At 42.6% G+C, this 53430-nt stretch overlaps 2 protein-coding genes across 6 annotated transcripts; both read left to right on the top strand.

The window, feature by feature from the left end:
* Positions 1–3914: 3914 nt before the first annotated feature.
* On the top strand, positions 3915–6731 carry LOC129376264 (uncharacterized). The gene is given in 2 exon segments (XM_055055826.1): positions 3915–6285; positions 6288–6731. Coding segments are annotated over 2 exon segments (2727 nt in total). The 3' UTR covers positions 6644–6731.
* A 5169-nt stretch (positions 6732–11900) lies between these two features.
* Positions 11901–52668, top strand: fam49al (family with sequence similarity 49 member A, like). 5 transcript variants are annotated; one of them, XM_055055832.1, is made up of 12 exons: positions 11901–12225; positions 25552–25645; positions 30770–30849; positions 40028–40149; positions 41890–41995; positions 45286–45422; positions 45501–45578; positions 46221–46337; positions 47526–47605; positions 48753–48879; positions 49870–49940; positions 51104–52668. In XM_055055832.1, the coding sequence occupies exons 3-12, from the start codon at positions 30777–30779 to the stop codon at positions 51165–51167; spliced, it is 975 nt and encodes a 324-aa protein (XP_054911807.1). In that variant the 5' UTR covers positions 11901–12225; positions 25552–25645; positions 30770–30776; the 3' UTR covers positions 51168–52668. The 5 variants fall into 5 exon arrangements, with proteins under 5 accessions (XP_054911807.1, XP_054911808.1, XP_054911809.1 ...); XM_055055833.1 differs by lacking the exon at positions 30770–30849 and adding an exon at positions 29239–29318 and having other exon boundaries at positions 11902–12225; XM_055055834.1 differs by lacking the exons at positions 11901–12225; positions 25552–25645; positions 30770–30849 and adding exons at positions 25725–25815; positions 29239–29318.
* Positions 52669–53430: the final 762 nt, after the last annotated feature.

Raw genomic sequence — 53430 nt, 5'->3', positions numbered from 1 at the left:
TCCAACAGAACAAAGCCCCCTGAACATCAAACTGGAGCTATGACGTTTTTACATGTTTCCAATGGCTTAGTCAGAGTCTTGACCTGTTGATATTTACAGATGTTCTCGGTCTTCTGACTCAGTTTGATGCTTTTGATGAAGTAAAATGGAAAAAAGTACTGTAATTGGAGAAAAAAAAAAGTGGTTCTTCAAAGTAATGATTCAGGAGGGGGAGTACATTCTGCAAGCAAAAATGTTCAGATATTTATCTGAAAAGTGTTGAGGATGGTCCACCTCGTCCAGTCCCAATAAAAAACTATAGCGTTTCCGATTGTTATCTAACAGGTAACAGTGTCACTGAAGGCATCTAACCACTGTAGGTCACCGAGGGCAAGAAAGCTTAGAATAATGTTGTAACTACAGTGTGCTGCTTTGACAGCATTTTTCTTTAATGTTTATGTATATTGTGTTTACGGACATTTTAAGTTACTTGTAACTGCAGCATATTCAAAGGCTTTTATTTTGAAGAATCCAGTTTGAGTAATTTCCGGTTGTTTTTCTTTGGGCTGCAGCAAGCATGGCTGAGTATTGTTGTGAGTTCAGCGTGTAATCCAGTGCCATCCACAAGAAATTACATTGAAGCAATGCTGTAAGTTACATTTTCTGTTAAGATGCATCTTACTTAAAATATATCTGATGTTATTTTGTTAAAATAACGTTAATTATTGTGATGGATGTTTTATCATCTATATAGTTTCCTCAACTGTAACTAAGATGTGTATTGTTTGTACTCTTTTTGCCTGCAGTTTTCACCGCAGTTTGTGATGAAGGATGTCAACAGTAAATGGTCAAACTTACTTCACGACTTCATCTCGTCATTTTGCTGTGGTTTAGCTCGGTGTTAACTCAAAGAGTTGCTACACTTTGACAAGAACACTACAGTGAAAAAGCAAGATTCAAGGTTTCAAGTGGTCAAAATGGCATCAAGCAGTAAGTCATCTTTGTCCTCCACTACGAAGACATCTAAATCTTCAGCCAGTGTAGCTCGAGCTAGAGCCAAAGCAGAGGCTGCCAAGGTAAGAGCATCATATGCAACCCACGAAGCTAAACTCAAACTGGAGAAGGCTGTCAAAGAGGCAGAAAAAGCTAAAAGAGATGCTGAAAGTCAACTGGAAACTGTACAAATTGACACAGAGCTCGAAATGTTAAAGTTTCAAAAAGAGGCTGCTGCAGCAGCAGTTGAAGCTCAAGTCTTAGAACAGGCTGAGGCAGTTCAGGTTTTGGATGAAACTGGGATGTCTGATTCGGACAAAGTGAAAATTGAACGCATTAAAGAGTATGTTCAGGCTCAAATTGTCCTAAAGAATTCGGATCAAGCTTCTCAACAGGATGCTGACTCACATGTTAAGGACCTTCCAAAAGTGACACACAGTATAAAAACAGGGAAAGCTGAAAGTGTTGAACTTCGTGAACCAGAGTTTTCATCCAAACCTCCTCATCTAAAATCTTGCAACGAAAAAGATAGCCAGCCTTTTTATTCTAACTATGTCCCTTTGGCTGCCAGGCCTAGAGAACCAGGAAATAGGATATTGGCGTCTGAGCCGTTAGCAGAGTTTTTGGCCAGGCGAGACCTTGTCAGTTCAGGTCTGTACCAATTTGATGATAAGCCTGAGAATTATCGAGCCTGGTACTCTTCGTTTAACAGTGCAGTTAGTGAGGTTCGGCTCACAGCAACTCAGGAATTAGACCTTATGACTAAATGGCTTGGAAAAGAGTCAAGTGAACAGGTGAAGCGGCTACGTTCAGTTCATGTTGGAGATCCTCAAGTAGCTTTGAACAAAGCATGGGAGAGACTACGTGAGTGTTATGCTGCTCCAGAGATCATTGAAAAGTCTCTGTTTCAAAGACTGGACAGCTTTCCCAAAATCTCAGCTAAGGATAACGTCAGGTTACGAGACCTTGGGGATTTACTGATGGAGATCCAAGGAGCCAAAGAGGATGGATATCTCACCGGACTTGCATACCTGGATACTTCACGTGGAATCAGCCCAATTATTGAAAAACTTCCCTTTGCACTACAAGAGAAATGGATCTCTGCGGGCTCGTGGTATAAAGAACAAAACCAAGGACGCTTCCCTCCCTTTGACTATTTTTCTGATTTTGTGCGCTGTGAAGCGAAGAAGAGAAATGACCCAAGTTTCATGAGTCAAGGAAACACAAACACGTTTGTCAAATCAGAGAGAGGAATTAGTAAGAGTTTCACCTCACACAAGCCAGTTTTGGTTTCAAAAACTGATGTCTCAACCAACGATGATCTCAGCAAGACTTGTCCACTGCACAACAAACCACATCCTCTTAGGAAGTGCAGGACATTCAGAAATAAATCATTCAGTGACAGGATGGCCTTTCTGAAGGAGAAAGGAATTTGTTTTAAGTGTTGCTCCTCTGTCTCACATTTTGCTCGAGATTGTAAAGCCTTCTTAAAGTGTTCTGAGTGCAGCAGTGTAAATCATGATACAGTCATGCATCCTGAGCCATCCGCCAAGCCGGTCAGATTACCTTCACCCCAACAGGACAATGGCGGGGAGGGCGATGGTCAGGTTAATGAGGATATTGTTTCGAACAGTTGTACAGAAGTTTGTGGTCCAAGTGCGTTCGGGCGATCATGTTCAAAAATCTGCCTTGCAAAGGTTTATCCCAGTCATTCCAGGCATATGGCAATTAAAACTTATGTCATCTTGGATGACCAGAGTAATCGCTCCTTAGCTAGACCAGAGTTCTTTGAACAATTTAAAGTAGAGAGCAAACCCTTCACATATCACCTTCGTACATGTTCAGGCATGATTGAAACATCTGGCAAAAGGGCAGAAGGATTTCAGATTGAATCGATGGATGGAAAGGTTCAGATCTCACTCCCACCACTCATCGAATGTCCAGAGATTCCAAATAACCGATCTGAAATTCCGACACCAAGTGCGGTACAACATCAACCTCATCTCTGTCACATGGCAGATCAAATTCCAGAACTGGATCCAGATGCAGAAATCTTACTTCTGCTTGGAAGGGATGTTTTAAGAGCACACAAGGTTAGGCAGCAGGTTAACGGACCACACAACGCCCCTTTTGCTCAACGTTTGGATTTAGGCTGGGTTGTTATTGGAGAAGTTTGTCTTGGGGATGTACATAGGCCAGTGATAAGCACATACAAGACAAATGTGTTGAAAAGTCATCGTCATTCAATTTTTCCACCCTGTACAAGCCACATTCATGTTAAAGAAAGTGATGAAACTCTTAGCAGATTCACCCAACCAGAAACGATGCTTGGGAGCCAAGTATTTGTCCAAACAGAGAATGACAACAAGCCTGGTCCATCTCGGGAAGATACAGTGTTCCTACATATAATGGAAAAGAGCGTTTACAAAGGCGAAAGCAACAACTGGGTTGCTCCCCTTCCATTCAGGGAACCACGTCAACGACTACCTGATAATAAAGAGCAAGCAGTCAAACGGTTTCTATCCCTGCAGCGAACTCTTGAAAGAAAACCTGAAATGCAGAGCCAGTATGTGACCTTTATGGAGAAAATATTCACCAATGGACATGCAGAGTTAGCTCCACCGTTGAAAGAAGGGGAAGAGTGTTGGTACCTCCCTACGTTCGGGGTTTATCATCCACAAAAACCCAACAACATCAGGGTGGTTTTTGATTCCAGTGCCCAGTACTTGGGAATCTCCCTTAATGATGTACTTCTCTCAGGGCCTGATCTTAACAATTCTCTTGTTGGTGTACTGTTACGTTTTAGGAAAGAAAAGATTGCAATAATAGCAGACATCCAACAGATGTTTTATTGTTTCCAAGTGTGTGAAGACCACCGCAATTTTCTGCGTTTCTTATGGCACAAAGACAATGACGTCAACAAGGAAGTAGTGGAATATAGAATGAAGGTCCACGTTTTTGGGAACAAGCCATCTCCAGCTGTGGCTATATATGGGCTTCGGAGAGCCATCAGAGAAGGAGCGCAAAGGTTTGGTGCTGATACCGTTGACTTCGTAGAAAGGCATTTTTATGTGGATGACGGTTTAATGTCCGTACCATCTGAGGCTGATGCAATTGACCTTCTGCAACGGACAAAAACCTCACTGGCTGAGTCAAACATTCGCCTACATAAGTTTGTGTCGAACAGTCCATCAGTCACAGAAGCTTTTCCGCCAGAGGACTGTGCGCTGATGACGAAGGACCTCGATCTGGAACAAGAAGCTACACCCACTCAGCGCAGCTTGGGTCTGCTTTGGGAGATTACGACTGACATGTTCACTTTCTCAGCATCTGCTACAAGCAAACCATTCACTCGTCGAGGAGTTCTCTCTACTGTTAACAGCATATTTGACCCCTTGGGGTTACTGGCACCTGTTACCATCTACGGAAGGGCTCTTCTCAGGGAACTTGCAACTGAACCGAATGAATGGGATAGCCCACTACCAGAAGAAAAGCGTCAAAAATGGGAATCCTGGAGGGATTCACTCCAAGACCTGAGGCAGCTTCATGTTCCTCGGATGTACACACAGACATCACTCAGTACAGCTGTAAGTACTGAATTGCATGTGTTCTCGGATGCATCAAATAAGGCCATCGGGGCAGTAGCTTACCTAAGAGCAGTTCAAGAAGAAGGACAAACTGAGGTGGGGTTTGTTATGGCCAAGGCTAAGCTTGCCCCTCAGTCTGAGCCTACAATCCCCAGGCTTGAACTTTGTGCTGCAGTCTTGGCAGTAGAAATGGCAGATCTCATTCAAGAAGAGTTGGATGTGAAAATAGACGAAGTCAAGTTCTATACCGACAGTAAAGTGGTTCTTGGCTACATATGCAATGAGTCCAGACGATTCTATGTCTATGTCCACAATAGAGTGATGCGTATTCACCAGTCCTCAAAGCCAACTCAGTGGAACTATGTGTGCACGGATGAGAACCCAGCTGACCATGCATCACGGTCTGTGCCTCCATCTCAGCTAGCCCAGACTTCGTGGTTCAATGGACCCTCTTTTCTCTATCAATCACCTGAAGACAAACAGTGTGGAGGTGAGAGGTTTGAACTGATTGAACCGGAAGAGGACAGTGAAATCAGACCACAAGTTCAGACCTGTTCTACTGTTCTAGAGAAAGCTGCTCTTTCTACAGATCGCTTCAAGCGGTTTTCATCTTTTAGCTCCCTGTTGAGAGGAGTGGCATATTTGATCCACATGGTAAAATCTTTCAAGCGTTCCAACCACAAGATTGAGTGTGCAGGTTGGCATAAATGCAACTTACCCCGTTCTACTGAAGAAATAACTCAAGCTAAAAAAACCATCCTAAAAGCAGTGCAAACAGCAACTTTTGCAAAAGAAAGGTCAGCTCTACTGGCTAAGAAAAACGTGTCTGGCAATAGCCCTTTGCAGAAGCTAAGACCAATCTTAGAGGATGACCTGATTTGTGTTGGAGGCAGGCTGAAGTACTCTGAACTGACACCTGCAGAAAAGAATCCTGTAATCCTACCGAAAGATGATCATGTGTCACTCCTTCTAACAAGACATTACCATGAGCAGGTGCAACACCAAGGTCGTCATTTGACTGAAGGAGCCATAAGAGCAGGCGGCTTGTGGATATTGGGAGGCAAGTCTCTTGTAAAATCACTTATCCATAAGTGTATAACTTGTCGTAAACTACGTGGGAAGATGGCAGAACAACAGATGGCGGATTTGCCACCAGAGCGACTTGAGGTATGTCCTCCTTTTACCTATGTTGGGGTGGATGTTTTCGGACCCTGGACTGTAACGGCAAGGCGCACACGAGGAGGGCATTCAGAGTCAAAACGATGGGCAATTATTTTCAGTTGTATGACTTCCAGAGCTGTTCACATTGAACTAATCGAATCTCTGGATACATCTAGCTGCATTAATGCGTTGAGACGATTTTTTGCATTGAGAGGACCAGCAAAACAACTCAGATCTGATTGTGGCACAAACTTTATTGGGGCTTGCAAAGAGCTACAGATGGACACAAGAATGCAGAAGTACCTCACAGATCAGGAATGTGTCTGGGAATTCAACCCGCCTCATGCTTCTCACATGGGGGGTTCTTGGGAGCGGATGATTGGCATGGCAAGGAGGATTTTGGATGCTATGCTGCTCCAGCAAAACATCTCCTTGACTCACGAAGTCCTATGTACTCTAATGTCAGAAGTTACTGCCATTATCAATGCCCGTCCCTTGATGGTTGTTTCTACGGATCCTGGAAATCCTTTCATCCTATCACCTGCGATGCTTGTGACTCAAAAGGTTGGAGTCCCACCACTCCAGGAGATTTTCCTGATAAAGACTTGTTTACAAGGCAGTGGAGACAAGTACAAGCATTGGCAAATCAGTTTTGGACTCGCTGGAAACGAGAGTACCTGCCATCTTTACAACAACGTTCAAAATGGACAGTACCCAAAAGGAACTTAGAAATAGGAGACTTAGTTCTTCTCAAAGACAAGCAAGCTCCTCGCAACTGTTGGCCACTGGCAAGGATCACTGCCACATTCCCTGGACAAGATGGATATGTACGAAAGGTCGAGGTCACAACAGCAGAGCAAGGCAGACCAAGAACATATCTTCGACCTATCACAGAAGTTGTTTTGCTTCTGCCTAACGAATGATCTATGGACTAATGTTTGATGATCCGGCGGCATGGTGACCTCACAGAGGTCAGACGGGGAGTGTGCTGCTTTGACAGCATTTTTCTTTAATGTTTATGTATATTGTGTTTACGGACATTTTAAGTTACTTGTAACTGCAGCATATTCAAAGGCTTTTATTTTGAAGAATCCAGTTTGAGTAATTTCCGGTTGTTTTTCTTTGGGCTGCAGCAAGCATGGCTGAGTATTGTTGTGAGTTCAGCGTGTAATCCAGTGCCATCCACAAGAAATTACATTGAAGCAATGCTGTAAGTTACATTTTCTGTTAAGATGCATCTTACTTAAAATATATCTGATGTTATTTTGTTAAAATAACGTTAATTATTGTGATGGATGTTTTATCATCTATATAGTTTCCTCAACTGTAACTAAGATGTGTATTGTTTTGTACTCTTTTTGCCTGCAGTTTTCACCGCAGTTTGTGATGAAGGATGTCAACAGTAAATGGTCAAACTTACTTCACGACTTCATCTCGTCATTTTGCTGTGATTTAGCTCGGTGTTAACTCAGAGTTGCTACACTTTGACAAGAACACTACATACAGCGTGTTAGAGATGGATACCTCATACTGCTTTATGCATGTTAGAGCTTATTTCAGCTTCTGCCCATTGAGAACAAGTTTCAATACTTGGGTCTTTCAGGTTTACTGGTTTCCTGAAAAAGGCACGAAATGTGGTTTAACTTTGACAATACCTGCAGTCAAAGCAAAAGAGCAAACCACTGTGTACCGGCCACTAGCTTCCTTTCGTAAAGGCACTGCCAAAGACCATTTAAAAAAGTCTTCAAAAAGAGTATATCCACGATGTTAACTGAGCACGTTGCTGGTCCACACCTGACCAGCAGCCAGGTGTGGATAGTAGAAATGACCTGTCTTTACTGTAGTTATAGAGAAGCTTTTTATGAAAAAATATCTGGTTTACTATGAGAGCTGCAAGGTATAACAGATGTTAGCTCAGTTTCCTTGCAGCAGAAATGCTCCCAGTTCCAATCCCAGCCCCGTGCCTTAATGCCTGTAGTGGAAGGCATGATTTTGCTGTTCATTTGTGGTTCCAGAAATAGATATATTAAGCTTCCTTTCGTAAATTGATGGGCCAATTTAAATCAACACTGTATGTGTGTAAAGAGTTGTCTTCCAGTGTCACCAGATCAGAGAGTACCCTATGCCGCTCCGATTCTCCACCAGAGTCAGGCACCCGGCTCATTACGGGTATAGTAAGTGAATGATTGGATGTTTCACAATGTCCTTTTCCTCTCCATAGTACCGACTGTAAATATCTATTTCTGCACAGATGGAGGATGCTAATTAGTCCTGAGAAAACTGCTTCACCTCTACTTTATTCAAGTTTTGAGGAGGAAAGCGCTGTAAATTCTTGGTTTTACGGTGCTTCAGCATTCTTGGCCAGGCTAAGCATTCATCTTGTACTAAATAGATAGCTAAAACAAAGTGCTATCCAAAACTTTGGACAGTTTTTTTTTTGTGCTCATAGTCTTTTTCCCTACTAGTAACAACTGCACCTTACATCTCTTCATAATTCATAAAGCATGACTTGGCTCATTAAGGAGACAGACAAACACCACAGACAAGCCTCTGCTTTTCACAAAACTGACATCAGCCCGAGGAGATGGACCTAAAAAAACAATCATACACTGTATAAATAACACAAGGTTCTCTACCTTACACTGTTTGGCAATTCTGTGCAGGTATTAATATTTCAGCTACACTTTTCTATATTTCTATATAGCTCTCAAAAATGATCTTGACCTCTTTTTACACCTGAATGTTGATCAATTTAATTAAATTGGCTCATTCACCTTTATCAATTTAATTAAATTGGCTCATTCACCTTTACTAACGTAAACCGCAACAGATGTGAATTTAACGACACGCTGACTACGACTATTAATAGACCACAGCTTGAGAATCTTCCTTCCATTAGATAGGTTTGGCAGCCATTGTCTCAGGTTCATTTCCCAAAGAACTGTGTACAGTAGTTATCTTTGTAGGCAAACTTTCCCCAGAAGCTTATGCAAATTGACTTTCTCATCTGAGCGGTAACCTTGGATACGAGCAATTTATCCATTTTGGGTTGGTTTGGAGCTGAGCTGTTTTCTTGCAGAACAATGTGCCCACATTAGGTCATAATAATATTTCTCAGGAGGGGGTCTGCACGAACATGTTTGTTTCAATAGCATCATGGAGATGCCTCAGCTCCACAGAGCATGCACACCTCTTAAACTATTTCAGTACTACTTCAGTAAGTACTTCATTTGGTCCCTCTATGTCTTTGTCGTAATATTCCCTATGATCAGATAGAACAAGATACCAACATACTCGGTGGGGTAGAGAATGATCCTTGACCTGAAAAAGGAGGCAAATGTGAAAGCAGCTAAGACTCGAGGACCGGAATGAAGCAAAACCACAGAAAATGGGTGAACCTTGTTCAGATTAGAAAGAATGGGCTAACCTCACCAGTGAGTGCCTTGGTGATCCAGCCTCGGCTTGGCTGGGCTCAGCCTGAAATATGTGTGTGGTGGGTTATTGAGATTGGGTCCAATGGCTTAGACTTGGGTGTAATTTAAATCCATAACCATAAAACCACTTCTAAACTCTGAAAGAGTACTTCTGATGACTGCTTTTCGGACAAAGTCATTCCAAGAGGACCTTTCTGGTTCTTATGTTTTATGAAAATAAACACAGCCGGAGGACTCCACCTTCAAGAGTATTCTCAGCCAGTGACATCTGAGCAAAGTATCTGTTAACCACATTCAGGATGATTCAACACAAGGTACTTGGTTAAGCCCCAAAGCCCCCACCACACACACACACACACACGTACTAGCACATCAAAGACATTTATTAGCACACAACAGACGAAACTGCCCCCAACCTCTCTTTTCTTCTTGAGAACATCTGCTTGGTGTTGTGTTTGTGTCGGGGGTAGTGCTGCTTGGTGAGAAGCTGTGAATGTTCTGTTGTCTAAACACCTTATGAACTCTGTTTCCCATTACATTAGCAAAGTGCCTCAATTAAATTGGCTCATTCTTACATTTTGGAAAGTACTCCCAGAAGCCGAAGAGCCGTCCGCTGATCAGGCAATTGCTAACTTGTTGTCTTTTCCTATAGCTTTATTAGAGCGATGTTAATTGGTTAAAATGCATGAAATTACTTGTGAAAATGTCAAAGACCGGCCAATGATTTCCTCCCAGCTTTTGTGTACAAAGTATTGAAGTGAGTGGCGGTGTAAAATAAGGATGAAGTAAGACAGAAACTTTTGTAAGGCTTGCGTGAGATTACCAGCTGCTTATGTGCTCTTGGTTGAGCAATGTTGGACTCTGTTTGGTGATGTGAAAGTATCAGTCAGAAAGTCCACTTCTCAGACACAACCACAAAAACAGGAAGAGCTGAGTGTGAAGTTGGACATCTGACTATCCCTCTGTTCTACATTTAGCTCTCACTCCTATGTCAGGCTTCAGTAGGTCTGAATTAATTAATAAGCCATGTCTTCTATAGTGCCTCTCCCACATTTTGCCGAGAGAGCTATTAAAAGGCAGCCATAAGAAATTTGTCATGTGAAGAAGCAGCTCACATTAGACGAGGCCATGTTTATCACATAAAATCCCAATGAAAGACATTGACCTCTTTGATTCTTAACAATAACAAAAGGTAAAAATGCTTTGCTTAGACAGTGTCTTAGTTTGGTAAGGGTGCTGATGGTTTACAAGAACACAATCATGAACACTGAGCTCTGATGAAATTCTAGCTTTCTCTTTAAGCTTAAAGCAAAAGTGAATGCCTCTTTAAAGTTCTCTAGCATCTGACACCAAGATGGTGTCCTCTTTTACCATCGGCCTATTCAAATATTAACAATGACCACAGTGGGAAGACTTCATCAACTGGACTGCCCCGAGAACCACTCCCATGAACTGGCCAGAAAAGGGCGCCACGTCTTTGTAACCCCAGCTGTGGCACCGTAATAAACTGTGGAGAAGCATTGCACAGTAACATTTGGTCTTCAGCTCCTCTACCATGTCGCCATCCCCCGGGGTGGGCTGCCACAAGCTTTGGTCTGGGCAGAAGACCTCTAGACAATAGACTCTCTGTTCCCCCAAACACATACAAACACAGATAAAGTGACAATTCAAGCATGGCTCATTAAATGTTGCCCTTTTGTCCAGGCTTCAGCCCCAAAGTAGGTGTCCCTAACGGACAATTTCATGTTCATGAAAGTATTCAAACCCTTTGAAATGTTATAGCCACAAAGTTCAGTCTACTTTGTTGGGTTTTATGCTTACAACAAAGTTGTGCATATTTTGAAGAGGGAGAAACGTGATAAATGACTTTGCACTTTCTTGAACCTACCTGATGAGTGCCTGAGGCAGGGTCTTTTGGGGAATGTCTTCATTTGCTTTGCACATCTAGAGACAGAAATATCTGCCTTTCTTCTTTGCAAAACTTCAAGCTCAGAGTGAACATCAATCAGAAAGGATTCCCCACAACATGAAGCACCCACCTCCATGTGGAGTGTGTGATGCTTTTTGTCCACCAATGTTCTCTGAAAAACCTCTGAAGCCTGTGATGAAAAGGTTTATTTATACTGACATTAGCTCACTGCTAGTGACCATCAATCACTCTTGATTTCCTGTAGGGGTATCATAGTAGAGCGGTGTGACTGCAAATGCATTCGACACTTTCCAAAACCGACAAAAGGAAACGGTCAAAGGTTATGGCTCCTTTAGCAATGCATGGCAAGATAAGGACAGACGCACACGCAACTAAGTGAAGGTGCATCAGGAGCAAAGTTTTGCAAAGTACCATTTCTGTGCTCACACCTACGCCTCTGATAACCACAGAAAACCAAAAACCATAACATTTCCGTCCCCTTAACAGCACAGTGGCAAATGATGATCAACAATCACCCACACACTTTGCAAAATAAAATAAAAAAATACACAGATGCACATCCCTGCCCCTCTGTGATTCACTTTCACACTTTGCGGACAGAAAAAGTCACTCTGCCGCTGAAACAATGTCAAACACAATGCGACCCTGCATGCATATGCACACAGATATATATGTAAGTCAGGGCACACAGAGTCTCACTGCCAGCAGGCCAGTGGGAGATGTTAGTCAAAAGAGGAGGGGGAGAGGACACGCTAGATGTGTGTGTGAGTGTGTGTGATGGGGGTCTTTGTGGTAGGAGGAGAGGGAGGGGGACACAGTGTTCTATTTCTCATAGAGCAGCAGCTGCCGTCTTTAGTGCGGAGACAGAGAGCGGGAGAGGGAGGGCTGCGTGGCGTGAGGCAGTGCGTGAATCTACAGCCTTCTGCCTCACAACCGTCCAGCAGCCTCACTCAGTGGATGCACGGCGGCGACTCAGAGACCTCTTCCTCCTCTCTCTCTTTCTCTCTCTCTATTTCTCCTCGTCTCATCCGGCTGCCGGCGTCCTCCTCTTTTGTTTTCCTCTCCTTCTCGGCCCGGAAAGAGGGAAGGAGCATCGGAGCTGAGTGGCACGTCGTCCTCCCTCGTCCTGCATGCCCAGCCGGTAAGACATCTTTACTTCTGGAGAGTCCCACCCTGATGCTGAGGGATGCGGGCCGTGATGGGGGCGGGGGATCAGGGGTGGCGGAGGCGGCAGGTGGATAGATGGAGTCAAACGTAAAGCTCACAGGGCTGGTCAGTTCATTTTTATGACTGCATTTCCCAGGTGGGCCAGGGTGGTCACCAACCCACACGTGCATCTGCCCGCTTAGCCAACGTCCTCACGTCAAAGCAGTAAGGCAAAAACATGAAGTTTCCGTGGGTTTTGTTGTAGAAACATGAGGCAGACTGGTCAGCCGCCCACCCCTCACCTGGACATCACGTCTCGTGCTTCACACCGAGTTAGCTGGGCCGACAGAACAAGCTAGCTAAAAGCAACAGAGACCCGACCGACCGACCGACTAACGGCTGAAACCGACCAGCGAAAACAGCAGGGAGAGAGAGGGAGGAGAGCTGGAGAGAGAGAAAAAACCTGAATGGAGGAGAGTAATGAATGAGAACCACGGCTTTCCAGGAGAGTTTAGTTCTGGCAATGATGGGAAAGGCATTTAAATAAAGAGGTAAAGAGAGAGAGAGGGTGAAAAAGGCTCGCGAGCCGCCTTGTGACTCTGCGGGTCTTTGTGTGAAGGAGACGAGAGAAGAAGCTGCACAGCTACAAGAGAATGTATGTAGAGATGACATGGCCTGTATAGTGATAAAATACAGTCAGTAGTCATAGATACACCGTTAGGAGCACGACCTATCATGATAGTAGTGATAATAATAACAATATTATAATGAATGACAGTTAAAGTGTGTTGACAATAAGCATAAAAATGTAGAAAAGTACAGACAGAAAGAGAAAGGAAGTAATCACCATGTAATTGAAAGTTCAGATCTGTGTCTGTTCCTCTGGTTATCTACACACTGATTACATAGATAGATAGATAGATAGATAGATAGATAGATAGATAGATAGATAGATAGATAGATAGATTGATTGATTGATTGATTCAGTGATGTGCGTCTACAACACACAGCTATCTTTAAATAGAGCGCACCAGTCTTTGAATCATGTGTGACTTCCTATAGGGTTTTTTTTTTTATTCCTCCTCAGCTGCTGCTATGGTATTTACTCCGCTGTTGCTAGGACACTCCCTTTGAACATCTTAAACGAGCTTTTCCATTGGCCCGCCGCAGTGATGCAAGATTCCCTCACCCCAAATCTGTCCTGAGCGCCCATAGAAACATGCCCGTCTGCGTTTCCCCCTTTCTTCGCTGTCACTCTTTTGTCTCATGCCCTCCCTTCCTCTCCTCCCTTCCTCCTCTTTGCTCTCCTTCTTTTTCTCCAGTCCATTCCCCCTACTCTTCTCACCTCTCTGTTATTGGCCCCCTCTCCCCCTCGCCCCACGATATATAATTAATTCTCACTTTTTGTAATCCTCGGCTCGCATCGGTCTTGATGAACTCTGTGCTCTGTGTCACTTTTCTTCCCCTCACAAAGTCTAATTGCCCGCTGCTAAATCGCATCAGCAGCATGTGGGAATGCACAATCATTCTCTCCTGCTGCCTTCGCGGAGAACTGCTGGTTTTGTGCATCCCACAATGCCCCACTTCCTGCATCCATATGGAGTGAGTGGGGCATCTGATTAGCCCTTCTCACTATGAGTCAGGAGGGGCAGGTTTGACAGGGCAGAAGAGAGGGATGAGGGTTGGCGTGTCACAGAGGAGGAAGCTCCGGTTTCAATCACTAACTTGTATGGATTTCGTTAGGATCTTTGAGTGAGAGACCAGCTCGAGAGTAATTGATAAATGTGAAGTGGAAGGAGAATGAAACAGTTTCGCAACAGATTCTCAAATGGATTCGGATAAGGACTTTGACTAGGCCTTTATGCACGCTTTGATCCGAGCCAGTTCACCATATCTCTGGTTGTAAATTTAGGATTGTTGTGCTGTCTGTTGCCATCGTCCTCATTAAACATACAACTGGAGCTACTAGACAGATGTTTCACAATTACATTCTCACAGGATGATGCTCCCTCCACCATGTTTCAGTATATGCATCTTAATTGGCATATAGGCTAGATGTTATGTTTTCTAACTGGAACATCCTCTTCCACGTTTTCTGTGTCGCCAGCGTTGGTGCAGCATCGAGCCTCGTTGCTTTTTGTTAGCTTGAGGGGAACCGGAGTGCTGTGGCTGTGGACTGATTTTCAGTAAACAGGTTTTCTTCAAGGACTCACCTGTATGAAGCTCCAGCCATTACCAATTAGATTACATCTGAGCTCAAATGGTTGCGCATAGCTTTTTAAAAATTAAAATTAGTATCAAAATAAAAGGGGTATGCCACAAGTTTCAGATTTTTATTTGGAAAAATGTGTTGAAAACCTTGAATCGTTTTCCTTCCAATTCACAATTGTTCTTCATCGTGTTGGTCAGTTGTAACAATCCCAATAAAATGCGTTGATAATTGAATAGAGTGGAAAAGAAGAGACGTTTAGGTGTAACAGGATCATTAGGTAAAAGACTCATGCACAAAGAAGTTCAGTGGAGTCTTATCACTTTTCTAAATATGCACATTATTTGTATCTGTGTTGAACTTTGGAAAATATGGACTGTTTACAACATTTTCTATTCCTTTAATGATTGTCACATGACAAAATGTGAATGTAGGTGGTATAAATACTTTAGAAAGGCCCCTCTTTGTGCATTTGACGCTGTAGGGGACAGAAAACGGGTTTGTCTGAGGTTAGGTCTTCTAGACCAGGTAAAATGATGTGAAATCATTTCGACTGTTTGCCAAGCGAGGCACGGTGGAGGCTGTCAATCCAGCTGTGACCACTCATGCCTGAAATCTATTGAATTCTCCACTTTTACCAATCATTTAAATATGAGGAGAGGCCTGGGACATCAAGCACGTCTGCCCACACAGCTGCTAATAGGTCGTTTTATTTCCAACTTTCCAAAATGGTTGTTAAATTCCCTCTAACAAAATAAAACTATGGAATAAACTGTTGTTTTCTCATCGGTACATAAAGAAAAGTGCAGTGGAGGAGATTTTTCTTCCTTTTGCTTGACGCACGCTCCATGTTTTGCGCTACTCCTTCAGTGAAATACGGCACCCTCTCCATATGTCAGTTGGAAACATCTGTCATTGGGGGCTTTTCCGCACAAGCTCGATCAGTTACAGAGCCTGAAATAATACCGGAACCTGAAATGTGATCTGTCTGCACCTGGTAATCATGTGCGCGTGAGTGTGTGTTTTTAATCCAGCGTTGTCAGGATTTAGGGATTACGTCCTCAGAGCTGTGATGATCCCGTTAAAGGGGCCACAGGCTGGAGCGCAGCGAGAACCACAAATAGAAAGCTGGAGAATTTATTTGCCGCAAAATAGGACAGTAAAACGTTTAATACTTGCAGCTAAAGTAACGTCGTTGGAAAGAAACATTGAGTCACGCGCAAACCTTTATAGACAACACTCATGTCTTTACAAATGTGTTTATTTGGTTTCAGGATGAAGGTTAATAGTGAAGTGATCGATTCAGATGGAAACGACTTTAGAGTCAATCTGACAGAAGCAGGTTTATTCATGTAGCTCACAGGCTGAAGAAGGAAGAAAACAAACACGCTAATCTCAGTTTAATACTAATTGATGCTTTGTGAGAAATCTGTTAATGACAAATTTTCTCTCCAGAGGAAGCCAACAGCAAGGCACTATTTAGAGGGATTTACTCCTCTAAGTGAACTTGAAATATGTCTCACTGTCTTCTCATCTATTAAATAAATACAGCATTTTATACATGCTAAACAATAAAGCGTTTTTCTTGCAATGAGAAAAGTCATGTAGAGTTGTTTGTTTTGTTGTACAATAGACAAAATAGAAAAAAAAAATCTCTGAGCCGCTTCCTAACACCGAATTAATTGGTTTGTTCTCAATTCATTTTAAAGATTATCGTACGTGTCGGAAGGAGATATTATTTCTCTGTGATAGTGCCAAAGTAGATTACATAATGCGTCAACACACAGCATAGTTACACATCGCTCTACAATAAAATTGTAAATCTTAACAGCTGTTTGTCATTTTAACAGCTTGAGGGAGGAGGCTTATGTCACGCCCCACTGGTAGGCAATGACAAAAAATGGGAGACAGACGAGCGGAAACATGAAAACAATCATTTAATCTGTTCAAAACATGATCCCAGAGAACTACACAGCCAGTCAGAGAGAAGCGTGGACCAATGCTGCCCGCTCCGGTCTGGTCCGGAGGCCAAAAAACCCGCTGGTGACTGACTGGATGTCAGTATATAACAGCCTCCTGGTGTGTTCAATTAGCAGCTAATCATCTGCTTCCTGAAAAGAACAAAAGAATAAACAAATTGTAGATTGGAGACATCTGCTGGACAGGAGGGGATCGTCACACTTTGTAGGAGTCTGTTGCTTGTGCTTTTAATGTTGCAGCACTGTTTGTCAGATGGGGACAGTTCATAGTTCATGGAAAAGGTGTGAGGCGCCTCTGACAACATCCAGAGTCCATGACGTGTAATGTAAAACTCATCATGGAAGACAGTCGGGATGCTGCAGTGACATCCCGTCACTATTCTTTGCACGGAGCTTTTTCATTTTTCATGTCCAGCTGTTGGCCTGAAGTAAAATTTTACTTCTGAAATATCTTAAGATGAAATTTACACCCACATTCATTGAAACCACAGGAGCTTTGTTCAATTTTTGTAAAGTATAACAACCAATTTTAAAATGTAGTATTGAATGAAGGCAGAAGTGGGTAAATTTCTGAGAGTCATCAGTTCGCTCAGATCTGCCCTCGCGGGACTTCCGACGGCGTCGTGACCTCCAATTTGTCGATGAGATCAATCGCTGTCCGCTAATGTCAACGGATCGTCTGAATGTTCACCCTCCGGACATATTTGAGATCAATGCCACCAGGTCTAGGGAAGCTGGAGCCAATGGGACGAAGTAGGAGGATGAACTGAGGAGTGTGGGAGGAGAGAGGACCGTTTATTGTTCTGCTGCTAGATTTCAGTGAGTGAGAGGGAAAATCATCTCTCAGTGTCTACAGCGTGGGAACAAGTATTTGGATTTCCATGGCAGCATCCTTTTAATGTGAAGAGACAGAATATCAAATAAATATCCAGAAGGAATTTGTTATATAAACATTGTAAACTGATTTGCATGTCTACAAGTGAAAGACGTACTTGCTCCTCTATGCTGCAGTAGAAAATCTGACTCAAGATTGGATAAGAAGTCATTTGGAACATAAATTTGTCAGCTACCAAATACACCTGTCCATAGTCAAGAACTTAACAATTAACTAATAATACATTTTCATATTGAGTATTTAGATTCATGTTCTTTCCCAACCTAACCACTAACGTGTACAACCCAAGAGCAGCCAAAGAACCACAGGGCCAGGATCGTAACTCTGTCAAAGGCTGGAGGGGTCTACAAGAACATCAGCTACATGCTAAGTGTGTTGCTTATTGTACGTGTTGGAAGGAGACACTAGATGAAAAGACAGTTAATTGCCCTCAGTCTGAAGATCCATGCAGGATATAGTCTTTGCGAAGATGATCAACAGAAATATGAGGAATCAGATTTACAGTCACCTAAAACACTACCTTTTAGCGCAGCATGCTGTGGTGAATTGAAATCTTGGACCTTCCTTACATTCTTGAGGAAAATTTCTTTGATCAGATGAGACTGGAGTCATTGACATCAGCTTGACCTATTTGATTTGGAAGAAGGGAAAGGCTGATGAATATGACTGTAAGAACTCTTTCTACACAGTCAAGCATAGAAGTGGAACTGTCATGCTTTGTGGCTGCTTGTTTGAAAAAGGTTCAGGAGGAGCTAATGCACGGTACCATGTACCGCAAACTCTGGAGAAGAACAGAAGCTTTCTTTCCTCCATCAGAACACAGAGAATCACCCAAAACATGTCACCAAGACAGCAAAAAGGTTAAAGAAGAAGACTTCTGAGCTTCTGAAAAATCTGTGAAGGGAACTGGCACTTTGGGTTGCAGAGATGCAGCAAAGAACCCCGAAGGATTCCTTTAAGGACCGGTGGGCCAGAATCTCTCCTGAGCTAAAAGCCAACCCTGGTAACCAACTACTGAAAATGCTCCTGCTCTGTGCTCATGTAAATGTTTCTCAAACATGTTCTAAATACCGTTTTTCTGATTGTCATATAACTATTTCATGTAGTACAAAAAGGTTTTTAACTTATCACAAAATGAGAGACTCAAACCCCATCTCCATTGTCAAGTCTCACTCCAGACGGTTAACGTCCAGTTCCGTTCTCGCCAAGTTGGGTGTTCCTCCAATGTAAAATCTGAACTCAGATTAGATTTCTTCTTTTTTGCTTGACTGAGGCAAAAATCTGCGGTAATTTTCTATTTTTGGTGCAACAAATTTGGTGAATAGATTATCAGTAAGCAACAGCTGAACTATCTCAAGATTGCATCATAGCAGAAATACTTGTTATTCCTTATGCAATGCAGGTTTTCAAAATCATATTTTAGAACCACACAGGCTGTCTGATTTCCAACTTTTTATTCAGTAGACTACGGCAGTCCAAAACCAAAACTCTGCATCCATGTTCTACGTTTGTTTGGTCAAATGGACTTTTACCTGGAATCATTAAATCTGATGTCATAGGTGAACTGTTTTAATCTTTTCATCATTGCAAGTTGTGCACAAGTTTTCAGTCACCTTATGGAAGCTCATTAGTGGTAGAACAGAGAGTATGACAGCGTAGTACTGCGGTATCAGTTCTCTTTACAGCTTTCTTTTTTTAAATCAGGACCTCTATAAGTGTCAGTGTGTGTGCGTATGCGCACGCGCGTGAGTGTGTGTGTGTGTGTGTGTGAAAGTGGCTTTGAAACCCATTTTCTTAATGGTTCAACTCTATGAAGTTAAAACAACAGGGAGTGTTTGTGTGTTTGCTCATGTGTTTATGCCAGATCCTAGCATGCCACGGACACACCAGGACGTTGGCAGCCCTGGTTTTATTTCATGTTTGATCAGGCTTGTGAGATGATACGAACGCAGTTTTTTAATGTTTGTTTCTTTTTTTTCCCCCCCAAATCAATAGGTTCTCATCTAGTTAGCTCCCACTGCTACTTTTTTTTATCAAACCAACCAAAAACAGAAAAGAAAAAGAAGCCACATACACAACAGGGATAGAAAATATCCCATTAGACAGGAATAAACCTGAAAAAGGCCAAGATCTCACGCTTTCACACCAGGGATTGACCGCATCCATTTTTAGACCACTGTCTTCCTGTTCTATCAATCCCACCCCCCACTGCTCCTCTGGCCCGTCAGCTCTACCTTGCGCTGAAGCCAATTTCCGGCGTTTGAAGGTGCTGCTGCTGCTATTCTTCTCCTCCCAGCAGAGCGGGGAGGAGTGTAGCGCTGCATCGTCTGCCATGTGAGACGCGCTGCAGCACTCTGTGATGGAGCATCACCTCCGTCAAGGACGGGTCCAGTCGCTCCTGTGGGCTTCGGCGCACCAAGCTCAATATAGACTGCTGGTTGCATGGGGGTCAGAGGTCAATTCGTTCCTCCTCTCTGGTCATGAGCTGCTGGCTTTGGATTTAAACACACAATAGGACCCAGTTCTGCACTCTATTGGGTCCGCTCTTCTCTTTCCCTGCGTTATTTTTAGATTTTAGTTCATTCATGACGGCGGTTTTGCTTGTTTGCCCTCGTTGGAGCAGCTAATGTTTTCCACAGAACATGCACCCATAGAATTTTACTTCCTCGTTCCATTTGTCCTTCCTGATGACATATTTGGATTCAACACAAAAAGATAGTCACTGGCATTGCACTGTGGATTTTAGAGAAGCTATTCCTCCTTTCTTTTGACGTCAAACCCGGGAATGACATCACAATGTTTTATATGGGCAGCCATATTCGATTTTGAGGATATTCACTGACATCCAGCTTTCTTAGACAGACATACGACTTTAGTGGGAGTTCTTGTTGTATTTTTGGCTGAAAAACATGGGAATGAAACTTAACGAAGTTGGTTTTGGAGTTTTAAAAATGTAACTTTATGAAACTTTGGAACAAAACAAAAGTTCATCGCTGTTCCTGTGCACCAGAGAAGGTGCCAAAATGACTGAAGTTTTCTCCTGCACACATTGTGTATATTTACCTGCACACAATCAGTCAGCTGGCTGAAAGAAAGCCGACATATATTCAACCTGGAAGCCAAAGGAGTCTCACCCATCTCTTCAACATAAAGCAACAGTCAGAGATCCGACCTTTAGTGTTACCATTATTGACCGTGAAGTGGCTGACTACAGTCTGGATCCACAATAATAGAACCCAAATTATTAACCATTTGATATCAATAACGAGGAGAATGGCACAAAAATAATAGTATTCAGAACAATATTAATCTAGAATCAACTGCTTTACATATATTTTGCCGAAGTCTGCTTATGAAATACAAATGAATTATAACATGTAACATTTTTGTAACAGTTACAAAAATGTTATATGTGTATAACATTTTATATACATATAAAATTAATATTTGTATATTATGTGGATTTTTTCATAAATATTAAACACGTTTTACGTAAAAATTTGTATAAATATAGCGAAACATAAAACTGTCTTGATCATTAAAAAAAAAACCTCATTCCAACTTAATGCACATATACATACGCAAATCATCACTAATGTAAAATTACACTTGGCCTACATTTGAGTTAACTCAGACACAATTTGTCCCGTCAGATCAACTCAAACGTCCTTTTGTTTCCCACCCCCCATTGAACGCAACCAGGCCTATGAAAGCCCTCAGGCATGCGGCGTCCCCTGACCCGCAGGAAAACAACGTGTGAGCATCAAGGACAAAGAGCAGCTCGCCTGCGGAGACGTACGTCTCGTCTGTCTTTGTTTACAGATTGTGGGGCTTCTGGGAAACGGTGTTTAATGACTACACGCAGCACGGCCGCATCATCAGAGCCCTGACAGAGCCAGGTGTGTGTTCTCGCTTCGACAGGCGCTAATGAGCAGCAGCATCCTACTTCTCAAAGAAATCTAGGAGCTCCAATAGATCCAGATACTATTAAGTCTGAAATGCTTCAGCTTTTCTACAGTGGTAAAAGCCCCGAAGCCTGGCTGTGGTATTTATATTAATATTCATGGCTACATTATGTATAAAGCATAGTCTCTTGGTGCAGCAAAAGAAAAAAAGATTAGAAAGTAACAAACTTCATTTTCTCAAAAATTGTCTGTGACTGAAAGAAAAAAGATCGGCAAAAAAATGCAAATATGTGGATTGGTAATTTAAAGATGGGATCTGTGCCTGCAGGGTTACCATGTATTTTTTTTAAGTTTAATTGAAAAATGACTGTAGATCAAAACTATTTTTTGCATTTAAACATGCCATAACATCTCTCTCGGTCTCACGGCATCCTCTCCGCTTTTCTTTGTCAGCTTTGCAGCACAGACTCACAATGCTCAATTGCAATCGCCCTTTAAGGAGGCGCACCATGCGTGCATGGCTCTGGACCGGGCATGCGTATGTGGATGTGTGTGTGTGTTTGTGTGTGTGTGTGTGTGGTATAGAGGAAGGGAGAATGAAGGGGGAGGGGCTGTGCAGGAGCATCATAGGCTTTGCTTTTTAGTTTCCATCTCTAATATTCTCTTTTCCTTCATGAGAAACAGTTACATTTATTGTTGCCTTTCAAAATAAAGCGTATCAGTACTCTTCAGAATAAATAAAATCATGTTGGTGATGGTTATAACAGAAGGTTTGAAGTTACTGCTTTGGATTTTCAGAATAAATTTTAGGCTCGCTTCAAAATAAAAGTTTATAGGTCCAATTAAAGCAAAAGCAAGTTCCAGAAGTGAAAAAAAGTTGTTCCAATAAATCTCAATTTTTAAAATGAGAGCTCCACTCTTATTTGTTGGCTTACTTTGAGTAGCTTTTAAATATCTCACAGGATTTTCATAATAATAATGGATATTCTTGCAAATTTAACGCCTCATGTTTCATAAATGAGTTCATAATAAAATGATGTTCCACATTGCTAAAGAAAGTACGACAAAGGTAATTTTTAATTTGCCTTTTCTCAAGGTTAGCAATTTGGAAAACCAGGTCGAGGTTTTTATGACTACTCTTCAAAATAAAAGCCTCCATACTTAATAGAACAGATTATTGAAAAGATCAAATCCACAAGGCAATGTGGAGCTAAACCTGGCGTGAAATAAACTGATCCAGTTGACCCTTTAAATGATTAATCTTGTATAACCTTCAATGTTAGTCTTCAGCAAGAGCGGGATTCAAAATTCCTAATGGGCCTAAAACCAACGGAGCTACAAATTTTTACAGAATAAAAATGTAGAAATACTTCAGTAATAAATGCCTTTAGATTAGCAATGAAAAAAAAACTGTGATGACAACAATCGCCTCTCGATCAGAAATCACTTGAACTTTGGAGATTCTAATCGGCTCGCCCACGTCGTGAAAATACTTCACTTTGACAGCCATGCGTCATAGCAACTGCCCAAAAGTAAAATTTCTGTAGATCAGATCTTATAATTGTGGGTTCCAGATTTTGGGCTTAAAAGACAAAACCGTCTATTGTTGGGTCTAAATCAGACTGGAAAGGCATTTCGGTGGCACACAGTGCAGCCATCACCAACATTTCTTGAGGATTTTTTATTTTTATTTTTTCCAGTTTCCTTTTAGTGCTACAAGTGTATCTTTGGCCTGAGGCCAGTTGGCTGTAGGAATCCATTAGCAGTGATGTTCTAGCTGCATTTGACAGAGTTAGCTCCCACTTTATTCCAGAAACTCACTCTTTGTCACATATGCTGGGTTTGTTGTGCATTTCTGATCTCCCTTCTGTCCTTAAATAACCCAATCTTCCTGATGTGATCCAAAAATTAGACTCGCACGGTTTACGTGAGACTGGAAAGGCCGTCTGATTCCTCGCTCTCTGAAGGCACAACCACAGCCTCCTGCTCTCATCGCTATCTTTAGATATGCTGACAAAGGCAGAGGATCAAAAGAACAAGTCAAACAGGTGTGTGAGAAGAAAGGTGGATCAAGCAGAAGGCATCAAAGAACAGCCTTTATGGCTGGAGAGCGCGAAAAAGTCAGACAGATCGGATTAAAATAAGATTTCCTGCTGACTTTTTTATCTTATCAAAGGAGCATCTTTTTCAGAAAGTTATACAAGCAAGACTTTCTACGCGAGCAGCTTGTGAGGAAGCTACAGCTGCAGAAAAAAGGAGTCAGTTTCCACCAAAAAACTGAAATTTTGAGATTTGCCCAATTTTTTAACTTTTGAAACTGAAATGTGATTGAATTCCTCACGGATTCATCTCAGCATTTCCGAGTTTCTATTTGTGGCATATCTTTTGCTTTTTGAAACTTTGACATTTCTAAAAAAAACATTCTAGCAAAAGCCCTGGGATTAATCTCAACATTTCTGAGTTTTTCGTTGGAAATTTACTCCTCTTTTTGACAATGGCCCTGATACGCTGCTGCTGGACGGCTAAAGCTCTCCAGACCCGTCTGATCCTGTCTGCTCTCTGGAGAGGGCAGAGCAGGCTAATATTTGATTAACGGGACACTGATTCATGGTGACGCTCATAAGTGCAGTGTCAATATCCAAGTCTTCCGGGGATCAGACTGATTAGGTTTAGCCTACTTCAGAAATAGACATTAACCTTATGTACTGCAGCTGTACCACACAGATTGATTTCATTTTTGATATGCTGCTCAGACAAACAGTACGGTATACTGAATGATGCGATGCACTGCAAAATTGCCCAGTATTGCCAAGTATTTGTGGTCTAGTTTAGTTTCGACTTTCAAGTCAAGTTGAAAGTTGACTTGAAAGGAAGTTGATCTCCTAGATTGGGCTCATTTGGGCTAGATTTGAGCACACAGCGGTTATCCACCTCTGGAATCTAGAGGGCCACCTAAAGAGTTTTGACAGGCCGGATTTGGCCCCCGGGCCGTGAGTTCGACCAATATGCTCCAGGTAGTTAGTTGCAACTATTCTGCTCTTGGAGTATGAAAACTGCGACGATACTAAGCACAGCAAAAAAAGTGCTAGGAAAGCAAACAAAAGGTGTGGAGCTCAAACAGCAAAGCGAAGCGCTAAGCTAATTAGCAGAAAGGAAAATAGTACTCCATCAGTGCAATAAGAGGCCTGGGCTTAGAATAAAATTGGAATAACATTGGATACACTTTTAATACAAAAGGCAACAGCTCTGACAGGTGTAGCATATTGTAAGGTAATGAGATTTTGTACATTTCTTCAAATACCTCTTACTAACAAAGCTGAACACAATAGAACAGATAAATCTCTCTTAACAGATGATGTTCCCCTCCGTTATGTCCACAGGTGTGAATTTGACCTTTGCACGGGGCGATCAGCAGTCATTGACCCTTTGACCTGGGTCAGTTTTGGTCAAGCTCCTGAAGCAAATCATTGGAAGTGGAAGTTCCACAAGAGCAAAATGTTTCATGGACGAATCCAGAAACGCAGGACATAGTGAACCGAGTGTGGGCCGTCGTTATCCAACCGACGAGCCGGACTGAAAACGCCGAACCATGCCTGAGTGTGTGTTGCCATGAGAATGAGAGGCTGTTTCCCTAGCAACCACTCTGCAAATATGCCACCTTCCTCCAGTCTGCACTCTCCTGATGAGATTCGATGATGCAAGTGCGGCAGCAGCGGTGTTAATAGTTACACCAGTCAGCGGGTCAGACGTGGCCCAGGCTGTGCAAGAAGCACAATAATGAGATTAATTTGATGAGCTTTAAAGTACAGAACGAAATGCCACATGTCAGCTTTCCAGGTATTGTTTTAACAGGTAGTGTTGAAACTAAGTTAGCAAGTTTATGTTTCTCACATTTATGAGCTCTATAGCTTTAATATTGCTCCTTTATGAAGGCTCCTGGTGTAAGCCCGTGACACCAGAAGACTGGATGTTTTAGCCTCATATTGCCGGCCTTAAGGCTCAATTCCAACTTTTTTTTTTTGCTAAAGTTTAATTTTTAGCATACATTTGGAAATGGTTCACATTTCCAAATGTATGCGACCTGAATGTGATCCTCCGTGAACAGCAAACAAACTAAAAGTGTCCCGCATGCGGAGGAGGGGATGCAAAAACGTCACATGTATCAAACATGATAAAGTATTTGTGCACATGAGCTGATTACCATCCCCAACGAATACTGGAAGCCTGCTGTATTGATGTTTTTCCATCAAATGGCTGGTGAAGCACCAGCCATTTTGCTGCGTTGTGTAGAGTTTGATGATGATCCTCTTTCCTTTCTGTCCGTCTTTTTCAGGTGTTGGGTGCTGATGCTGTAACCAGCGCGAGGAGCTGAGAAGCCCTAGTTGATGCAGTGAAGTGTTCCAGTGGGATAAACACGAGCAAAGAAGGTAGGAAAACAAAAGACAGTGAGCAGAAACACATTATTTTTTTAAGAGCTGGCTCACTCTGCGCAGCTGCTGAGCGGGTTTGACCCCCAGGCCGGTGAGCGCCCCGTCACTCAAGGGCAGTTTGCGGTTTCCTGAAAGACTCTCAGAGGGTAAAGAGGAAGCTCGAATTGGTGAGTTAATAGTAGTTGGACTTGGCAAAGAGAGAGAGTGCTGTGTCTTTGCTCAGCTGCTGAGCTGCAACAGGAGGATTCTTTCAGTGGGAGCTGAAAGGAGCTCAGCTGCTTGGCTCCCGGTCTAAACCAGGTTTGCTTTTCATGCCCATGTGGTCGCAGAGATGTGTCTTCATTGAGACTCAAGGAGGCCCCTCGGCTTGGTTCCTCTTCTTTGCTCCCCGGTTGCGTAAGAGGAATTCTTTGCTCCACTTTCACTCTGGCTATTTAGAGGTTGTGTCTGTTTGCATGTTTGAGAAACTACTGCGACCAGAAGCCAGCGATTGCACTTCCCGATTCCAAGAATGTCACGCCTCAATGCTCCAACAGTCAGTGATCTAATCACTGTTACGCAATGCTTGGGCCCTATTGCCTGCCGCCTCCCTCTTAGACGTCTTTGCACCCAAGGGCCACCAGCGAGAGCAAGTGGTCCCCTGACAGAGATGTCCTGTGACAAAAGAAGGCCAAAAAGTCTGGAGAGTGCTGCTCAATGGTAAAATGGAGAAGTGAGGCAGAAAGGAGAGCTGCAGGGAATATTTTTTGAGGAACCCATTCTGGTGTCAGAAACTAAAGGAGAAAACTAGCTTTTCCGTGCAACAGAAATGTGAGCAGCGACAGAGCAGCGTCAGAAAGAGGCAGAAATGAACAGAACCTCGCGTCTGCGGCGAAAACCTCAACGCTGCACAGCGTCACCCTCTGAACAAGGTGTGAACAAAGAAAGAAAGAACTGAGCAGCATCCGGGTCGAAGCTAATAGAGAAAACCACAGGTCTTTAAATAGACGTCGAATAGAGAAGTGCGAAGTGGACTTCACACTCAAACAGAGGGAGGAAGAGAGACACGAGTACGAGTTTACATCCGTCTCCAGAGGCGGCGAGTGGCAAACCGGAGCCGCTGGGGGACTCTGAGCTCGAATAACTGGGGGATTTACCTGCGGTGACGCTTTCAGAAGACACACCGAGTAAGTAAGACAGGAGTAGAAGGTTGGGGGTGAAGAAACCGAGGAAGAGGAGCATCACCGAGAGGAAAAGAGGGTAAGACGACAGAGAGTCTGAGAGATGCTGCTCTAATTTCCTCCGTCTGAAGCTCAACATGCCGTGCCCTCCTGATCGCCACGAGCGAGTTTCATTTTAAAGACACACATCACAGGCGGTACAGCAGCGACCGTTTGTGCAAGCTTCACACCGTTTTTCCCTCCATCCTCGGCTGCGGACGGCATTGCCAGGCCAACGGTATCCTGGCAACCGTCCGCCGAGCGCTGCTCTGGGGATGGACCTCATGCTGCTCCAGTCTAAGCTGTGTGTGTGCTGATATGTGTGTGGATTCCTCTGACAAAGAGAAACATTGCGTCACCTGGTTTTAGTCACTTGTGGTCGAGGATGCGATTCAAATCTTCTCGACTTTACATCACGGCCCCTCATTAAGTGCCCTGTTCGTGCATTCTCCAAGGTTACAAGGCAAAGTTAGATAAGCTGTGGGCTAAACTCGTGTGTTAGAGCAATGACTCAGCAGGCAGAGGTGCTTCTTTGCTGATGTAGATGCAGAAGGATATTTGAGGAGGCATGGGTATCATCGGAGTTGATGCAGAACGTCAATACCGTCCGGCTGTGTCTCGGTGCTGCATTGCGACCCCCGCTCTCGTTGAGTGGTAATGAAAAGACTGGGCCTTGTTCTTTTCCTACACGAGGGACGGTGGCATCTCGTAAACATGCTAATGCTGGCTGTAAATCCTTCCTCCATGGACCGATAGGCCCCTCCCGAGTGCTAACATAGCACATAAAGACAGCAGAGGAAGTAAAACCTTGGCTTCTGTCACCAAAGTCACCACAGATTTTACATCCACAGAGCTTTGTGCCTTTTTTTGCTGTACATGTCGCAGTTTGGTTTAAACTTTCTGGTAGTGAATGCTCCTGTTCCTCTACCTACTCTAAAGACACTCGAGAAAACTTTGAATCTCACAGGGTGATACCTTACCTTCAGTGCCTTGCAAAACTGTGCATGTTACAATGACAAACCTGGATGCATTTCACTGGGCTTTCAAGACATAGACCGAAACTAAGTAAATTGTGAGTAATGTAGTGCTGTTTTCTTCTGGTACCCAGACTCAGATGCCATGTAATCAGTGAATAAGATCTGCCTGTAGTAGTTTAATGTGGCAGAATGAATTTGGCTCAGTGCTTAGAGGAGCTAACAGCATCACAAGGACCATAACAGAAAGGTCCAGGATGAAGGTGTGTGAGGGTTAAAGCAAGATTACAGGACAACTGTTGGACATGCAGTCCACATCTCTGCTATTGTTCAATACGAACAAACCAGTTGGTTAGACTTGATGAGAGGATCATCAGCATCCTCTCATCTCCAAATAATCTCCAACTTCCACACCATCCCTACTCAGCTACTCCGGACTAGCCATTAGCAATTAGCAAACATATGAATGACCTGCGCTTCTGATGAGCTCATCATGGAAACTATTTCTCAGTCCAGTGTTCCTAAGAACTGTTGTAAACAGAATAGGTGTAGTTATGATGACATGCTGAAGGCGATGTGTCGGGAAGAGCAGGAGCTTCTTAAAGAGACAGAGGCCCAATTTTAAGGCCTCAAATTGCAAAGTCAAATTTCTTTTTAGTTATGTTTGATATATATACAGTATATTTATAGCAACTGAAGGTACCAGTTACTTCTCTGTGCTATAAAGTTGTACTGTGTATCTGGAAAATGAGTAATACTGCACCTTTAAATATAATTCAGAATCTTTGGGAAAACTTTCAAATGAATGACCCCACTCATGTTTAGCTTCTTAGTATGTCACAATTAAAGACGACATTTTGTCCGTCTACTCTTGAAATCTCAATGAAATTCGTCCTTATGAATATAACATTGCAAAATGCACATGGATACTTTTGCAAAGCACTGTATTCTCATTCTATGTGTTTTTTATTTAGCTCTGGCATCTAACATATTGGTTCAAAGTTTTAAAAAAAATCTCTGGAAAGCATCAATAGACCATTGGCTATCAAAACCATCAGATGGGAGCAGTCTGTATGCGGCGGGTTTTTATTGGGTTACTATAGTAATGTAAATGGATTAAAACCACTGTCCAGCTCTAGTGACTCTCAGTAAGTGAGCTAAATGATTCGGCTCTGGATTTAGACCACGTTGTAAGTGGATACAGCATATTGGACATAAACTGTGATCAGTGTCACTGATGGCTGGGACGTCTGCTTCCTCTCTGGAGATGCTGCCTCAACAGATGGACGGAGAAGACGAGGAACAAGGCAGAAATGCAGACGAACCTGAGGTGTTCTCCATGTCTCTGCTGTGTGTTGGTGTGTTTTTTTGCGCACTGCCAGGTCCTGTATGCATTTTGTTGTTTCCTCCCGTCCAGGTCGCTGGCCATGGGGAACCTCATTAAGGTCCTTGGCAAGGATTTAGAGAACTGTCCGCATTTTTTCCTGGACTTTGAAAGTAAGTGAGCGCCAGGGTGTGTGTGCACGTGTCTGTGTGCTTGAATTGTGAGTGTGGAGCGGAAGGTGGCGCCGTGGGAGGTCGGTGGCCGGGTACCGAGGGGGGAGGCAGGGAGGGAAATGTTGGGGTGTGAGCTGCTGGGTCTTTGATGGTGTGATGGAGTGTTGTTGAGGGTGTTGTTTCTCATCATCAGATGCTCTTCAGTCCCACTCTCACTCAGATAATTGTGTAGATATTAGACATCAGCATTTCTGGGAAACAGAACAGAATCGCCTGCAGCAGGCAAGTCATGGGCTGGCATGACATTCTAAAGCCCTACACAGAAACACAATAGCATTACTTTAAAATAAAATCGCATTGCTTAAGTCTAGTGTACACGATTATGTGGTTACCAAATTAGTTGTTGATTATTTCAATAATCACGATTGATACGACTAATTGTTTCAGCCCTGGTCAGTTTTAGCTATTCACATTTTGAGACAAAAACAAAAATGTGTAAAAAGTATTAGAAACTTACCAATTGCTTGTTGCCAGACTGCCAGCACGTCCTCTGGTTATGAATTCATAGGCGTCTGTGTTAGTTGTTGCCATTCAGTAGACTGTGTCTACATTGGATATTTAGTTTGTAAGGATTGTGTCGATTTTTGAAGCTCAAGGAAAAAAATCTGAATTTAGCCTTTTTAAGTAATGAGTTTGCTAGCTCATCAGAGAACTAGCAGTCTACGTCTGTTTAGAGCTACAGACGTACAGGTTGGTCAAAAAGGCATAATAACAGCAAATCACCACCATTTAAATTTTGCTCAATGCCTAAAGTAGTTTTGCTTGTTGCACCTAATGTCAGGAGCTTGACGAGGCCATGGTAGTTAACTACTTTAACCAAGTAGAGGGTAGATGAAGCTACCGACATGGTTAACTTCACTTGTTTCATAAAGTTAAAGGAAATTTTCTTCTTTATACCTTCATTCACACCTGACTGACAGCTTGCAGCTTCAGGTGAGAGGTGGGGAAGCAGGAAACTGGACATTTGAAGACAATGATGTACCTTAAAACCAGCCTTTGCCTATCATAGAAAAGTATGCAAGCTGTATATTTAGGAGGATTAGATATGTAATGTCTTCAATTTTTTTTCTGTATTTATCACCACAAACTAGTGTGCTCCAGGGATTTAGCCATGTAGTTATTGTTTCCATGCAGGTTTCTGTGCCGCATTGGTGAGCACTACACGAGAGCGGGACTGAAGATGCTCTGTTGTCAGTGTTGCCATGCATCACCCAGGCCTTACTCATCCTCTCTCATCCGGCCGCCCACCTCCACCACGCCGCCTCCTGCACGCCACACACATATGCGGCTCACACACACACACATATCCATACACCCGTGTGCGCACAACCCCCACCCTGACACGGCCATCCCCTCATCACCCACAGACTTCTCCCCTCTCTCTGTTCCAGGGGGCTCATGGGAAACCTCCTGAAAGTGCTGGCTTGTGCCGAACTTGAGCATGGGCCAATAGTTTTCCTTGACTTTGAACGTGAGACCATCAGCTTCTTATTTTGAGTTATCCTTTTGTCTTTGTTGCCTTTCCCTTTTATTTTGACACCATTCCATCCGCCTTAGCTAACCATCGTACCATCTCTACTTCCTGGTTTTCTGCCCCTCTGTTCTGTTTCCCCTCACACTTTGTCTTTTAATTTCACGGACTGGCATTTTTGAATCATTTGGGTTCTTTGGAGAGAATCCCTCAATAGAAGGAACTGCTATAAGATGGGAAGTAATACACTTTGACCATCACAGACAGAAAGATGAGAACTAATAAACAGCAAATGTCAGTCCTGCGTGGGTTTTCTGTTGCTCGCCGATGACAATGTTGCAATCTGTCGTCATCCGAGTACATCCTCCTCGTCCTCCTCATCTTCTCCTCATCTCCTGGTGGATGTCGAGTCTTACTGCGTGCTTGCTTTCCACTAATGCGGGTGTATGTGAGTGTGATGAAGAGGCTGAGAAAGAGAATGACTGTGGAGAAAACTGTTGTGAATACAATCACTCGTGCTCCTTCTTCCCCCACTTTAGAGGCTGCAGTGCAAAAATCATCCATCCTAACAAGATCTTTGACGCCTTAGAGTTGATTGAAATCAAACAGACTGCAAAGTTATTTCCATTCTCACTGATCAAATATCAGCTTTCTTCTTTATTGGTTATTAATTATATTACCTGCTAGAAACTTGACGGGACCAAAGAGCCTGTTAGGGTGGAAAAAGTATTTTCCTCTTTAAAGATCGTATCTGTTTTTTATTTATTTATTTATTTTTTTTGGCTACATTTAAATATTTCAGCTCAAGCTAGTTTTAATAATATCATGAAAAGCTCAATAATGCAGTTTTCAAACCAAGTATTTCATTCGTTACGGGGGTAAAGCTATTCAAGCCAACCTGGTCCCGTGTGAAAGTGTATTTGCTTCAACTAGCCATCAACTACCTGTAGTTTTCCACCGTTTGGTGGAGCAGAAACGGCGCTTTGTCTGTGAAATATTACTACCAGTAGCACGTAGCGGCGGCTCAATAGCAAGAGCAGAACCACCTCCAGCTCCAGGACTTGAATTATTTTCCAGGTTATTTGTTTAGCCTTCTGATCGTGATCCTGATCTGGGAGAGTGTTGGTAGTTGTGCGCTGCTGTACCTGCTGTCTGGCCGCTCTGGATGTCATTTTTTCCTTACGTTGAGCTTTGATGTAGCCAAGTGCTTTATATGTCATATTAGATTCATCCTGTTGATGCATTGTGACGCGCTTCACCCCCGAGGTAATTTTCCGCCGCAACACACAAACGTCCCCATTCACTCTGAGAGCATTAGAGTTCCTCACGACAGGATTTGTTGCTGCGCGCAGGCTGCGAGGTGAGATACAGGCGATCACTTTGGTGATCGGCAACAAGAGACAGTGATCGGTGATCACCGATCATACACTTCTTCACAGAAATTGGCCGATTATGATCGGTGGCCAATTAATCAGCCAAAAAGAAAAAAAAATCAACTGGGCACACACATCGTCCAACCAGACATAGACCTATACACATATTTGGTTTTCAAACTCCACTGAAGTTTATTTCACATTTCAGGTTGCAACAAAACACGCTACAAACCATCTTTACAGTGAAACACTTTTGTGCAACTGTTTCTTTTTGCTGGCGGGCTTTGGATCATTGCTCTGCTGAAAAACCCAAGTCCGCTTGCACTCAAGGTCACAGACTGATGGTCAGACTTTCTGATTCAGGATTTTTCTGCTAGAGAGCAGCATTTATGGTTTCATCTATCAGAGCAGGTCCTCCAGCAGCAGAGCAGCCATGGACCTTGTTTGACTGTGGGAACGATGTTCTCTGAAATGCTGTTAGCTTTAAACACAACTTCCAGAAAGTTCAGCTTTTGTCTCATCAGTCTACAAAATATTTTTCTGAAGGATTTTGGGGATCACCAGGTTTTTTTTGTGCCAAATAAGCCTGGAAAGTGTTTGGCCAAAACCCTCCAAAGAGACGTAAAAGACTCAAGGCCTGTTGTCACTTGATAGCAGTTGTTACCACCAAACGTCGCATAACAGCTTAGAGGCTTTTCACACGGGTTCAGGTTGGCTTGGCTCGCTTTTGTCCTCATTTTCTCAGATTATCCTAGTCTGATATTGAAATTTACTTGACCTGAAACGTTGCAAGTGCGTCATAGTGCTGGGGAGCGGGGAGGCAAATACTTTCTCACTGTATTTGCACTGTGTCCATTCATATCCTGCCCTTTCCTTGCCACCTTCCCCCCCTTTAACAGCTGTCTTCCTCCTTCTTCTCCTCCCTCGCCAGCTATACGTTAGAGCAGGAGCTCACTGCTGCTGGCGTGAAACGTCAAACTGTCAAATACGCTGAATCCCCCCCCCTCCCGTTTCATTATGCATGTGATTCACTCGACTTCAAAAGCAAAAACGAATGAGTCAGAGTAGGGAATGGCAGCTTTAGAGAACCTTACCCCCCCACGATCCCTCCTCATCCACCTCTGTGCCATCTGTGAGCTCTCTCTCTCTCTCTCTCTCTCTCTGTTTGTTTCTTTCTCTCTCTCAAATCGGGAGATGCACTCACCTCTGTCACACAAGTCTGGTTTGAGCCGACCTTTGTTTGAAAAGTTAACTACAGGGCTGTGTTTGAATGCCTTCAGGCGACATTTTGTGGACAGCTTTTTAAAATTTTAATCACGACAACATAATGCTTAAAAATGAACATTTTAGAATTTTATTATTATTTTGTTTTTTTCACCATAACGATACACAAAACTGGGTTTTCAAAGCCAAACCAACAGGGAGAGAGATTAGAGTTTACATGTGAATTTAAAATGACACACAAAAAATTAGCACAATGAATTTCAGGAGTAACTCTGTTGACAGGTATGCATGTTCTGTTTCTTGGTAACACGCACACACACACACACACACACACACACACACACACACACACACACACCCCCACACACACACACACAGGTACACACACCTACTAAGGCATGCCACTCGGTTTTACTGACATCATGGGGATTCCTTCACACGTCTACATCCCAGAATAGCACATGACCCAAACTCTTGAAGCACTTTCATCCCCAAAGCTACCTGAATGACCCAAACCAAGAACTTCTGGGTTCTGGAACTGAATAAAAGGATGTATAATTTCATACATAGATCTCTCTTCTGCTTTTGTTTCCTAAGTTTGGTAAAATAGTCACAACAGTAAATTGTCTGCGAAAAAGAAAAAAAACATGATTAATACATGAATAATCATGATAACTGAATATGAATTAAAAATAATAGTGGATAAATAGCTTAAGACCAAATGCAAAAATTAAATCATATACAAATCTATTAATCTCATGTTAAATAAATAAAAAATATTACTTTTTATTTAAGTATTTATGTCAGCTGGAGTTATGCAGAACAGAGCTGATCGTTGCTATGGAAACGATCAGAAGCAAGACGTTGCGGCTGAAGTCCAGTGAGGTCACTGATGAGGTCACTGATGAGGTCACTGATGACATTTACATCACAATAGATCAAAGAGGTTCTGATCCTTAAATGATTGAATCTGAAAGCATCAGCCAGATGAAGATACTGGAGCATCAGAGTAGAGCATCATAATTACACAGCAGTCATGTTTGGCCTAGCTAAAGCATTCGTCCCTTTTCTCATCCCCCTCGGTTGGGGAATTGGCTACGCGGTCACCACCAGCATGCAGAAGCTCACGGACCAGTACTTTTCCGGGAAGGATTCGAAAGAAAACGCCGATCAACGTGGAGAGGAGGATTTGCTCTGGAAGGGTCCAACACCCACTTCCACAGAAAAGACCGACCCGGAGGGGGAGGTTTGTCGTGAAGTGGGTGTGAGTGGGACCTCGGCCTCTATCCCCTCAAGGACCGTCCGTACAGAGGACAACACCACTGCCTCTGAGCAAACCTGCCCGGCTGGGGAGGTTTGCTCAGAGCAGAACACCGGTGTGGTGGACTCCGTACCAGACAGTCCTGAGGGGGTTCCGACTGTCGACGAACAAACTGACCCGGCGGGAGAAGTTTGTTCAGAGACGGCGGAAGATGAGGGCGAGGGCGCGGTTGTAGAGAAGTCTCCCCCGGCTGGGGAAGACTTGTCTGCGACTGACCTCGCGGCCAAAGCTGTGGCTGAAGCCACAGAGAAAGCTTTGGTTTCGCTGGTCCCATCGCTGGCCCTTCCTTTAAATTCTCCTCTTCGCTCGTCTTATACAAGAACTTTTCCATTAAGATATTCCCTGGCCGAGGAAGATAGTTTGGCTCAAAATACTCTGTCTGCAACAATTTCCGTTGGCCTTGAGATCGATTGTCCCCTGGACACGAAAAAAGAAGAAGAAGTCGGCTCAGATTTCCCAGGGACAGAGGGGACGGCATTGGTGGGCCATGGACTAGGACGATGGACTCCGCTACAGCTGGGTGGACGCTGCTCTCCAGAGCGTCCTGAACCTGGGCGTCACACGGAGGTGTCTCGCTCAGGAAAAGGACTTTCTGGAGGCTTCGTCCATCCCCAGTTGGACGAGGCTCATCCTCTCTGCGGTCCGTGACCCCAGCAAACATTTTCGTCCGGAGGACCTTTCCCGGTGTTGATGGAGCTGAGGGAGAGGTGTCAGCCATCGGACCTGGGAAGGGACTTGGATATAAAATGTTTGTTGGAGTCATCCATGGTCTGGCTGGACGCTTTCGGCAGTGCCACAGATAGAGAGTTGTACAACAACAACTTTTGCTCTGTCTGTGGCACTATGTTTCTTGAGCTGCTAAACAACGGCTCCCTGCTCTCCCTACCACCGGTGAGATTTCCAGCCAGCATTGCAACGCTCTTGTACTACTGGCTGGATGTGGAAACGCCGTTGTTCAGTGTGCGAGTCGGCCTTGGAGAGAAAGCACTGCCTTACTAACAATAAGGTCCTAGTGTTTTTCCTCCACAGGCTGACCAGGAAACACCGGATAGTTTCCAGTCAGGTCGTGGATGTGCCGGCCAAATGCAAAGGTGGTACTGAAAGGTACCACCTGTCTTCCGTTGTTTGTGGGGGATCAGAGCCGACCCACTTCTACACTTATGTAGTAAAAGGGGGACAAATCACCAAGGCCACAAACCAGAATTTCTGCAGTGTGGACTTCACTGACTGCACTGAAGACATTTCCACGAATGGATTCATTTTTATTTACGAGAAATTGTAACATCTGTGACAGTTATACGGCCCTTCGTCCAGAAGATGATGAAGGTGCCTTTGGAGATATTAAATTCAAAAGAAGAAAAACATCCCAGAAGACCTAACATTTATGGGACAGGGAAGACCACTCGGAGGGAGGACCAATCGGAGGGAGGACCACTCGGAGGGAGGACCACTCGGAGGGAGGACCAATCGGAGGGAGGACCACTCGGGAGGACCACTCGGAGGGAGGACCACTCAGAGGGAGGACCAATCGGAGGGAGGACCACTCGGGAGGACCACTAGGAGGCGAGGACACGGAGGGAGGACCAATAGGAGGCGAGGACACGGAGGGAGGACCAGTAGGAGGCGAGGACCCGGAGGGAGGACATATATAAATATACACATATAAATAGCAAACAGCGAACCCTCGTTTAGTTCCAAAAAGAACATGCAAAAGGTGAAATCCGCGATATTCATTATGGGGTATTTTATCATGGATATTATGAAAACAAAACCTTTTTACAGACGCAAGCATTTGTTTAACAAATAAAAGTAGTGAATAAACGTACTGTAAAATGAATCATCAATACAAACCGGAGGCTTCAAATTGCGAAGATCAGAACCGAACCACCGCGACCAGAGTCTTTGGATTGGAACGGGAGAAAATGCAAAATGATTATGAAAACACAATACAAAGTGCAGAAGGACAAATAGAGAATCGCGTGTTGCAGCTGCATCGTGTCTCCGCTTTGTCGCGGTTTTTTCTTCCAAAGCCTGCGGTGCAGGTGAGTTTTTTTGTGAGAAGAATAAAGTGATTGGTAGTTTTTTTCTTTGCAAACGTAAATTTGGCAAGCTGTTTTACATACGTGTTCATATTAAAATGCAACATTATTGACACACATGTAGCGAAGAAGCCAATCAGAATGCAGAACACATTGCACGATTAAAATCCGTGAAGCAGCGACACCGTGAAACGCATTATGAGGGTTCACTGTATGAATAAATATGATATTCATACACACGCACACACACACACACACACACACACACACACACACACACACACACACACACACACGCACACACACACACACACACACACACACACACACACATATATATATAGGCTGTATAAATAAATAAAATATATATATATATATATATATATATATATATATATATATATATATATATATAATATAAATTCACGGTATATATATATATATATATATATATATATATATATATAAATTTATATATATATATATTTATATATATATATATATGGATCCATATATATATATATAGATCCATATATACATATTTATTATTTTATATATATATATATATATATATATATATATATATATATATATAAAATAATAAATATACAAATAGATTTATCTATCTATCTATCTATCTATCTATCTATCTATCTATCTATCTATCTATCTATCTATCTATCTATCTATCTATCTATCTATCTATCTATCTATCTATCTATCTATCTATCTATCTATCTATCTATCTATCTATCTATATTGTGTGTGTGTGTCACAACAGACAATAACCACGCTGGAGCCCCCCCCCCCAACACACACACACACACACACACACACCCTCACACACACAGACACACACACACAAAAACAGCCAATCACATGGCAGCGGCTCACCTACATCCCTAAAACAGATACCTGCACATCATCACAAATCACGACCGGATTTTTCCAGCATCAGCTCCACTGATCCACTGCTGCAACCTCTAAGGTTACTCAGCTACTACAAGATTGGGGATTTTTTTTTTTTTTCCCCATTAAATTAATAACAAAAAAAATTATGACAGGAACAGGATTATTCCGATCCGACACACAGGATGAAAGAGAACAAAACTGGGTCTGTTCAGATGATGATATCCCAAACTTGATTATCTGATGGAAAGATTAAAATGGAGTTTTCTGGCACAACAAATCAACGAGGAGTGAGTCTGTAGGGCAGGAGGAAACAACAAGTTTTACCTCAGCTAAACCAACAAACACACTTCGCTTACAAGAGGGATTCCTGTTCCTCCCGTTTAGGTCTTGAGATTGGTTTGTTATCGCTCCCTAATTAACACCTAGTTAAGACGGCATGTTGTTTATCCGGAGAATAAAGGCGGCTGTAATGAGGCGTTATAAAAATAGCAAAGGTTGGGGCGCTTAATATTGCAGCCGGTGTGCGCATGAGGACGGCAAATTTCCCATGATTGCTGGGTCTCGGCAGGGCGGGAACACATTCCCACCAGCGGCGCGCACTTGTTCAATTGATCTGATGGCGCCTGTCAGTCAATTCAGTGGGTTTGTCGCAATTTGTCCTGAAGTAAACTGTAAAACACCCCTGACCTGGAGGACGACGTTTTTGGGTCCACCAGGCGCTGCGGTCTGGCTACATTTGATGATTGTTTGCTATTAAATGCGCTGTAGTCATAGAGATTTGGTGGAAAATAATCAAAAATAAATGTTAAAAGTTGCCAGTGGGAAACATGCAGAAGGCAGCTTTACACAGAGCATTTAGAAGGCGGAATGGACTTTATTATTTATTTATGTTCCACAAATTGTGCTGGAAAGAGATGTCTGAGTGGGACAGACAACCAGCCAGACTGCTGACAATAAAATTACATTAAAAACAAAATGAAAAACACAATGAATAGACTTTTGTGTGCTTAGCACACAAAAATGCATTTCAACAGACACCTGAAAACCATCAGTAGCCATCAATACTTACTTCTGCTGATGGCTGATTGGCTTATGAGCAAAGAAAAAAAACAACAAATTCACGCAATTATTTTTTGACATGAGCAAAAATGATCTAATCTGGTGAGCATTTGGTCTGAACCCGTAAATGGACCTGGGCCCAGCGTCTGTCTTTTTTTTTTCCATCCCATCGCCATCAGAAAGAAAACACCGCCACGGCTCTCTGAACAGTGACAAATACAGAAATCCCATTTCATTTTTAAGCAGAATTGGTTCAGACCTGGACCGGTTCAGAGTCAGAGCCTTTTTTCACATGTCAGACCGGTTCATGATCCCAACCCGACCCGAAGCTGCCCTGTGTGTAAACCTTTGGGTGACTGTTTTGATCTGGAGCCTTAGATTTGGTCCAGATCTTGGTGCTGGAGGTTTTATCAGTCTGCAAACAAACACAGAGAGATGTCCGTCCTGTCTGTCCGCGAGACCAGCGGACAGACACTCCCTCACATCACAGACACAGACAAAAAACCCAAATGGTACCTTTTAGAATTGAATTGTATGTCTTTGTTTTGTAATTCAAACCTGTGCACCTGATTCTCATTCCTAAAATTCATCCAAGTTGTTTGTTCAAACGGAAAAGTTCAAATGAACCATTCAGAGCCCCTAACGAACAGGAAAATTAAGCCTAACCAGATGAGGCTCTGTGCCAAAGAACAGAGCAGCTCTGGATATTTTCTTCCTCTAGCAACGAACCTTAAAGGCAAAAAAATAAAATAAATCTGCATCAGTCCACAAAATTGTCAGATAGCGATAAAAGTGGTAAAAAAAAAAAAAAAAGAAGTATAAGATAATTACATGGATTAGAGGAATGGACACTTCAGACATATTTTCAATTCAGCCTCCCGGAAATTATAATTCAGATAAATGAGTGCGATTCACTCCGTTTGGTTTGCAGTGAGACCTGACTGTGTGACGGAGGGCCTCCCCAACTAACCTCTTGACACGACTTCAGTAAGAAGTCAGTGAGTGACTCTTTAACTCCCAGACCAAATATAAACCTCGATTTGATGAAGTTCTGCAGCCACAGAGAGACAAAGAGAGAGAGAGAAAACTTTTTTTCCTCGACCTTCTAGGATAATTTTCGCTCTTCCTTCCTTATAACCTCCTTCTGTCCTCTTTTTTTTGCCCCCTTCTCTCGCTCTTGGTCTTCTTTCTGTGAATACGTTTATCCCTCCTGTCTGCCTTACATCACCTTCCTCACCCCCCCCGATCAGATGCCCAGCCCACCGAGGCGGAGACGGCCGTGTGGAACCAAGTCAGCGCCGTGCTGGAGGAGGCTCACGGGATCCTGGCCGAGCTGCAGTCCTACAACGGCGCGGGGCAGGAGATACGAGAGGTGAAGCGCATCACATACGGAGATGACAGATGCAAATATCCGAGTGAAGGTGTTTAAAAAACACCAAGAACACAAAAGGTTTGGAGCTTTGAGGTGTTTGGATTTTATGCAAAGTCAGGATTCCCCACAGACTGTCATAAGCCTGACGGGCCACCTGGCTAAGTATATTTACTTTAGTTTTCTTTTTCATGTTTGCCTTTCAAAGACTTTACCATTGGTCCGCAGGCATTGTTAATAATGTCTATCAACTGCACATCAGTGATAATTTAAAATTCTCTTTCAACTTTAAACCCAGTAGGCCTCTGAATGATTGTCCTAGCGCCCCCTACCTCCAGGCTTAACAGGTTTTCTAGGGTAAACTGTGAAAGTGAATCGATATTACTTTGTAAAATCACTCATCGCTGCCAATGATAGTATTTGGGGCGTCTCTCTACCAGCTTTGAACACTGAGTTCGTTCTGCGTTGCAAACTGTGGAAATCTCAGGCAAACTGGATGGACGGCCTCGTTGAACATTGATTTCAAATCACAGATTCTCAATTGCATGCAGGGCTGAAATTAAACTAAACCGTTACCTGTGGTTTAAGCTATAACATAAAGCTAGCTCAATGTTTTTCTGCTTTAATATGGAAAAAAAGGTTCAATCATTTTCCGTTTTAATATTTATATATATGTATTTCCTTTCAGTTTCAAAACAACATTTTTTGGCCCCAGTTCATGTCTGTAGTTCTCAGATATTCTTGGATCTGAAGCTTTCTGTTGGACTCCTGGCTAAATGTTTCACAGTAGATACTTTCAGGGTTTATTCTCAGTTTTTGGTCCTCAAATGCTACATGAAGGCCAGAAAGATCTATTTTGGACTCGTCTGACGGAACGCCTTTTCCCTCGTTTTCTGTATCCACTTTGAGTATCTTCTACAACCCAACCCGTTTTAATCTTCACAACCTTTCACTGTCGTCTTCCTCGGTCTTCTTGATGCTATTTGTCGTTTGCTGATGTTCTCCAAAGATCTACACACAAGTGGGCTGCAGATGCTCTTAAATAAATGCAATATTTTCCTTCTACTTCCCAACTTTTCTCTACTTTTGTGTTGCATAACCCTAACATAGGAGATACATTGAATTTAGTTGTGATATAAAATAAATGTAGAGGGGTTTATGGGGTGTGACTTCCTCTGGTAGAAACTCTACATCGGGCGTCAACATCTATCAAAAGTTTTCTGCTGACAACTTTCTTCTTCGAACTTCAGCTACAAACGCTGAATCATTTCTGCTCTTTGCTGACAGAGACCTTGGAGGAATACGTTCAACCACAAAAATCCATCAGTCCGTGTTTCGCCGGGTCGGGTCGCAGCGACAGGGTTGCTGCTTCATACAAATACAGTTGGAACAATACCAAAAGAAATGAATTTTAGATTAAAAATAATAATTGTGTATTTTTTATGAGAAATGGATTGACACATCACCTTGTAGCCAAAATAGCTCCAGGATTTCCCTGGGAGTTGATTGGTTTAGTGCAGCTAACTCAGTCACTTAGCTGGATTCGTTGGGAGTCTCCCAATATCGCTGCATCTCAGTGGTATTGCAAACTTCATTTGCATCCTGCTAGACCTCCGTATGTGATGCTGTGCTAATTACCCTAAAGGCAGAACAGAAATATGTTTCTTTCATGTGAAATACAGCTGAAAGGTGTAGCTATGAAGAAGTTGAAGCAGCTTCTGTTTTCCTGCTGCCGTCCTGCAGGCCATCCAGAACCCGGGCGACCTGGCGCTGCAGGAGAAGGCCTGGAACGCCGTCTGCCCCCTGGTGGCCAAGCTGAAGAGGTTCTACGAGTTCTCCCTCCGACTGGGTGAGACGTTTATCTTCTGCCTGGAAAAAAGAAAGAAAGAAAAGTCATCTCAGCGTATCGCAGAACACCAAAAAGTAGATTTATGAAACACACAAACATACAACTCATATTAGTTCCAGTACATGTTACTTACAAATATAAATTAGCAAACTAATAATAAAGAAAACCTCAATCTTTCTGATTGTTTCTTTTCTGTCTTGCTGCAGCAGCTGGCTGTGCTGCAGTTTTACCTCTATCATGTAAATAAACAAGAACAAAGGTTGAGTTTTACTCTTGGCTCCTGCAAAAGTTTACATCCACATTCATGTTACAAAAATTAGGGCACTCTACACCAGCATGTGTGTTTTTGTAATGTACTTGGATGTTTCAGAACAATTGCAAACAATATCGTGCAGAAATGTAAACGGGAGGAAATACTTTTGAAATTTTATTTTTTTAGTATAAATAGTTCATTTCTATACGAGACATAAATCGGAACACCTTTACTCCAGCTTCAAAAAGACCAAAGTTATGATGTTTCGCTTCAGTTGCATGCAAAGTTTAAACCTTGAACGTCTGCAAATCGAAAAAGCCGTCTGAGAGAGGACTATGGAAGAGCATAAGTCTGGCAAATAGGTCTCAAAATCATTGGAAATGAGCCACTCCGACATTTGGAAAATAGTCTACAAGCAGAACACATCCAGAAGAGCATCCTGAGAGCAGAGGGCAAGAGGCTGAAGGAAGTCTCCAAAAACCCAGAATGTCATCATGGGACCTGCAGCAGAATCTACCGGATTTCAGCACCAGTTGAATTTTAATGACATGAGTGCAAACAAATGTGAAACCAGTTGTAAAAAAAAAGAAAAAGAAGAAAAGTTAAAGAAAAAGCAGAACTGAAACCTTTGACATTTAAATGACCCGAAACATACCAGTAAATCCACCGAGGAGAGACTGGAAACTAAGGTGCTGGTCCGAATCAACGTCTGGGTCGGTCTGACTGGAAATGGGGATTTACATGTGAGAGCTGAAAGCCAGGAGCTAGTTCAACTTTCCTCTCTGCAAAAACAGTGAGGAACTTGCAAAGGTTGTTTTTTTTCTCCTGGTTTCTAGTGTAAATATCTTCCTACACTTGGAATAAACTAACTCTAAAGTAGCTTTTCAGAGAGATACAGGAGCTTGTCGTAAGTAAACAATTCCTTAAAATTGATGAGAAAGTTCTGGTTACACACTTACAATTAGAACATTTTCATCAATATTAAGGGTTTACTTAAAACAACCTCCTGTATCTTGCTGAAAAGTTATGTGTAAGTTAGTTTTGTCTTATATCAAGATGTTTGACCTGGAAACTGGACCAAAAATACTTGGTGAGATTTTGTGTTTTTGCAGAGAAACTGGTCGGTTTTGGGTGCAAAGTTGGAGCAGAAAACGACAAAATGGGAGAAATGATATATGCAAGAACCGCACTCATACAAACACACTAACTGCCTGATGCTTGAACAATGTTTGCCCCTGTAACATTTTAGACGTGTCCCCTCTCTACCACATATAACACTCCATGTTACATTTGTTTGAAATGCCAGGTCCGCTTAAGGAGAGGAACATCTGAAACTCACAGGAAACACAGAATCAAGATTTCAGATGTCAGAAGCGCCATGCAAAATTTTGTTTTGTTTTCCTCTTCAATCTGACAGTATTCCTATAAGCACTTGCCCGAAACGCAGCATCGTCCTCGCCAGGATCTCCGCAGCATCCTGCCCGATCCGCCAGGCAGCCGTTGCCAGGGAAACAGCTCCACACGGCCGTCAGGAGAGACGGGGAGAGTGAAGCAGAGTGAAGCAGAGTGAAGCAGAGTTCAGCCGCCGCCTCTGCTCTGCCTTCCAATAATACCTCCATTTCAGGGACTCACTGTTCTCAGCTTACCAGAAAGCGAGGGCCTGGCTAATAATTGATGAGGCTGTCATCAGACCTCAACCTTCCGCCATGACGGCGAGGGAAACAGACCGGATGATTCACGAAACGCAGGGTCCACCTCTCGCTTTCTGCATCCTGTGCTGGTTTTCTCTTTATTCCCCACTTTTTGGTTCCGTTGTGCAAAGCAGAGCGGCGCTTCACGCAGGATGGAGAGCAGGGGCTTCGTGGGTTTCTGCCCCGGCCCTTTGGATCGAAAACTGCTCTGCTGAATTAATAGAAGGCCGTTGTGCATTTTTAATGCGGCGGAAGAGACGCGGCCGCAGGAGGCTTCGCTTTTGATCCGTCCCGGCAGCAGGCGGCCTCCGAGGTCGGGGTCTGCTGTCGTGTTTGCCACTGGCAGCATCACCTGAGAAAGGGCGAGTCGAACGGCGTTCATTCAGTTACCGACCCGACAGGCAGAGAGACGCCGAGCCGCACAGCAGGAACACGCACAGCGTCTGCTTTTTATCGCTTTTTGTCACAAACCTTGATGTTTTTTGGGGGTTTTTTTACTATGTTTTCTGTAATACGTCAACACTAAGTAGTGTGTAATGAAGAAGGAAAACGCTGCTTTGGTTTGATTTTTCTGTAAAGACTAATCTGAAATGTATGGCCTGCATTTGCATTCAGCCCTTCTGGGTCTGTAGTTTGCAGAACCAACTCTTTTTTTTTTCCCAAGCACTTCATTTGTAAAGATTTTCAAGTACATATATGTCAAAGGACTCAAAAACATAAGGAGGAAAAACAAAAAATAACTGCCCCCCTCCAAAAAAAAAAGAAATGGAATCGTACAAAAGTAGACAAATTGTAAAATAACTAGGATAAATAAATGGTTCACATCTGTGTCACCTGCTCAGACTTAAGACTTTAGAGGGAGCGTCATTGCTCATTCAGGGTGGTACCAGAAAGTCCCTGTCTCAGTCTTTTGACCAGTACCAATACAGATACCGAAACTTTTTGTTATTCAAGTTTGACATGTGATCAGAATTTCTCCCCTTTAGGTGTTTTTGTGGGTTTGTCTTTAAATTATTTTGTTTCAAACCTGGGACAGAATTTGGACAAAGTTTTGATTTTGTGAGTGACTCCAAAATGCTTTAATAACATATGACCATAATAAACAAAGAATAAATAGAAAAACTAAACAAATGTGTGCATTTTTCCCCCAAGCAAAAGAAAAATGAAAAAAAAAACTCTCATAACTTGAGAGCAAATCAAAACAAAATCTTTTTTCTGACGCAGAGAATCTACAATATAAAAATAAACTAAAACTTTGAGATGGAATTTCAAACTAAAGCATCAGTCTTACATGCTAGTTGGAAAGATCTACTTTGGAGTTTCTGAGCAGTGTCCCACTTTTGCAGAGAACGCCCTGCGCAGCCTGCTGGAGGCGCTGACGAGCCCGCCCTACGCTCCCATGCAGCACCTGGAGCGAGAGCAGGCGCTGGCCAAGCAGTTTGCAGAGATTCTTCATTTCACGCTCAGCTTCGATGAACTAAAGGTCGGAAAGAGTCGCTTTTAGAACGAGTCCAGAACGTCTGACCTGCGTTTCGATTTAGTGACATTTCTTGTCGTGCAGATGACAAACCCGGCCATTCAGAATGACTTCAGCTACTACAGGAGAACTATAAGCAGGAACAGGCTGAATAACCAGCAGGTAAGATCAGAATAAAGCCCACTGAGGTAGAATGCCATCCATCCATTTTCTTCCACTTCATCCGGGGTCGGGTTGTGGGGGTAGCAGTTTCAGAAGTGAGGCCCAGACTTCCTTCTCTCCAGCCACTGGCATTCCCAGGCCAGCCAGGAGATATAGTCCCTTTAGCATGGCCTGAGTCTTCCCCAGGGCCTCCTCCCGGTGGGACGAGCCCAGATCACCTCACCAGATGCCCGAGCCACCTCAACTGGCTCCTCTCGACGTGAAGAATCCCCTCGAAGCCGTACAGAAGTCTGACTCCATCTCCTCTCCAAACTTGGTACTCCTTCTTCAGCCTGACAGCATCCCTCACCGAAGGCGTCCACCAAAGGGTTTGAGGGCTGCTGCCGCGACATGCTCTGACAACCTTGTGGCCGTAGCTCCAGTTAGCCGCCTCGACAATGGAGGCATTGGACATAATCCACTCAGACTCAATGTCCCTTCTTCCCCCAGAACGTGTTCAAAGTTCTGCCGGAGATGGGAGTTAAAGCTCCGCCTCGCAGAATGGGTTTACTTTATTAATAAGTCAGTATTCCATCTGAGAATTTAGTAATAATAACAAAGTCACAATCATAACCCGTCACCAAACTGTTACATTTCTTCCAGCTGGACGCAGAGAACGAGGTAAACAATGAGATGGCCAATCGGATGTCTCTGTTCTACGCCGAGGCGACACCGATGCTGAAGACCTTGAGTAACGCCACCACCAAGTTCGTTTCAGAGGTACGGTCCATCACAGGTCAAAGTTCATGTGACAACCCCTTTCAAACCCCCCAAAAAACACAAGTTAAGTGAGTAACAATGCTTTTGGTTATATTTTGTTTTTAATAAAAATATTCATATTTTACAAGCAAAAGAAACCAGTAAAGGCTAAATTTAATTCAGAGGTGTTTTGATGAGGCCAACATTTAAATTCAAGAGCTCGATCTTCTTGAACGTCTTGACCAGTAAAAAGTTTAGGGGAACACAGCAACCAAAAAAAAAAAAGAAAGAACATTATTTCTATAATTTTGTAGTTATTTATTTGATTTTACATTTAAATCTTCATTTAATAAGATGACTATGTCTTTCTATGACATTAACTAGACTCTCAGCAATTTTCAGGAGGGGGCCATAGCCTCCACTGGCCCACCTATGAGGGCCACTACTGGAAAAATGGACCAAGTATTGTGAAAACCAAGCACATTTTATGGACTTTCAGGACGTGATCACATAATAAATCAGTCAATTAAGTTTATTAGCACATTTCAGCAACAAGACAGTTTGAAGTGCTTTTCATCATAAAAACACAACAGGAGTAATAAAAACAAAACACATTAAACAATGGAGCAACCAGTAATCAATGTTACATTTTGTCAAGTGCTATCATCAAGATCATCAATATACATCAAATATGTTGATTATTTTTCTATCCATTATGGTTCAAAGCAGCTTTAATTGTCTACATTATTTTTAGTCTAGATTTAAGGCTAAGGAACGTTGTCCCTAATAAAAGCAGGTAGTTAAAAAAAAATCCTGTCTCATTGTGACCTTGCTTTTAACCCAACATTTGTTAGACATTATTCTGGATAAATGTTTACTTTGCTGATCTGGAAAACAGATCAGCAAAGGTTTTCTCTCCGATTGTCTTTTTCTTAAGAAAAAAACAAAACAAAAACAAAATAACAATATTAATCCGTGATTTTAAAAAGCTGCAGAGTCAGCTTCCTGATGGGAGACGCTGCAGAGCCTCATGCAAAATGCAGAGGACAGGCTGCTCACCCACATCTCTGCCAAGTGGCTTTCCACTTCATATTTTATTCTTTTGTGCGCTCTGTCTCCCCCTAGTGGTCAGTCGTTTCCGGATGTTTTTTGTTGTTCTACACATTAAAAATCCTGAAATTAACGCACTCTCTGGCTGTCTGTGCGCAGAACAAGACCCTGCCGATAGAGGACACCACAGACTGCCTGAGCACCATGGCGTGTGTGTGTCGTGTCATGCTAGAGACTCCGTGAGTGATTTATTTTATTTATTTATTCTTTCTTGATGCCACACATTTCTAATTTCTGATTAACAGCGTTTCAAAGCGAATAAGATAGACCATCTGAACTATAAGAAGCTGATCTAAAAGTTTCACGGATTCTAGATGTGAAACTCTATGCAGATGGATTTGTCTTTTGGTCTCTTCTTATCTGGTCGTCTTGGTTCTGCGCTGTCAAATATAGCTCACGCAACTTTGACTAGATTCCTTGTTAAGGTAAGCTGTATCAGCTTTGAAGTTCAAAACAGAATTTTTTCCTATTTTTTGTGGCCAAGTCATTCCTGTGAAAGATTTTCTTTCATCTAGTTAAATAAAAATTTAAATAAATAAATAAATAAGCTTTTGCTACAACTTTGGTTAAATTTACTGAACTAAATTTAGCAAAAAAATAGTAAACTAAAAATGTTATTTTAAAAAAAGTTGTCCCAACTTAATTACTTGACTTTTTACAGTTTTATTAAATTGACTTAACAGAAAATTTTACATTTTTATGCCTCTTATCTAAGTTAAATCAGCTCAGTTCATGTTTTGTTCAGATTTTTTTTAATTTTATTTCTACCTTAACATTGTTATTGGCATGAAATAATTGATACAACATTAAAGTGTTTACAAATTTCCGCCAAAAAAAAAAACTTTTCTAACTTTTGAAACATGCAGGCCTTTGGTTATGTTTTAATTTTTCTGCTCTTTAATCTGAATGCATTGCTTCCTTTCACGTTTCAAAAACACAAAATCTCACCAAGTGTTTTTGTCCAGTTTCTTGTGCAAATATCTTAGCACACTAGAAATAAGACAAAACTAACTTAAAACTGACTTACATGTAACTTTTCAACATAATGTACGCACTTGTTTTAAATCAATAATTCCTTACTATTGATCAAAAAACAATTTCAACTGGTGCATTATTTCACTCATGTGAAAAATGTCACTATGAGTGAAATAATCAGCCAGTGGAACTAGCACTTTTCCCACCAACATTAAGGAATGTAAAAAAGCTGAAAAGTTATTGAAAGTAAGTTGGCTTTGTTTCATTTCTCGAGAAACTAGAGCCGATGCTCGATGTCGCGTTCTTTTGCGGTACAGAAGCTGAGCCTCTCTGTGACGCTGTGTGTTGCAGGGAGTACCGCTGCCGGTTCACCAATACAGACACCATGCTGTTCTGCATGAGGGTGATGGTGGGCGTCATCATTCTCTACGACCACGTCCATCCCGTCGGAGCCTTCGCCAAGACCTCCAAAATTGACGTGAGTGCGCGCCCGGAGGGCTCGCGAAAACCTCGCGCATTTCATTGCGTTACGTGTTGAACTGCGATCAAGGAGCGCACCCAACACCTGAAAGAAGTGAAGGTGTTCAACGCAGATGTCTTAGCACACCTGAAATAAGACAAACCTAACTTCAGTGAGATACAGGAGGTTGTTCTAAGTCAGTAATTCCTTAATATTCATGAAAAGTACTGGTTCCATGAGCATTAGTTCGATTACAACAGGACAGTTTTCTCATGAGTGAACTAATCTGCCAATGGAGGCAGTTACTTTTAATTGCTTGAAGCAAGCTCCTATATCTTGCTGAAAATGTACTTGTAAGTTCATTTGTTCTTATCTCAAGATGTCTGCACCAGAAATTAGACCGATACTCGGTAAGCTCTTGTGTGTTTGCAGTGTGACTGATCGTGTTAGGGAGCCGGATTTAATCCTTCATGTTAAAATAGAAGGACTGGCCGGACGAGACCCAGAGGTCCACCATCTGCAAATCTGACTGGATCGTTAATAACAATAAACGTTTCTGCTAACATATCCATAATATACTGACATGTTAGCAGGCGTGTTTGGAGAGTGGAAAGAATTGAAATATTTGCTCCAACTAGTGGAAAACTCGCCGTCCGCCATCTTGTGAGAGAACCGCCTTCCACATGACAGCCCACAGTACTTGTTGCTATGGGAACGCCTCCTTGGATATGAGAAAAAATGTCCGAAAAGGGAAGCAAAAACGCCTGAAAATGAGCAAATGAACTGACTAAAATTTGAAATATTAAGAAAATATTAAAATCACAGAAATGCATCAACAAAACAAATCCCATAAAAAAAAAGAAAAAGAGAAGAAATAAAAAAAACCTGTTTAGTCGTCCTCAGGTTTCCACAGATTGCAGACGGGTAGACGTGGGGCGAGGTTGAGGCCGTGTTGTTGACCTTTAACCTGCTGTGCTCTGACGCTGTGTCGTCTCTGTTGGCTGGCAGATGAAGGGCTGCATCAAGGTGCTGAAAGAGCAGCCGTCCAACAGCGTGGAGGGACTTCTGAACGCACTACGGTGAGTACGGAGGCTGGGATGGACACACTTAACGTCTCACTGCAGGAGGATAATCTGTGACAGGGAAAAAAAAAGTCTAAGAGAAATGTTGTGCTTCATTTGAATAATACTTTGTTGGATCCTTTGCTGAGTTTTTTTGTTTGTTTTTTTAACAAAATCCTCTGTTCCACACTTATTCACACTCTTTCTACCAGTGAAATTAAAATCTGAGAATAGAAAACGTCTGGTACGACGCACAGGATCCACAACTCATTAACCACCATTACTGCTTAACTTCTGCTTTACGGTAAATAAAACCTCTATCCTCCACTGGCTGTAAGTCCAAAGCAGACTTTGGCTGCACCTATTTGTTAAATTTAAACATTTTCAAGGCAAAAATACCCCTCTGACCCGTATATTCTTTTTATTTTATTCTTTTGTTGAGAATACACTAAAAATAAGAGACGTAGAAACAACTGATTGGAAACAGAAATGTTTCCAATCAGTGTGCAGAAATTGTACGTATTCCCTTTATAACGGCGAACGCAGAAATTTTATTTTTTTTTTTTTAATATTTTGGATCGACAATGATCGAATTTTCCCTCCAAAATAGTTCCTGATTTAACCAGCTGCACATTCTGAATTATTGTCCAGCTGAAAGACCCCGAGACCAGCGATCTTGAGTTGCTTTTACTCAATATTATTAATAAGAATTATTATTATTACAATACGAAATGTCAAGCAATTTCAAAAAAATTCTAAACTGTACCTGAAAGTGTCTGTTTCAACTGGAGTTAGGTTTGTTGTGTTGACAAAAAAAAACCTCAAAACTATAATGGTTAAAAAAAGACTTTAGTTACACTTATTAATAATTACTACCATTAATTACTACCGCTTTTGGAAAATATTAAATTAAAAGTCGCCATTCTAATTTTCTTGTGCGTGAGGTTACGCGGACAGCGCTGCCATTTCAATTCAATGTTTTTTATGGGTATTATTTGCTTTATATAATTGTGAACCATTCCTTGTCATTTAGTGTGTGTCAGCTGTTTCTCTTTATTTCTACAGATGCTAATTAGCCCCTGTGGCTCCATCTAGCATACCTCCACGATCGCTTTGACGTTCTCCTGTTGGTTAATGTGCTCTGGCCCATTTTCGTTTCTCTCTCTGTCTCTCCTCTTTAGGTACACGACACGACATCTAAACGATGACAGCACCTCCAAACAAATCAGAGCCCTGCTGCAATGAAGGAACGCCAGAGGAGAGGGAGGAACGTCGGAGCGCACCTGCAGACGTGAGGGGGAGAAACAGACGCCAGAGGCTGAAACAGCTGTTTGTTTACAACGGACGGAGAGAAGCCTCTCTGGGTCTGGAGCAACCTGAAGAGAAGAAGAAGAGGAATTTAATTATATATATTATCAGCCGTCCATCATTCTGTCTCTCATTTTGTAAAGTAAGAGAACAAAAGAAGAAACCAGAAATGAAGATTATAGATATTTATTAAAAGAAGTGAAACAGTAAGCAGGATAACAGAAGAAGCTCTATTGGGGGGAGGCGGGGGGGGTAAAATTTAAAGGTCAGAACCGAAATGTGAGAATAGAATAGAGTTACGTGTTCCTGCTGTTAGTCAGACAAGTTTTGCACACTCCCCTTTTGAGAAAACAGCACCCGTCTTCTTACTGGTTCCTGGAAGCCTCCCCCGCCGTCGCCGCGGCCCCTCGGTTATCCCTCAGCTGCACTGATCCCCACGCGCAGGCGAAACGAAGCAATGTGATGGATCCACTCCGGAGATTTGCTTCTTGCCTCTCTGCCCTTTCTGCCCCCCACCCCACCACCACTATATCAGTACAGCTGTGGGCGACAGGATGAAAGGACCTGCATTTTTTTTGTCCTCCCCACCCCCTGAATTGCTTCATATCCATCCATCCATCCATCCATCCATCCATCCATCCATCCATCCATCCACCCGATTTGTAGTTTTTCTTTTGGCACAACATCCACTCTTGTAATGTTCCAGCACAAAAAAAAACCTTGTTAGGCTGTCTTCTCTCCATGGTGCTAATGTCGCTAAAGCTATGTCACCACTAGCTTCTTCGAAACAATGAAGCGAAACACACAAATGATCAAACAGTTTGGCAGATCAAAACCTACGCACCAATCATGGGAACCTACAGCACACTTCTTCACCTAGTGCCAAAAAGCTGTCGCTGATCATCTTTAATAAAACATAATAATAAAAGAAGAGATGACAGGCAGCTCCGCTTGGACTCTCAGCCCACATTCTCCCTTATTCCGTCACCAGAGTTCCTTCTTTTAGTGCGAAAAGCCTGGGGGCCAGCCACTCGGAAATAAAACTTTTAACAGCGACAAAAAAAAGTAATAATAATAAGGAGTGCTGTAATTTGGATGTTCATAGACCTTAGTCTGATTTAATTTATAATATATTTTCTATACAGGGATGTGTGCCCAATACATACATACACAGATGGCATGTTGTAAAAGTTCTGACAAGAGTGTGTAAATAAGGTGTTTCTATTCATTTTTAATTGTTCAGTGACGCTGACTTCGGGTTTGTGATGTCGCTCAGAATTACCATGCGTTTGGCTTGGACCATCGGACTTGCCGTAGTCATAGGTTTCAGAAATTCAGCTTCATTAAGGCGAATGAACCAGAGGGGAGGGGCTCTCCATTTGCTTGTTCTTTTTGTATATTTTGTGCAACAATAAACTTGTCATTTATTACATTCAAATGCTGACGTTGTGCGTTTGTGTGTCGCGTCTGGGACACGCCTGACTTCATTCCGCCTGCGTATGAAAGACAGATTACGTCATCAGTATTTTAACTTCTCTTCCGGCCACCATGTTTGTCGAATTTCAACTTCAGAGCCAAATGACGTGTTTCTGTGAGAAGCGACACACATTCACATATTTTGTGTGGCACGATAAACTGTGTCCCTGAAACATTGTTTAAACATCTACATTATTGTACTGTGGTTAAACTTTAGCGAGTATAGCGGGGCTTCAAGCTGCTTCCATTTTCTTAACCGTTACTTGTGAGCGCTACTTGCAAGCTAGGCTAACATTACGTAGCGAGCGAGCTAACTCTCACCCAAGAAGTCAATTCCCCGCAAAATATGAATTACTTGCAAACTGGGTAACATTGCATAGCTAGCTTTCTAACTCTCTTACCAGACGTTAAGTGATATAACCGCCGACAAAATATGAGCGACTTTTAAGCTAGGTAGCGTTGTGTAGCTAGCGTGCTAACTCTTAAGCAGAGTTACGAGCCGTACACTTCCCAACAAAATACAGACATTCGAGAAGTAGCTGATAGGCTGTTTTCAAAGTATTTTAATAAAATAAATCTGAAATGTGTGATAGGTATCTCCCCCTCCCCCCTTTGATAGCCAAATAAAATCCAATTGCTTTTGTAAGTCACCTTAGTCAGTCATTTAAATCTTATAATGAATACATGTTTTATTGAGGCCTCAGAGCTCTAACAGAGAACATTA

This window comes from Poeciliopsis prolifica, unplaced genomic scaffold, assembly GCF_027474105.1.
Source record: "Poeciliopsis prolifica strain line A6 unplaced genomic scaffold, Auburn_PproV2 SCAFFOLD043, whole genome shotgun sequence".
Classification (NCBI taxonomy): Eukaryota; Metazoa; Chordata; class Actinopteri; order Cyprinodontiformes; family Poeciliidae; genus Poeciliopsis; species Poeciliopsis prolifica.
This window is presented reverse-complemented; position numbering and strand designations above follow the sequence as displayed.

Excerpts from the sequence above, each read along its gene's own strand:
- fam49al (XM_055055832.1), top strand. The coding sequence starts at position 30,777 with ATGGGAAACCTCCTGAAAGTGCTGGCTTGTGCCGAACTTGAGCATGGG. Across the intron at positions 40,150-41,889 it reads CGGGGCAGGAGATACGAGAG|GCCATCCAGAACCCGGGCGA; the intron begins GTGAAGCGCATC and ends GCCGTCCTGCAG. Across the intron at positions 47,606-48,752 it reads CGTGTCATGCTAGAGACTCC|GGAGTACCGCTGCCGGTTCA; the intron begins GTGAGTGATTTA and ends TGTGTGTTGCAG.